Source organism: Micromys minutus (genome assembly GCF_963924665.1).
Source record: "Micromys minutus genome assembly, chromosome: 5".
Lineage (NCBI taxonomy): Eukaryota > Metazoa > Chordata > Mammalia > Rodentia > Muridae > Micromys > Micromys minutus.
In genome coordinates, this window is record NC_137974.1 from 79477626 (window position 1) to 79549714 (window position 72089).

Here is a 72089-nt window from a genome sequence, read left to right on the forward strand (position 1 = left end):
TTATTTTTGGAAACAGTCTATGAACTGACAAACCCTGCCATGTCCCTTTCTCTCCTCCTTGGGGTGGGTTTCTTCAGGAAACTGGATTGTTGCAGCTGCTCTTGTAAAGGGCATCCCTGTTTTACCACAAACATCATGCTTATTAGTAAACACAAAACGATGGTCCACGGCAAGACGGTGGCAAGAGGCAGCACGGGCCTGGGACTAGGCTCAAACTGACATGTCAGCACAGGAATGGTACCCCTGGACTTTGCGACATTCTTGCCACAGCCCCTCTGGCCCTGCCCTGAGGCTGTCTGCTGGTCTTCTTTGTTCCCCCTGGTTCCTCTCTCTTCTCCGAGAACGTCATAACTCACTGACAAAAATCAATGGTACGTTTCACAGTCTGCTTGTCATGATGTATTGACGGTTTAAAACTAAGTGGCTGGTCCATACAGCGGACGTCCTTCATCAGCAGGCTGCCAATCTATTTTATGATTTGGGGCATGTCACTCCAGGCTTGAGATTTCTTTCTGGCGAGTTCCATCCAGGATGGTTGGTCTGTGCTAGTGTAACTGGCTCTCTTCAGCTGATGAAGTTCCTTCTCTGTGGTTGCTGCAGCCTGTGCTGCTGGGAGACAAAGCAAAGGAAAGCGAGAGACCCGGTGTGGGTTTCCACTAGGCCTCTGCAATAGCTTTACATACACGTTACAGTCTCCACTCCGCTCCAGAGCACATAACCCATCAATATGTAAGGATGTGAAGACTGGACCATCGAGTGTGATGTGTATATGATTGGAAGAGTTTCGGGGCAGGCTTAGATGGTTTTGGAGGCAAAGTGAGTCTAGAAAGGTTCAGGGTCTAGCTGCAGAACACCAGAGGTGAGCTGCACATGGGGGCCGAGCCTAACGCCTTCGCAACCACCCACGTAAAGACCGCCAGGAAAGCAAAGTTCTCCTGTCTTTTAACTACAATACAAAGTAAATAAGAATTTTAAAAAAATGTTAGGTCCGGGATGTCATTTGATAGCAGAGCAAATTATCAGTGTGCGGAGGACCCCTGGTTCATCCCCAACACCATTCAAAGGAAACTGACAAATGCCACTTAAGTGAGCTCAGAATCGTGTTAAAAAAAAAAAAACAAAACAAAACAAAACAAAAAACTCGGCAGAGACTGGGCCGTGTTTTATGATTTCTCGTTCCCCAAAAGGGAAATCTCACAGAGACACAAAGTAGGTTAGTGCTTACCTATCCCCAGGGAAGGGAATGTGACAAACAGTTTCCATCCCAGTGTGAGGGGGATGTTCTATTCTTAGATCACCACCAGGGTGGTGGGACTCTACAAACATATGGTAATCTCACAGGTAGATACATCCACTGACGTGTACATTGAATATGAATGACCATTAGTGTAAATTTCTTCTCAAAAAAAAAAAAAAAAAAAAGGCTGCATTAAAAAAAAACGCAGTTCAGCAAGACAAAAACGATTCAATAACACAAACTCCAACCACAGGAAGAACTCAGCTATAACAACACTGAAGTGTGTGGAAATTCAAGCCAATCTCATACCCAAGTTTTGATGGGACAGTGAGATTCCTCTCTGCAGTCCCTCCTTGAGGCTCAGCTTTGACCCCTGCCTCTGGGTCACAGCAGGCTTTGCAGGGGTCATCAGGAAAGATTTGCTTCGGACAAAGTCACCCTGCTTCACAGACTCCTACGGAGACACAAAAGGACACACGCTGCCCAATGATACAGACTCAGAGTGGGTAGATACTCCAAGTGACTTAGTTACCAAACGTCTGTTTCCAAGACGCAGCCTGCTGCTGGCACTTTCTGGAAAGGGTTCAGTGCATAGAAATGCCAGGGCTTGTGCCAGCCCTTTGCAGCCCATGTGTGCACGGTGGTTCCTTCCCTGCCTCTGCAACAGCCTCAGCCCCAGGGCGTACACAGCAAAGATTCTACGTGAGAGCCATAGGAAATGGTTTTGTGTCACACGCATTAGCGAGAAGGAAAGCAGGTCCTACCCAGGGCAGGCTCTCTTTCCAACTTAGCGGAACTCCATTCATCCTGCTGGTTGGTGAAAGGCCACTGAAGCTGCACTGTGGCCTGCTTCTAAGCACAGTTGTTGGGGTCGGTGAGAGCTGTTTTCAGTTGAATGCAGCGTGCGGGCCCTGGGTTTTGGCAGTGCAGCCCCGGGTGAGGGAGAAGCCAGCAGGCAGCAGCAAGAGCAGAGTTCATTTATCACCACGCAATGAGCTGAGGTGGAGCTGGTGACAGTGTTAGTGTGTGTCTGAGGGAAGACGTTGTTTTAACTGTCTTCAATTTTTTTTTCCCCAGAGGCTGAGCCGCGTTGCCTAGGAGGCCAGAGCAGACTCTGTCTCCACCGAATTTCTGCCAGCCCACACAGGCAAAGAAGAGGCAGCTTGCTCCTGGTGGGGGGGGGGGAGAGGCTGACAAACTACCTTGGCAGCATGTCAGCAGCCATTGCTGTCCATGCAGGACTTCTGTGAGCACCGTGGTACCTACCCCCACCGAACTCTGACAAGACCCCACCCCCCACCCCTGATCCCTGAATGCCACAGAAAAAAAGTGGTTACCTGGGCTCTCTCGGCCACCTTTGCTTGCTTTCCAGTTTCTGTCTTTAGGAGCCTTGACCCAGGCTTCTCTTCCTGGTTGACTGGCAGGTCTGGGGTTCCTCTTCGTTTCTGCCGGGCCATAGTGATCCAGGGTGGGGTGGGTTGCCCATCAGCCCCAGGACCTGTGGCCGAAGGAGGCTGACCCTTCTCTGTGATAAAGGCCAAAAGGGAGCAATCTTAGGTGGACAGTCCCACCCTCCCCTTCAGTCACAGACGCGGCCTCTTTCCCATGCAGGGTGTGTTCTATTGCTTTGCTTGCTTCAGGGGGCTGAGGAGAGGTGGGATTGAAGAGTGGAGTCGAAGAGAGACCCCATTTCCTGCCCCCAAGCCAAAGCCTCTGTGATGATATTATTTCCTTCCTTTGCAAACTTCAGTTTTTTTTTCTAAAGATGCCTCAGATACATTACCTCCTCTGGTCTGGGCCACCAAAACCACGAAATGTAACTGCCACCCCAACGAACATTTTGAAGCCAATGTCTACCAGGGGATTATCTCTGGGAGGAGCTGGAATGTACCCACAGAGAGGATGTCTTTGATAAGAGTCTACATTTGGGACCAGTGACCCGCCCCCATTCCTCATTTGCTTGCCTCACTAAACACATTTCCTTTGTGGGATGTGATGCTATTTCTAAAACCATCTGTCCTCACCTGGCAGGGGAAATGCCAGGGGCCTGCATGGTTAACACAGACTACATTTCTCTCCTCCTGCTCAGCCACAAACATCTTTAAAGGCCCTCTCTGGCTTTATTTGTTTTTGTTTCTGTTTTCTTTAAAGGGCCCTCTTCACCATTTCTTTCCCCCCACTGAGCAGGAGTTTCCTCTGAACTCGGTTCCTGTGTGTCTCACCCTTACCCCATCCATCCCTAGTCCCAGGGAGCACTGGCTAGAGAGGCAGCTGCCTCGCTTGGGGACAGATGGAAAATTTTCTCAGGGTTTGAACTTAATTCTCTCAGCTAACAGCATATTCCGAACAGTTCTGATAAGATTAGATTCACAACCCGAGGAACTCGCCATTCCAGTTCCAAAGCAGGGCAGAGAAGTAGCTTGTTGACCAGGCCAGCCTCAGCAGGTCTGCCACACTCAGAGCTGGGTCCCTTGCACTCTGTCACCTCTTAGCCCAAAGGCACAAGACACAGTTCAGGTAGATTCTTTATACCCTGCACTTGGATAATTTCATCTGAGCTAAAAGATACACTTTAAACTGAGCGTAAAGAGGGCTGGGAGGGTACGCAGGAAAGAATGCTAACTGCTCTCCCAGAGGACCGGAGTTTGAGTCCAAGTACCCTCACGTGGCCCACATCCATCTGTAACTCCAGTTCCGAGGGTTGTGCCACCTTCATTGGCCTCTGTAGGTACACACGTGGTGCACAGACAAACATATAAACAAAACGCTCATGCAAGTAGAGTTTAAAACCTGAGAAGTCCTATGGGACTGCATGTCAAGGAAGGTTGGCTCGAGGAAGGACCAGCTCAGGTGGCAGTGTTTCCAACTGCACTGGTGTGCGCCCGCGTATTTGCTGTAACATGCTGACCCTCAGGAGTGGGTGAGCCCTGCAGGCACACTAGGCTGTGCCAGGATATAAGCTACAGGCAGCTCCACTGAGCACTGACCTGACCAAGTGGCCAAGATCTCTCAGCAGCCATTTCCTTCCTGTTTAGTTCCTGTATTTCCCCTGACTTGAACACGTCCCACAATATCAAGTCTTAGAGATGTTGCCCTTCTGTCCCAAGTAAGTATGCGCAGGGCTGGGGGACAGGCATTCTACTCTGTGACACAGACTTGAGTAGCCTCCATGACCTAAACCCTTATCCTCTGCCACATTGGAACCCAGGGCTCTGGGTCTGTGTTCCACCTGGGCTGGGGAGGGCTGGCCAGAGGAATGAAGACAGGCAGTGGGTGGTCTACGGCAGCCTTCCAGAGCCAAAAAGCTTGCCAGCGACCCTTTAAAGCATTAACTCTCAGGACCAAGGTTGCAGCATAAATTTTCTACCATTAGATCTGCTCGGAAGGTCAGCTCCAGGACACTGCTGATGTGTCAGTTCAAATTAAGCCACAGGCAATACCTCTTTTGTTTACCTTCCTACCTCAACAGACAGACCAGAGGGTCCTGGGGATTTGGTTTAAAGATGTCTGACATCTCAGCTCCTTATCCCCAAATAATAAGGGCTTTTGGTTGTCAAGTGTGCCCAGGTCTGTCACCAACACCTGCAGAGCCTAGCATGACTCACAGTGACAGCAGAAACCACGCATCGGAATGTGTGCGATCCCTTCACCAAGGGTCTGAGAGAGGCGACTCCCCACACATCTGCCTCGGAAGGGAGCAAGCTAATCTGCCTTAGAACAAACACAATCACTTCCAGAAGGCAAGTGCCTCAGGTGTGGGGAGCAAAAAAGCCACACAGCTTGCCCACTGCACGGAGCGATCAGTGGAGACTATCACTTTGCTAATTTAGGGAGAGGAGTCCATCAAAGGAACAGTTAGTAAAATCCCTCACTTCTTGGTCACATAGTCTCTTCCCTCAAGCTCTACTTTGAAGATGCTATAAAGCGCCAATCTTCAACAACAGCCTGTTCTGGGGCTGGGTTTAAGGCCTTAGGCTAGCAGTGTGCCCCTGGACAGACTGACCCCTTAAGTCGGCTGTAAGTGGGGGAGTAAAAAGTCCACCAGACAACCTGCTGTCTCTGCTGGCTGTTGGTAAAGATTCAGTGGAGTCATCCGCCCCTCCCCCAAGCCCCAGCACAGTGCCTGCCATAGCTGCCGCCGCCACTGGTAAATAAATGAATGTAACGCAACCATTTTGTTGACTTATGTTTTCTAATCTCTTTCAAAGGATGGGGAAACTAAGGCTTATGGACTTAGCTTGCAGACTTATGTGACTTAGCCATCTGTATTTAAAAGAGGCTACCTCCCAGGTCCTAACCACTTGTTGGGTCCTGGGATGCTCGACATACAGGTGGCACTTCCTGTCACTAGGAGTCACCCCTTTTGCTTGGTTTTGCTGCCTATTAAAATTCAATCGTAAGGTACTGGGTTTTTGTTTCTTTGCTTGCTTGTTTTTTTTCCAGAAAGAATCCTGAAAGTGACCTGCTGAGGTGAAATTCATGTACTGTACAGTGCTGCATGACTCCTGGCACAAAGCTGAGCCCGGAAGCTTAGAGCTGTCAAGGATACAGTTGTGGGTGGAGGGCAATGAGTGGGAGGATATGAACTTCAGGGGCTCCTGTTCTTGGGCTGAGAAATTAAAGCAGATGTTCTGGTCTAAGCAAGCTTGGAAAAAGATAGCATGCTGTTGTGTGTGCTGCCCTTTGTGAAGAAACTGTGAGAGTGCTTTTGTGTGCACAAGTAAGCGAGTGCATGCCTGTGTGTATGTGTGCTTGCACGTTTGTGTGTGTGTGTGTTCACGTGTGTGTGCACATGTGCATATTCCTGTGTGTGTGCTTGCACATGTTCATGAGGAGATGCACAAGTTTATGTGCATGCATGCACACGAAGGCCAGGGATTGACACCCAGTATCTTCCCTAATCTCTATGCACATCTACTTGTTTGTTTGTTTGCTTATTTATTGCACCTTTATTTTTGAGATTGGGTCACCCATCTAACCTGGAGCTCACTGATAAGGCTAAACTGGATGGCCAGTAAGCCCTAGAGGGCCTCCTTTCTGCCTGCCCCCCACCTTCCCAGTGCTGGGATAATAAGAAACTGGGTGCTGGGGAGTCAGCTCAAGTCCTCATGCTTGTGCGGCAAATGCTTTAACTGAAGCCATCTTTGTGGCCCCTGAACTGTTGTTGTAAAGTGTATATCCACAGCTCATTTCCAGAAATTAAAACCTTCTCCAGGGAAGGAGAGGCCTGAGTTTGTTCAATAAGACTTCAGATCTGAAGTGGATGCATTAGCAACCATGTCTCCAAGTGGCTGAAGCCAGAATAGTACCCAGTCTTATCTGCTTGATTTTTAGGCCCCAGCTACAGTCCTAATCTACGTGGGCATGATAGACAGACACTAAGGGGACCTTTAGGACAGGCCTTGTGTCCTGGGAATACAGCACCTCATGTTTGCTTCAGGGTTTGTATTGAGGCTTCCAGCATATAAGACTTCAGCTTTCTTCTTAAAACATTCATTCATGTGTTATCTGTCCTGGTTCATGGACAGCTCCAGGTCAATATCACCTGCGGGGTTTAGTGGCTTCCCATCAGTTCTTCCCAGCAGCCACAGGACAATCTTAGAACAGAACTCATACTTACAGTGCTTGCCAGAGGCTTCATTTTGAAAGCAGGCAAAGGTTTTCTATAAAACAACATATAGAGCTTTTAAACCAGCTCCAACCCTGAAATGAGCCTACTACACCTTCATTTCCTCATTCAGCAAATAATCAGTGCCCAGGGCTTACCGTTTCCCTGCCAGAGGATGCTCTTCCTGCCAAAACGCATCTGCAACCTCAGGCCAGGTGCTAATATGGTTATCTGGATATATGTAGTTGGCAGGAGAAAATCTGAGTTCTCTGGCGTGCATGTTCTCAGATACGAGGTAACAGGAGGACTTCCTGCCTTCTGGTTTCAATGCCTGCACCTTACATGTGTTCTCTTCGTGGTCTATTTAGTGGCACATGTTTGGGTTTTTTCTTGGTGTTTTAATTTTTACACAGAATCTCCCTGTGTTGCTCTGGCTGGCCCAGAACTCATTCTGTAGACCAGACCGGCCTCAAACTCAGAGATCCACCTGCTTTGGCCTCCTGAGTGCTGGGATCAAAGGCATACAGCACCATGCCCTACTGTTCTGAGTGTTTAACATCACACCAAGAGCAGTGTTGACATGTTGTTCAAAGTTCCTAAGTGCAGGATGGGTATGACATACCTCACAAAGAGAATACATTGGAAAAGTACTTCAGTCGTGAGTTACAATGCTGTTAGCTGTGTGTTTAATGCTAATAGATCAAAGATACACATTAAATAGTATTTTATTTGAAAAGAAACACACCGAGCATACAACAATATTATGTACTACCAGGTTGATTCTGAGACCACACAGGCACAGGGACTTTGCCTTGTATTTCCCCTAATTTTGAAATCCACTTCTCTGGCTGAATTATTACATATTAATTTTCTATACTTATATTATTCTTCAATAAAAAATACATACAAACAAGGGGACTGGAGGGACCGGCCCAGGGGATAAAGTAAGCTGCCTGTTGAGTTTAGATCCCTACTGCCCACATCAAAGAGCTAGACATGGTGACATGCACTTCTAACCCCAGAGGGGATGAGCCCTGGAGCTTACTGAGCAGCTAGTCTTGACCGTCTGGTCAGTTTCAAATTCAGTGACAGACCCACGCTCAGAGAACAAGATGGAGAACAACCGAGGAGACACCCAACGTCTATCTCTGGCTTTCACGTGACACGCACACATGTGCACATGCACAGTAATGCAGACACCAATTGTGACACAGAAGTAAACACAAACTAGAACACAGCTGTCAGATCATCTGGATTCATTAGCAGCTGGTCACTGGTCAGGAAGAGGAGTCTAATGCTCTGCCCACACAGGGGGATAAGGCAGGCCTTCACCTGGGAGCTGTTTCCACAATTCAAGAAGGGCATCAAGGGATGCTGGGCGGGGCCTCGTCCCTCATTGGCAGCTCCTTCCCACTCTCTTTACCCCTCACTCTCCAAGGTCCCTTGTGGTCTTCCTTCACTTGCCTCTCTGATGGTGGCCACTCGCCCCACTCCCTAGCTCCCAGGAAGACATCCACCACTCCCAAAGTTTCCTTCCCAGCCGCATGCAAGGCCCAAAGGACCATACTGTCCTCACCCCGAGACCTCTCAGGTCCAGAGGCACAGCCAGGATATGTTCTTCTTCTGCCTCAGGCTTCTTGTGGCTTTAATTTCTACCCTCAACCTAGAAACTCACCTCTGCCTGACATACCGCCTGACCTGTACCTGACCTCTCTCGGTCTTCAAACCCACAAGAAGGGAAGAAGAAAAGACTGCCAAGCCGGTGAGACTGCTCGGTCGGTAAAGGTACTTGCTGCCAATACTGGAGACCTGACTTCCCCATCCCTAACCCCAGGACCTAGATGCTATGGAAAGAAAGAACTATCTTCCAAAACTTGTCCTCTACCACTACATATGCAGCATGAGACTCCTGCCTGTAAGTGTACATATCAAACAACTAAAATTCAATGGTCTCTAAAAGGACTGTCACTCTTGGGTAAATTCCGGAATGGGGAGAGCTGTGGGGACCCGGCTGGCTCTCCGCTGTTTGTGTCCCATTTGGCAGCTGCAGGGTTACCTAGCATTCCCTTGTTAGCACGGGGCACGTGGGTCAGTCAAGCTGCAGTACACAGAAGTTTCTATCTTCAGAATCGAAGACTTAAGTTTATGGGCCATTGTTCTAGTTTGTTCTTGTGTTTTATAGCCCTCCTGCCCAGAGGTGGTTACAAAATAGGACATGACTCACATCTGGGTAAGATGTGTGGAGTCAGGCCAGGAATCTGGTGACCGATGTGCAAACACATTTACTAGGGGCATTCCAAAGGACAAATGTCTTGTCCACTTCTCTTCCTCATGTAAGCAGAGCTTGCTGCTAAATGCTTGGGCAGGCAAGACGGGCAGACACCCCAGACTGGCCCGGCCCAACATCTATACCTCACAGTGGGCACTTGGGAGCCAAGGTGTGTTGTTAGTGGAGGTGCTAGACCCAAAAGACATTATTTTTTTCTCAACTGCCACCAAACTATGCAATTAAAACTAGTCTCTTGGGGCAGAAAGCAATGACCCAAGCCCAGCCCTCAGCCCAGAGCCAGCAAGTCTCTATCACCTGCCTCAGATGGAACAGTGATCCTTTGAGAACACAGGATGTAGGGAGAGTTATTCGAAAATAATTTTGAGCTGCAACAGAATAAGGAGAATAAAGCTGTTGGGATGTATGACATCCACTCCATACAACCAACCCACAAGACACACAAACACCCTTCACGAGAGCCCTTGCCTCTGCCCTCCGGAGAAGATCCAGTAACAGCTGGAGCCCGGGAGAACTGCCTCCAGTGACCAAGAGAGAATAAGTAGCCACCTGTACAGATGGATGGTCCTTGTCTGCAGAGTGAAGATCTCCCTTCTGTTACACAGTTGGGGCCTCCCTCACCCCACCTTAGCACCCAGGTAAGGCCTTTCCATCAGAAAGATGTAAGAACTGAATTCCACTAGATGCTGCTTCTCATAGAGCCATTGCTAAATCCCGGTTACTACAGCAAAGCACTAGACAGAACCAACTTAAACAGAAGAGATACTTATTTTGGCTCAAAGTGTCAGAGGCTACTTGGCCCTGTTTCTTTGTGCCAGTGATGGCAAAAGACGTGCTAGTAGAAGCCTATTCACTTCATGGGATCCAGGAAGCCATAGAGAACAGGAAGGGACTGTGGTCTCGATATTCAGATCAAAGGCTTACCTAATCTCTTTCCTGGATGCCTGCCTACCACAGGTTCCTTCGCCTCCCGTGCGGTTCACAAGCTAGGACCAAGTCTTCAACACATGACACACAGGGCTTTGAGGGACATTCAAGACCCCAAACTCTAGCAGACATGGCATTCATAAGGACCTTCACAACTCTCCTCCGAGTTTATTTTTCAGACCCTCACCAGAGGTTCATGGAACAAAGTCACTTGCTCAGGACGGTTGGCTTTAAATGTCAACATGTCATGAGTCAGAATCATCTGAGAGGGGATCCTTAGTTGAAGAATTGTCTATATCAGGTTGGCAAATTTGTGTGGGACTGTCTCGCCGGCATTAATGGATATGGGAAGACCCACCCCAAATATGGGTGGCACCTTCTGGTAGCAGCCTAGACCAAAAGGACACAGAAGTAGGATTATTCCACCTACTCCCTGGCCTTGAGGTACCCAGCCCTGTAGATGGACCAACTGCTACGTTCATGGCCTCTCTGTGGTGAGCTGTTCGGACTGGATTGTGTTCACCAACTTAGTAAACCCTTAATTCCTTTAGAGAATCTTAATACCTATGGCCACAAGGAAATGAAGCTAAGATATGAACATACCCATTCTGACTGCTGGGCTTCACTTAACGAAGTAATGTGCACTCCCTATTAAGGAATATGTTCCCATGAGTTTCTGATATACTCCCTTCCTCCCCACTGAACTTACCCTCTGAGTGGCCAAGATAGAGTTACTCAACCTGGGCTCTGGACTGTCTTTGGAGCTGGTAATTCTATACCACAGAGGGAATGTCCTGTGCATTGGAGAACACCCACCACCTTCCTCCTCTCACCCTCACTTGCTCTGTGACAATCAAATTTGTGTCTAGAGAATGGGCAAATGTCCACAGGAAGACAGAGCTGCCTTAGGTGGAAACCAGAAAACACAGCCCCTGAGCTATTGAGTTCCTGTTGGGTTGAGTTTCCTGTTCCCTGAAGGTAAGAGGTCAGGTTTCTTTCCCAGTGACTGCAGGTACAGAAGGAAGAGTGGGTGGGGGAATACAGGGTTCTTTGATTGACACCTGCCACTCTCTTACTGGGCCTGTCCTATGATGGACAGATGTCCAAACTCTGGAAAAATCCCAGTTAACTTTTAGGTCTCCTGGGTTCCAGCCGCTCCCTGAGGGTTCTCTTGTCCTCTTGGACCACAGTGGGTCTCAGAGAAGCTTTATCTGCACAAAATCCACAAGTGGCTAGAATTGGCCACCAATCCTCCAAATGCTCAACTGCAGAGAACACACACCCATCCTCCCAAGAAGTTTCATAATATCTCCTAGACACTCAAGAGTATAGGGGCTATCCATTCCTGGCCCAGTCCCTGCACTAGGGGATTGCAAGCTGTGGCTCTGCTTGTCACAGAACTTCCACAAGGTTCCACCATCCCTAACTCAAGGTAGGTTGGTAAATGGGTCCTGAACTGCTAACACAGTCTGGGGTGTTCCATCTGTGGACTGGCACCTCTGTCTGAGCTAGGAAGAAGAATCCTAGCCACAGTGTGTTCTTTGCCCCCCAAGATGAAGAAACTTGTACTTCCCGGAGAAAACAGTTCTGTGCTATGAAATGGTGTCATGTGTCGCAGGTAAGATGTGTTTGCTGCTCTGTGTTTCCAGAACCTGAATTAGCAACAACCTCATTTCACACGCAAAGAAATAACACTCAGAGTTACTCCAGCGAGCAGGTCAGGGAGTGTTGTGCTTCCTACAGCAGAGAGGTGTGAGGCTGCGGGGGGGGGGGGGGCAGGGGGATGGGGAACTGGGGCCTGAGGGGAGGCAAAGAGATTTAGGATCCAGGAATTACAACTCTACTCCACATGTGTTGGGAAGGCATGGAGAATTTCTAAAGAGGACTGCTCCAGGGTTGGATATGGAAGAGAATTGGATAGAGAGTTCTCAGGGGAGGTGCGCGGGGGGGGGGGGGGGTGTTTCTAGAGGGTGGGTGTGAATACCTGCCTAGTATTCACCAAGTCCTGGGTTTAGTTCCCCCATGCTGAAAGAACAAGGTATTGATAGGGGGAACAAGGGATTTGCCGCTGAGATGGCAGAAACTCACTGATCAAGTTGTACAACATGACTGACATTTTTCCTTCCCTCATACTGAGCAGGGATGAGGGACAGACTAACCAGTTTTACCTGATACCCGGGAGGTAGGGGTAGGGTGGGGGAATGGTCTCCATTGTGCTAGAAGACCAGCGCAGTCTTCATGAGGGACAATGTAGATTCAACCCAGGGAACTGGAGTGCACTTTTGGGAATCCCTCCCGGAGAGCCCAGGGTGTGATTCAGAAGCGAGATTGGTGATCAAGCTATAGTGACTTAGAGTTTCTACTTCTGTGCTAAAACATGACCCGAACCATCTTGGGAAGGAAAGCATTTATTTCTACTTACTCTTCCACACCACAGTCTATCATCAAAGGAAGCCAGGGCAGCAGCTCAAGGCAGGCTGATGCAGAGGCTGTGGAGGGGTGCTGCTTACTGACTTTCTCCTCATGATTTACTCAGCTTGCTTGATTCAATCACCCAGGATCACCAGCCCAGGGTTAGCACCAGCATCTGTCATTTAGGCCACATTAATCACTAATCAAGAAAACACACCATAGGCTTGTTCAGAGGCCAGTCTGGTGGGGGTTGTTTTCTCAAATGAAGCTCCCTCTTCTATGATGACTTTGGCTTGTGTCAAGATGACATAAAACTAGCCAGGACAGTGACCGAGAGGAAAAGGGCTCAGAACAAGCACAACATCCTTCGTCAGGAGGTACACATAGTAGACTGCATTTAAGATGATGGGTCAAGCCAGTCACGCTGACCGTGAAAGATGTCCTTGCTTTGTGATGGGCTCCAAATATCAAATGGCAGGCCAGTATGGATAGCAGGTTGTGATGAAATAAATCATGCGTGTGCCTATCCTCAGAGCCAAGACTGCAATGTGTGTGGGGAGGAATTGGTCTCTTTATGTAGGGTGAGATTAGACAACATCCAGACAGGGAATAAGGGCGTTCAGTAGTGTCTCTTATATTTAAGAATTATTTTAAAATTTACACACAGGAAAATTCTTCCTTTTTGTTGTTAAACTCTGAGACTCATGCTTAGATTCTTAGAATGGCCACGGGTGGGATACAGACTAGAGTTAACATTCTAAAGAATTCACTTGTCTTCTGTGTCGTGATAGGCCCTCTGGCTCCCTCGGGAACTTCTTATGGGTCTTCATTGTGCAATGAGATCTCCCAAAGGAGTTTGGGATACTGTGTTAGGAGGTTCTCATGGATAAGGAGATTGGGGAGCCTCTGGTCTGAACTCTACCTCCACAGGGGACGGTCTTGTTTCTGAAAATGTTACAAACACTGAGGAGCACAGGCAAGGCTGGGAGCCGGAGGCCAGCAGGCTAACAACACTCTCTTAGGGAAGGGTGGAAAAGGGAAGGGTAAGACTGACAGAAAATGTAAAAGTGAGCAGAGATGGGTTTCCAAAAACAAGACAAAACTAAAACCAACCAACCAACCAACCAACCAAACAAACAAACAAAAAAAAACTGCTCAAGAGATACACTTGGGTATTCCTCTAAAAGAATCAAGCTAGGCCCAAGAGATTGAAGCTGGTTGGTTTTTGGTTAACCTGAGAGAAGCTAGAATCGTCTGGGAAGGGGGAGAATTTCAGTTGAGAAAAGGCTTCTCTCAGATCAGCCTTGTAGGCACATCTTTGGGGGTAATGATAGGAGAGGATCCAGGGATCTTGCTTCAACAACAGTGTGCAAAGGGTGCAGTTTCTACACATTCCTGTTAATGTTTGTTATTTCCGGTTGCTTTTGGTGGTTATACCGAAAGGTGTGAGGCATCACATGGGGTTTGGATTTGTATTTCCATAATGAGTCATGATGCTGAGCATCTTCCTGAGCATCGTTTCTTGGTTATTTGTTTGTCTTCTTTGGAGAATTGTCTTACTTACATTCATTGCCTTTCTCCCCATATTGACATTTATTCATTGTGCATAATACTAGGTTTCATAAGGATATTTTATGAACACACATACACACACACACACACACACACACACACAAAGTCAGGGTTTGTATTCCTTGACAAACCATCATGACCAAGAAGCAAGTTGGAGAGGAAAGGGTTTATTCAACTTAGACTTTCATATTGCTGTTCATCACAGGAAGTCAAGGACAGAAACTCACACAGGGCAGGAACCTGGAGGCAGGAGCTGATGCAGAGGCCATGGAGGGATGTTACTTACTGGCTTGCTTCCCTTGGCTTGCTCAACCTGCTTTCTTATAAAACTCAAGTCTACCAGTCCAGGGATGGCACCACCCACAATGGGCTGGGCCCTCCCCCCCTGATCACTAGTTGAGAAAATGCCTTACAGCTGGATCTCACGGAGGCATTTCCCCAAATGAGGCTCCTCTCTCTGTGATAAGTCCAGCCTGTGTCAAGTTGACACAAAACCAGCCAGTATAAGCTCACCATGGTCCTGGGAGCCACAAGAAAGGAAGCTTAACATGAGTCTGGAAGTAAACCAATAGGCATCTTTTTTTTCATGGTCCCTGCCTCAGTTCCTACTCCTAGTTCCTGCCCTACTTGAGTTCCTATCTTGTTTTCCTTAATGACAGACTGTGATCAGGATGTGTGAACTCAACAAGCCTTTCCCCTCCAAATTGTCCTTGGTCACTGTGTTTTATCACGACAACACGGAGCAAACTGGACCGTGAAATAACCTCTCTACCCCTTAAAAACATTACTTTTAGACAGAATATTGCCAGGTTGCAGTGGCTGGCCTTAGACTTGCCATTGGCCTGCCTGCCTTCCAGCAGCTAAACTTAACAGGCGTGTTCCAATATAGCTGGCTCACAGCAAACTTTTTCTTTATGTTTTGTGTGTGCATGTATGTGTGTATGTGTGTTAGACATTTTCAAAACATGACACTATCTCCTTCTAAAAATAAGGCCTAATTATGTGTGTGGAAAGTTGTTTCCTGACCTGTAATTTAGACTCTTTGATGCACTGGACCAACAGGAGGAAGAAGAGTGTCTTGGAAATTGGACAAGCTGGCTAACTATAGGTTATTTTCCTCTTCTGGCAGATCAGCAAATGGTGATCCAGCTCTATATTTAGGCCTACTTTGTACTGGAAAGTGTGCGCGCGCGTGCACACACACACACACACACACACACACACACACACACACACACAGTACTGGGCTTGTGTTACCACTTCTTTATCGTAGCCCCATGATGTCCAGCCCCTTTGGCAAACTGGTCTCCTGGGTATGCTACAATGATTCCTACACCTCCTGCCCTCATCACTAAGGGAAGGTACCTCCTTCCCTTCAAAGGGATCATGGGGTATGGAAGGACAAGAAAAGCATCTGTGCAGGGTACAATGCAGCTAGAGTCACCGGTGCCGAGTTTAAAACTGAGCACCCGCCAGGGACAATTGATACTCTTACTTTACCATCTGTGAATCTGAGTAAAGTCCCTGGCACCACGAGGTAATAAATTAATTATCTGTAGGAAACAAGTGAATACGGTCATGAGATCTTTCATTATCTGTGTGTTTTATGTTAATTCAGTGGCCTCCACCTGCTAGTTTGGGAGTCGTGAGGTTGCAGGCGGAAGCCACATCAGTGACCTGAGAGTGGGGACTGTTACCCAGGTGAAGTTCGAGCACACAGACCTGAGGTTCTGCTCTGGTCTGAGGCAGCCTGTAGACCCCTTGTTAGAATGGAAGGGACAGGGACCAGGCGGCACTCAGTCCTGGAGCTCATCTCACAGTCTCTGAGAGGGTAGATTCCTAAGAGACCGAGAGAAACCCCTCTTTTCCCTTCTCAGGAAAATCTAAATCATAACCTGTGCCCAGCAGAGGGGCCCAAATACATTTACTTTGGAAATCAGTTGTTATTTCTATGGACTGGAAATGCCAAGACACAGAGATGGGAAAGATGACTCTCTACTACTTAAGCAAGATCTCTCTATCTATCACTCTATCACTCTATCTATCTATCTATCTATCTATCTATCTATCTATCTATCTACCAACTATCTACCAACCATCTACCATCTATCTATCTATCTATCTATCTATCTATCTATCTATCTATCTATCTATCTATCTACCTATCTATCTATCATCCATCCATCCATCCATGAGCCAGGGTCTCATTACTTAAGGCAACCTTGCCTCCAACTCAATCCTCTTGCTTCTGCCTATCCTGGATATTTCAGAGTGTCTAAGAGGTCATACATAAATAAGAGGCCAGTCCAGGGTGATCCCCTCCCTGAAGGGCTGACTGTGTGCCCTTTTCAGGAACGTATCAACTTCAGAGAAAGCCAGATATGCCCAAGGTCTCTGGTGAACAACAATACTTGTTTCCTTTGCCTTTGGCTGCCTACATGTATGAAAAATAATAAATAAATAAATAGAGGCCAAACGCCGCCCCCGAGGTTTCTTCCTTTCTGGCTCCAACTATGACCCTGAGTTCTGCTCATTAGGCCCCTGAGAGACATTTCCAGTCCTGGACCATGAGAGCAGATGGTATTTATATTAAACTTTCACCTATATGGCAATCCTCCTTGCTGTTAAAACTACTTTCTGAATCGTTTTACAGCTGCCTCAGGGTCACGTTGAAACTGTACAGAGCGGATCATCATCTAGGACTTGACCCTTCCCTCAGACTCCCTTGCTGATATAGTGGTATCAAAAGTTCCTGGCTGAGGCAAGGATCCAGGACCGGGAAAGCTCCCCTATAAAGTGCTGGGAACCTCTCTTGTCCCTTAGGAACTTGAAAGGCTGTATCCACACCACGCGTATCGAACGTCTTGTGTGGACACAGAGAGCATCAGCTTATCTTTGAACCTGTGTTGCCGATGTTCCCTTGAGCACGTTTTTTCTTTATCTGAAGCTGCCTTAAAGGGCTCTGGATTTCTGAAGCGAGCCACCAAACTGGGCTTCCTCGCTGTCCCACAGTGTGGCACTTAAGTGGACTCCTGGGCTTAAAATAGCCTGGAACATTTTAAAATAAAATCTGCCATGGAAAAACTGTTGCTTAGGCCTCAATTTCTCTGTTACAGGCACAAACATGTGTGTTGTGTGCTTGTGTGTGTGCACACGCACACACACACACACACACAACAGTTGTATAGTCTTATTTTTCATTAATAACATAGCCAGCAATAAGTGACCTCTTTAATTGAGTTGCAGTTACCCAGTTCCAACAGATTCTTTTTGATCCAAAATATCATAAATAAATCAAAGAGGGACACGGCTCATCTTACGTTGTCCCGTTCATCTTAAAGACAGTGTCTCTTAAAGGTTATTAAGCAGTGTCCTGAGCTTCACATCACCTCCCTGAGGGGACAGGAAGTAAAGGCTGACCGTCACAAGCAGTATGATTTCCACGTGAGGCCATGTAGAGGCCTGATTAGGACAGAGGAATAAAGTTTTTCTCGGGGAATAGGGTCAGAAGAACTCTTACAACCCAGGAGATTAGGCCTAGGGAAAGCCTATATCAAAATTAGTTAGCACGCACATCGTTGACTTTCTGAGACATAAAGGAGAAGCATTTTTATACCCCATTTAGAACCTGGGAATAGTCCACAAATCAGATTTCTGGTTGCCCTATTATATCAACATATATTATTGTTTCTGCATTCACACAAAAGCCTGGTGTTTGACCGTCTATCTTCATAATAATTCCAGATCCCTTTAAAATATTTATTTTTAACTATGTGTACAGGTTTATCTGCTTGTAGCATGTGCACGGGTGAGCCCAGGTGCTTGGAGAGGCCAGAACCCCTGGAGCTGGAGTTTGGGGCAGTTAGCTGTGAGCCACCAGTTCGCTGGAAACCAAATAAATTCCAGTCTTCTTCTGGGGCAGCAAGAGCAGTTAATCAATTACCCACCGAGCCATCGCTCTGGTTCCAACTCTTAAGTCTCCGACATTTTGTTTTCCCACGCTGCGCAGGCAAGAGCGGCAGCCTCAGCTCCCCAGCTTTCAAAACGTCAGTGTTGCTAAGAAATTTTGACCTTGTCCTCCAATTCTCTTTGTACTAAGGTCTGAACCTGTTTTTACAGGTTTTGTGACCATACCAGCAACACAGTTTTCCCTGTGACCCATCTATTCCCAACAACAAACATCTTGGAGGCTCTTACCAGCTTCCTGATGGGGCGACTTCTCCTTCCTGGGCTCGGGAGGCAGGGTGACCGCTATGAGTCTCTCGGACTCCCCAGGGCTGGCATCCAGGCCTGCGGGTGGGTATGGTAAGGTAAGGCTTTGCAGAAGTGGCTTCCTGGGCAGGGGCGGCTTGGTACCGGGCTGCTCAGGAGACCTGGACTTTCCTTTCCCTTGCCCATTGGGGGACCTGGAGCCTCGCAGTACGGGAGCAGCCCCCGCATGACTCTGTTCATCCTTGGGGAGCAGAGCCAGGCCTCCTTTCTCCAACCTGACTTCGGCGCTGTACCTCTTGATGGCTTTGGCCTCCTGGGTAGAGCTGTCTCTGTATTTGAGTGAAAGTGAGGTGGACCGCAGTTTGACTGGGAAAGGGCTCTGGTCCTCCCCAGGGGCTGGCTCCTGCACAGAGGAGGCAGCACATGGCTCGGCATCTTGGAGGCTCTTGCCCGGTCCTGCCTGGCCGGCCCCCATATCCCCTGAGTTTTGAGGGTTACCACCCGTTGTCTTCCGGTCCTGTGGCTTTGACAGCACCTGGAGGTCATCAAGTGCTGCCTCACTCCTCCAGACAAGGCTACTCCGTAGCAAGGGTGCACGGCCCCCTGCAGGCACATGCGCAGAATATTCCGGAAGGCGAGAGCTGCTGGCACGGGCACGTGCCCTGCTCGAGGTCACAGAGAATCTCTTAACGCTACTGCGCTGTGGCTCTACACTCCGCTCGCTCTTTCTCCCCAGGGCTGCCCTCTCTGGACCTCCTGAGGTGGCAGCCTGTGTGGGCCTGGCGCGGGCCGGAGGCACAACTGCTTTGTCCTGGACTGCTGGACTGGGCTCTTTCAGAGGAGACTCTGCGGGGGACCCACTGGCAACCAAGGTTTTGTGCTTCAGGCAGCTCTTGGGTACCGGAGGGCTTGGGGCAGGGACCGTGGAAGATTCTGTCCCGGCTCCCTCAGGCCTGGGTACCACCAGGGTCAGCTCCTCCTCCTTCTGGACACTTTGGTCTGGTCTCTCTGTATCTGAAGGTTTCTCCAAGTCGGTGTCAGTGATAGTCTCAGCAGGTGGTATGTCTTCCTTTGGAAGTGGTGCTTCCCCATTAGGAGGCTCCATGGTCCCTTTGGGTGGTGCCATGTCACCCTTGGAAGGTGACATGTCTCTCTCCGGGGGTGCCATGATCCTCTTGGGAGGTGCCACATCTCTCTCAGAAGGTGACATGTCTCTCTCTGGGGGTGCCATGATCCTCTTGGGAGGTGTCTCCTCTTCCTCAGAAGGTAATATGTCTTTCTCTGGGGTTGCCATGATCTTCTTGGGAGGTGCCACGTCTCCCTCGGAAGGTGACATGTCTCTCTCTAGGGGTGCCATGATCCTCTTGGGAGGTGCCACATCTCCCTTGGAAGGTGACATGCCTCTCTCTGGGGGTGCCATGATCCTCTTGGGAGGTGCCACATCTCCCTTGGAAGGTGACATGCCTCTCTCTGGGGGTGCCATGATCCTCTTGGGAGGTGCCACGTCTACCTCAGAAGGTGACATGTCTACCTCAGGGGGTGCAATGATCCTCTTGGGAGGTGACATGCTGTCCTTGGAAGGTGACATATCTCTCTCAGGAGCTGCCATGACACCCTTGGGAGGTGTTGTGTTTCCCTCAGGAGGTATAGTATCCCCTCCAGAGAGTGTTTTGTCTCCTTCAGGAAATGCTGGGTCTCCCTCCGGAGGGGCAGAGCCCTCCCTGGAAGGTACCACATCCCTCTCAGGGACATCAGTAGATAGTGGGGTTTCGGCATCTCCAGAACCACAAGGTGCCTCCTCTGATGTACTGACCACTAGGGGACACAGGCCTCCAGTGGACAGCTCTTCCTTCTGGATTTCACCATGAGGAATATGGTACAGAGAACTTTCTGGCAGAGATGGGTTCTTCAGGCATGGAACTGAGACCGCCATGGGCTCGGTGACCTCTGGTGTAGCCGGGAGGCTTGAGGGTTCATCTCGAGGAAAGCCCCCCTCCTCCATGCTGGCACTGACTGCCATGCTGTGCTGAAGGCGAGCACGCCTGGCACAGGCCCCTCCAGGTGACAGCAAAGTGGCAGGTCCCCCAAACTCAGACCTTCTGCCCGGCATCAAATCCCGCTGCCTGGCATCTGGGCTCTCTTCCATGCTGACGTAGAGCGATGGCTTTTCCCCATAGTCTTCCTCCTCTAAGGTCCACGACAGGTCACTCAGGCATTCAGACTGTGCCCTCTAGGGGAAACAGAGGTGAGAGATTATCATGGCAGCCAATATTAGACAGCCTTGCTTCCTCTAGGGCTAAATGTGATGCAGGCAACAAAGTAACTCTCAAAGGCTGGTGCTGAAGTAGGGGTCCACAGGCTCTTCAGCTGCCCTTGTGAGTTTACATGGAAGCTTGTTCGTAAATCCAGCCTATCCAGGCAGTTAATCCCTCAAGCAAAAAGCAACTCATGCAGCCAGCCAGATACATTACTGCACACTTTTAGTCCCAGCACTAGGGAGGAAGACAGACAGATCTTTATGAGTTTGAGGTCAGAAAGCTTGGTGTGTGTGTATGTGTGTGTGTGTGTGTGTGTGTGTGTGTGTGTGTATCTCAAGTGCTAGAGTTGTATGTAGTGACAGCCTACCTTAAAAAAAAACAACAACACACAAACAAAAACAGTAGCTCATGTGTCCAAATGGGTGCCTGTCTAGAGCCAAACAGAGGGACAAGGACCAAACAGAAACTATCTGTGTTGTGTTCTATGTTAATTTTGTTTCACCCTAGTCATATCTGAGTGTGGAAAGAGTCGGCATTATCTCCTTGGACCTGGAGAGTCTGGAGTCCAAAGGCATGGGAATTTTGCTCAAGACTGAGCTAAGTTATGGTGACAGGTATTCCAAGGTGAACAGGCACGTCCTGGTCTTGGGCTCAGCACCAACGTACCATGACATCCCTCTCAGAGGCCTGCCCTCATAGAAAAATGATATAGTTTCCTTAAGAAGTCGTTTCTATCAGGCCAAATACTGTGAATCTCGAGCCACAGAACAAATTTTGAGCTGTCCCTGAATCTGTCTCTGGGACAGTCTGCCAGCAGCTGTGCCACCCCTCAAGCTTTATCTCCCACAGATAAACTTGTTCAAGCTCATGATGCTTCCTGCTCTGGCCTCTGGTTGGTGCACCTACACTGCCTTGCGGCATTCTTCCTTCTGAAAGCTCAGTGGACTCTGGACCTGGGTTCCTCCTGGTTACCACACACTCAAGCCCTCCTCTCAGGGAGAAAATGAAAATCCACGTGGATTCAGGGCCTGCAAAGACAGTATGTGAAGACGATCCAGGGTTAACGGTCCTGTAGTTGATGGTTTTAAAATGCTCGTGACATTGGACCTTGGGAATCACTCAGGGGCTGCACTAAACAGTGCTCCACCGTTCTGTGTTCTCAGGTAGGAAAGGTGGCCTTGGCTGCATTAGAGTTGGCTCTTGTTGCTGGGGTTTTATTTTTATCTTCGTGATGCTGGAGACCAAATTCAGGGCCTTGCACAGTGAGGTGAGTGCTCTAACCCCGAGCAACATCCCCGGCTGTTACTCGAACAGCTGGCATCTGCTTGCTAAAGTCCGGGATGTTTGTGACCAGAGGCCTAAGCTAACTTTTTGCCAAAATTCACAATTCTCTTGGGTTTCAAAAGAAGCTGAAGAAATCTATACTGGGTTTCATTTTGTTTTCCCAAAAGCTCCAGGTTCTTGTTACTGCTCTTTTGCTACTGTGGAAAATCACTGATGTTGAGGCATGGGGATGATGACTGGAAACCATCAGTTACAGAACCCAGACAGAAGGGGTCCGGTATAGGTAGAACCCCTTTCAGCTGGGCTACCAGCAGGCACAGGAGGTGACCAGAGGGAATAAAGCAGGGTGAAGAATGGCTTGGGGGTTGCGCTCTTCAGAGGGGGTAGACAGTGAGTAGAACCCAAAGGGTAAAAAAAAAACCCAGCTGTATGGCCTAGGACCTCTGGCTAGCTGCAGCAGGAAGGGGCTCCACCTCTCCATCACTGCCAGGGTATGCTGTATCCACTTCATCTAGGAAATCTCCTTTGGCATCTCCTTCTGTGGTTTGGTACTCTGGAGCCACTCAGAAATACTCAGCCTATACCATGATGTAGAATCCGTGGAGGCTCTAACATTTATACCTGCATCACCAGGAAGTAAGTACACAGCACACCATACAGTGTGTGTGTGTGTGTGTGTGTGTGTGTGTGTGTGTGTGTGTGTGTGTACGCACGCATGCACGTGCTGGAAGATGCTGCTGCCAACCCATGAACAGTCCAGCAGGGCTGAGAGGAGGCAGCCTCTGTCTGAGCTCTGGGTCATAACCTTGGGCAGTTTTCCCAGTCACCAGACCAGAACTAGTCACCCAATGTCAGTGCTCCTATTAAAATGCATTGACAACATTCCCTAGTCTTGGCACAGCCTGGCTGGGCCTGAGGACCATGTGGTGTAAGAAACTGAAGGTGTGAACCATTACAAGCAGGGTAGGGGCTGAATGGCTCAGCCAGATGTACTCAAGTGTGTCTCAACTTTGTAATAAAAATCAGCCTTGACATCCAGCATTTCGCTGTGTAAGACAGAAGTTTCTTTGTTTAACGAGAATACTTTTTATTCCTTTTTTTTTCTTGTCTTCTTTTCCTGTTTGCGTGTGTGCGTGAGCACATGCATGAGTGAGCTTCTGCGTGTGGTGTCTGTGTGTGACTGTATGCATGTTTCTGCATACATTCTGTGGATGCATAGGTGCCTGCATATATGATGTCTGCAATTACCCTCAACCTATCCTCCACCTCATTTATTGAGGCAGGGTCTCTCAGTCAAACCCAGAGCTCACTGATACGGCTCGTTTCCTATGCCAGCTTGCTCTAGGGACCTTCTGAGGTTAAACTTACAGGGGGGCTGCCACGTACACACACTTACGTGAGTTCTGGGGATGTGAACTCTTAGCCTTAGCCTTGTATGGCAACTATTGAGCTATCTCTCCAGCCCCCATTCTCCTGTCCCCCCACCCCCTGAACTTTCTCTAGCCCAGCAGATCTCTACCTTCCTAATACTTCAGCCCTTTAATCCTGTCCTTCATGTGATCACCCTCAACCACAAAGTTATTTCCTTGCTACTTCATAACTGTAAATTTGCTAGTTATGAATTGAACTATAAATCTCTGATATGCAGGGTGTCTGATATGTGACCCCTGTAAAAGGGTCATCCCACTCCGCCCCCAGATTGAGAACCGCTGTTCTCGAGCTTATGAACGATTTAGTATCTTCATGCCACAGAGTGGGGAACTTACACCCCAACGACACAGCTGAGAACACCCTAGCAAGGAGAGCAGTGTGGAGTAGAAGGGATCATTGGAGGACTCTGAGGATGCCTGCGTGTCTGGGTTTGGGGGAGACAGAGGTGCCATATGGTATGGGAGATCAAAAGAGAGAGGAAAGTAGGACCTCCCTGCTCACTGGAGCCCCCAGACCAGGTCTCTGTGGAAAAGACCTGTGGTTGCATGGCAGCTGAAGGGGCAGTGTGTGACTCTTTCCATCACTGCAGTCAATATGGGAGCAAATGAAAGCCAGTCAGGGCATGAGAGGCCTCTGTGGAAGAGGGACATCAGGACTCCAGCGAGGTGGCTGTGTACACTGATGGGCAGACGCCTCTAGCATGACTCCAGACGCAAACAGGAACACAGGAAAATACCTCTGAGAACTTGAGTCTGGCCTGCTCTCTGTCAATCACTGAAGAGGAAGTGGGGGTGGGGGGAAGAAGGGGTTTAAATGAAGGACCAACTGTGTTTCCATGTTTTCCCAGGTTGACTTACTTGTTGTTGTTGTTGTTTTACAAAATGGGATTTCAGGATGAAGTCAAGTTCAAAACTCAATAGAGTTGCAACAATGTTGGGGGTGGGGAGCAAGAGAAGATGGTACTTAGAATGGTACATATCCATTCGATATGCATTCAGGCATGTCTGGAGTTCATCAAGTTCCTATAGCATGCGGTTCTGCTTACACACTAGACACACAGAATAGATACAAGTGCCCTGGTTTCTAGGTGGCACATAATTGGAAGATACCCCCAGCCCTCCCATCTCTCCCTCCTGTACTGACTCCTGAAAAGTTAACCCTGTCAGTTGAGATAGTAAGGTACCTCCTATTTGCCAAACAGAAAACTCACTCTCTTCAGGAAGCTCCTGAAACCCATGTGGGCCCTGCCATTTGTCTGCAGTGTAGCTTGTCATAAAATCTTCAACACCTGAGATTGTGTCTTGAGGAGAGGACAGGGAAGGTTGTTACTCTGTAAGTCCTTCTTAGTGTGAGACAGTGTTTTTAGCCATTCTTGCCCTGACCTCCACCCCTCCCCTTCTCTAGAGCTGAGGCATCTAAGCTCCATCAGAGTAAGAGGAGTCCAAGAATGGAAGGTGTTTATGCAAGGGAGACATGTCGGATTCAAGGTGCAAAAGATGAACAAGACTAACGTCTGCAGTGTGATCTTACCCACCATGGAGGTGCTCAGAAGGGCTATGAGGCTAGGCAGAGGGTAAGACCGCCATGTTTGCCCACCCCATCCATACACAGAGGAGGAAAGCCAATTACCGAAGACAGCCGCCTCAATTTACTTGATCGCTGGTTGCGGGGCTTCACCAGGAGCTTGTGTTTAGCTGCCGAGTTGTCCAGGCAGGAGGAGAATTCTGGGGGATGGCTGAAGTCAACCACGGGTGCCAGGCTGCCATCCAAGGTCCGAGACGAGACGGAGGCATCGCTCATGTGGTCGGGAGACTGCGGCCGGGGTGAGGACACTAGGATCTTCATGGTACAAGGAACAAACACACCCGGCGTTAATTTAGTGACAAGGAGTGGAGTCTGCTCCCCTTTGGAGTGCTTCTACGCTCTTTAGACTGTACCTGGGACAGAGTACCTTCAATTGACAGGGAATGCTCTAGAATATCCCTTTAGAGCAAATGACTGAGAGTTCAAAGGGTAGGAACAGCTCTAAGGCCACCTGAACAGGGTTCTTTTCACTGGAAGACTTTCCATAGCTACTTTCATTAACAAAACAGACTAGCTCCGCAGTGTAACTAGGTGTGGAGGAACCTGTTGTTTTTGTCAGATGGCCCAGCGGTGAGACATCAGGGTGCAGGTCACAGGAAGCATAGAGGCTCCCTTTTATCTGGCAAGCTTTCTTTGTTCATTCGAAAGGGTCTTTACAGCCTCACAGGGAGTCTGGCTTTGGGATACCATAGGATGTGTTACAGACATTTTACAGGTTCATACCCCCCGGGGGTGGGGAGAACTAGCAGTCAGCTGTGAGGAAATGTGTTGCCTCGGCGACAAGAGGCCCTTGGTAGACACTTGGTAGCCACGTGGAAGAAAGAGAGACCCCCGAAGATGCCTGCCCCACTGAATACTGGGAGCCTCTCCTTTGAGTGAATATCAGCAGGCTGTCCTGCAAAGCTGTGATTTACAGCAAAGCACAGATGTTAGGACACATGAGGCTCAGATGTGAGATGTCTTACTAAGGGTTTCTATTGTGGCAACCGAACACCATGACCAAAAGCAAGTTGGGAAGGAAGGGGTTTATCTGGCTTATGCTTCCATAGCTAATCATCAAAGGAAGCCAGGACAGGAACTCAAATGAGGCAGGAACCTGGAGGCAGGAGCTGATGCAGAGGCCATGGAGGGATGTCACTTACTGGCTTGCTTCCCCTGACTGCTCAGCCTGCTTTCTTATAGATCCCAGGTTTACCAGCCCAGGGATGGCACCACCCACAATGGGCTGGACCCTCCCCCCTTGATCACTAGTTGATAAAATGCCTTACAGCTGGATCTCATGGAGGCATTTCCTCAACTGAGGGTCTTTCCTCTCTGATGACTCTAGCTGACACAAAACCAGCCAGTACAAGGGGCAAGAGAGAGAATCTGGGATCCACCCTCTAGGTTCCAAGGACAACCCCACCATCTTTAAACAAGCATGCAAACAACAACAGCAGCAATAATAATAATAATAATAATAATAATAATAATAATAATAATAATAATAATAATAATAACTACGTGCATGTTTCTATTGGAGCACTGAACCTAAATATTACTATCAGGTTAACATTTTTGTTTGTTTGTTTGTTTTTTGAGATAAAGTTTTTCTATGTAGCCCTGGTTGTCCTGGAACTCTCAGTCCATAGACCAGGCTGGCCTTGAACTCACGGAGCCCCATCTGTTTTTGCCTGGAATTAAAACTGTGTATCACCACTCCCAAACTTTGGTTTCCTATGATGAAAGCAGACTGGGTGTGTTACCTAATGACTGGAAAAGCCTCAGCTTATTTTAAAATAAAAAGTCAGAACCATAGGAATTAAAAAAAAAAATAGGTGAGTGTGGGCCCAGCACAAGTGACCCCATTTGGCTAATTAAAATTCATGCATGGCAGGGGCAATCAGGTTTGGAGTTGAGTTCCGTTTTTAAGTAATGAAGCTTTTCCCTACAACCCCATCTCACCCTGTGCAGCCAACTGCAGGTAAAACCAAACCGGCTACTGTGAGTCAGAGACTCAAGCCCAGGACTGAAGAGATAGAAGAAGGAAGGTAAAGTAAGGTTTACTTTACTTCCCAGCAGGTAGCTCCCCACAATGGAGCCTGACACACAACCAGATCTAATTCTGAAAAGGAACAATGCAGTTATACACAGGGGTGTTTTACGTTGCTAACAGGCACAGTTTGACTCCACAGAGTAAGGCAACTTTTCCCATCATCCAGCCCTTCTTAGAGTTGGAGAGCAGGTGTGGGTTGGTCACCTACTGGCTCCAGACCCCATTCTGACTGTGAGTGGGGACAAGCTCTCCCTAAAGCCAAATTCTGGGAATAATACTCTAGGCAGTCCCATGGGGATTCCCAACCCTTAGAGCGGACTTAAAACCAGCTACACCACAGTCCTGACTTCTCATCACTAAGATTCTGGGGACTCACCAGTACAAAAGAAGAACTGGCTTGTGCCGAGGAAGAGGCAACACTGTACCAAAGTTGAGTGGGTACTGAATACAATTCCAAACAACCCAGAAGTACGAACTCTATAGTTACATTGTTAGCAATGCCCTGGCTGAGCCAGGGGTGAATGTGATCTAAGGATGCTCAAGGCAGGTATGCTGCACAGGTATCAAAACACAAACTCTGTTCTTACTTGGTTTTCAAGGGTCAATATAATTTAAATCATTCCCATTACATCTGCCCTTAGCTTATTGATATGGGGAAAACAGCCACCCCCTTTATCTTCTATATATGTATACATTAAATGGATATTAATGTTCTTACCACAAACAAAAATGGCCCCATGAGCATGCTAGGGTGTCTACTCGTGAGATGGGTGTCTATGGGCATACACAGTTAAGATCACTTCCTACAGTGGCTTTTCCCCAGAGGGCTTCATGTGACTTGCCCAAACCAACAGGCTCCTGCGGTCAGGACTCAGGAACAGAACTGAATGCTATTCGGTGTTTACTGTTCTCTTTGTGCTCTGGCCAGTGTCATGGGAGGGGAGGCAGTCACTTCCCTTCTTTTCTGGGTTCCGGCATCTTATATACAAGAAAGACAAGACACAAGGGCAGATGGCATCAGACTGACCAGGCAACCACAGCGAACAGCAGCGCCGTCTCCCTTTCTTGCCGGGAGACGTGGAGGGCCTCTAGAATTCTAGCAACGTTTAGCGGCAGGAGTGGACGAAAATATTCAAGGGCACAGACTGCACTCGCCTTTATCATTGGGCCTGGACCCACATCATGTAGCAGAGACATCTCTGGGGGGCTCCGGGGCAGTCCGTCATCCTCAGAGCTCATGCCAGTTTCCTCTGCCCGCTTGATAGGAAGGCCCCCTGGAGGTGGCGGCCCCATCTTCACATTACATTGTATCTTTAACTAGATGGAGGGAATAGTAACCACTCTTAGTATTGTCATCAACAATACCCAGCAACAAATCTTCCTGCTCTGATTCATGCCTTCATTCAGGAAATAACTTCAGCACCCTCCCCACACACAGTGCCCTGACCTGAATGTCTGTCCCCAGATCCCTCACCTCTGACTCCCATAGTGAGTCAGAATGTGACTAACTTGCATGCCTGAGACCTGTGAAGAACCTATGACCCTACTCTCAACTGTATAAAACGCTAAACTGAGATCACTTAGAAACTTTTGGATTAACACTGGACAGACACCTGGTGAGGGTGCCAAGCAAACCTTTACCTGCAAAGCCTTGATCCGGTCACACACATTTTCTTGGGAGAACACCCGCACGGGCCGAGAAGGGTCCTGTCCCGATTCAGGAAAGAAAATACTGTCGTGGGAGAGGGCCCGGCTGCCCATAGTGCCCCTGGACTCCCTAGGATAAAAAGAGCCACTGTGAGCTTCTGCTATCTCCACCTGTCCCTGATCCTAGGGACTCAGAGTGAGAGAGGAGATGAATGAATGCTTACCCCCCCCCCACCAAAGCCTTCTGTCTCACATAGTTAGCAGTTGCTTCTTTGTCCTTGTCAATGTCAAATGCTAGTCAGAACCTACAGAAGGGCATTTTCCTAAGAAATTAGAAGTTGTAGATTTTAGTGGCAAAACAAAAGTTTGGAGGTGTGAGGTCTGAGTCTCAAGTCTGTAGAGAAGAAAGTCTGGCGCTGGCCGAGTCCTGTGGGAATCTGTCTCAGATACCCTGGGAATGTGAGGGTGTGGACTGTGGGCTAAGCTAACGTGCTGTCAGTCAGCTGGGAGCTGTCAGTCAGCTGGGAGCTGTCAGTCAGCTGGGAACTGTCAGTGCAGCAGCATCTCCCCAGGATGGTCCAGGCCACAGAATCAAGAATTGCAAGTCTGTAGAGATGCTCCCTGCATTGGTGATCTAGCACAGTTTGTATACCCTACCACTGTGCTTGTGACCCGAAGTGTGGAAGTCCGGCTCCAAGCCTAAGGACCTGATTCAAAATAACTCCCAGGACATTCATAAAACGCTCTCAGAGGATGTGGGAATTAGCTGTCAGACTTTCCTAGCCTGCCGAATAATAGGTGGAAGGAGGTGACTGAGACCGTCAGTTAAGGAAGGAAAGTGGCCTCTGCATGCATGGGACATCTTGTGCGCACCAGCCCCACCCCATCCTTTTTGGGCATCCTGTCCTCTATGAGGCACTGGGGACTCAGAGGTGTGGTCCATCCCACTGCATGTCCAACTGTGTTGTAATATTCTCTCTCTCTAGCCCGTTTCCTTTCTAGCCTGCAACAGCCAGCTTGCAAGTGGAAATCCAGAGTGCCCAGAAGGGTGTTTCTTCACAGGCACTCAGAGGGACAGCCCAGAGAGCACAATCTCTGAATGCCAAGGCCATATGTACACGTAGATTTTTTTTTCCTACAGTCAATAGCCTGGGTCCACCCTCTGGAAACCCTAACGACTGGCCAAACACCTCCAGTCCAGGTGTAACTAGGAGTAGAGGCAACAGGAAGAGGCGTCAGAAAAGACAGGGAGAAACCCCATGAGGGACCATGGGCACAGTCATTCATTATTGCAGACAACACGTGTCCCTCAGCAGCTGTCAAATCAAATGAGCTTCAGGTGTCCGATGGAGGGTGGGGCAGGTGATGGAAGGGATGAGGACTCAGCACTGGCTTACCAGGGGACACCAAGTAAAACCAGAACACACAAGTGTGGCACATCAGCTGTTTGAGTAGAGGCTTGGCTAAACATGTGCTGAGCAGGTGCCTCACCTGCTAAAGGTTTTTAAAATAAAAATGAATACTGAGGCCGATAAGAGAGTGTGGTTTCGAGAGTGTGGTTTCTTTAAGTGGGAAAGAAAGAACTGGAGGAGGAGGCAGGGTTAAGGTAACAACAGTTACAATTTTGTCTTTGGAAATATACAATGTGTTGCACAAGACACAAAGTCAATCCGAAAGGAAAATCTCTGGGAGGGGGCGCTAATTTTACGGCAGACGGGATGGCACATTGTGGCACAGCACTGGGGTGTCAGAGGCAGAAGGAACACTACAGAAATGGGGAAAGAGAAGTCACTGCTATAGGAGGAAAATGAAAAACAATTCCATCACAAGCCAAGCTTTTAAGTGTAACAGGAAACAGGACACAGACACATAAAGCAAGAGGCTTCAACTTTCCTGGAATTACAAGTGTCAGTGAAAGGACTGCTCAGGATTCTCTCAGAAGCAAACCTAGTTCCTAGTTCGACCCAGTAGCGGTCTAGAAGGGACTACAGCCGCGTAGCCATCATGGCCACTGCACCCACACTGTGATCTCCGAGACAACTTCTCTCTGACAGGAAGGAAACATGACTTGTGAAAAAGACCCAAGCCAAGTAGCATAGAGCACCGGACGGGGACTTTTCCCTGTGCAGGAAAGTAAGGGACCTTTCAGAGATGGCTGAGCTCATGACCAGGGAGTTAATCAAAGCAAGTCTTCATAGCGCAAGATAAGACAATGAATAAAGACTGTTATGAATGTGTTTGGAGTTGGTATGTACGTAGCTCAGTTGGTAGACTGCCCACCTAGCATACACAAAGCCCTGGGTCCATTCTGGGGTACCACATAAGACCGTGTGTGGTAGCTTACACCCACAAGCCCAGCACTCTGAAGACAGAGGAAGGATGCTCAAAAGTTTAGGGGTGTCCTTGACTATATAGTGAATTTGAGGTCAGTCTAGGTTACATGGAATTCTGTGTAAATAAAGATTTTAAATATGAAGGTGCTGGGAACTGAACCCAGATGTTCTCCAAGAGTGCTCAGGTACAAACGATGGAGTAATGGCAGCAACCACTCAGGATTAAGACTGGTGGAGTAGGACTGGAGAGATGGCTCAGAGGTTAAGAGCATTGTCTGCTCTTCCAGGGGTCCTGAGTTCAATTCCCAGCAACCATCTGTAATGAGATCTGGCGCCCTCTTCTGGCCTGCAGGTGTATATGCAGGCAGAACACTGTACAGAATAAATAAACATTAAAGAAAGAAAAATCAATGGAGCTGAGATACCCTGGGAGTCCAGGCCTCTCAATACAAGGGTAGACCACACATCTCTCCATGCCTAATCTTAGTGTGTCTCTAGAGCAGCGGTCCTCAACCTTCCTAAACCCTGAGACATTTTAACACGGTTCCTCCTGTTGTGGTGACCCCTAACCATAAAATTACTTTTGTTGCTACTTCATAGCTAATTTTGCTACTGACATGAATCATAATGTGAATCTCTGATATTCAGGATATCTGATATGTGACCATCCCAGAGGGGTGCAGACCCAGAGAGTGAGAATGGTTGATCTAGATCTCTATGAGCCGAGATGGAACCGGAAGAACAAAGGCTGTAGCTCAGGCACTGAGGGCACATGCAGAGGGCAGGATGTTCTGTAGGCAAAGGGACCCAGGGGCTGTCACCGACAAAGCCAGCACCGTGACACCCCAGCACAGGTCATCTGCCTGTGACCTTGCAGAAGTTGTTGCAGAGTCTGATGAGAGTCTCAAAGAGACTAAAGAAAGGGTCACTTCACTGTTGACCTAGAAGGGATGGTATCGTTCCTTCTAGGGCCTCATTGTACCAAATCTCTAATCACCTTTAAAGTTTTCTTTTCTGTTTTTTTTTTAATCCTGAAACACTCTTCCTCTCTTTTTCTCCCTTCCTCCCCCTTCTCCTTCCCTCCCACCCCCCCCCACACACAAGGGGGAGGGGTTGCACGTGAGCACAGTTGTTTGTAAGTACAAAACAGGTGCCAGTGGAAGCCAGATGGGTTGGGTCTCCTGTGGTGGCAGCTGTGAGCCACCTCATGTAGGTGCCGAGACCTGAACTCAGGTCCTCGGTAGAAGGGTATGTAGCCTTAACTGCTGAGCTGTCTTTCCCTGGCACCTCTACCCTCTTTCTTTTATGAACTAACGTCAATTGTGTTCCTACTGTGTGTGCTAGTCATAGACAGGTATCGAGGGCTCTGTCCTGTTTTCCCTGGGTTCCTATGAAAAAGAACACGACCCGTGTGGTTCCCCAGAGCCTGGCCTTCTAGCTATGCTCCTGTTTCACTCTCAGGCTTGTTCCTTAAACACCAGGAGATAGGGTGGGATTAGAGTTTCCGTGGGCTAGCCAGGACGACCCTTTTCCCAACAACGTGGCAGTCTTACAAGGTACCCACATGTCCATTCTGCTCTGAGCTAGCCTGCGGGGGAGTGTGGGGGTGGGGGGAATGACTCTGGTTCTCCATCTCCAGTCTTACAGCGCCACCAAGTGGCCAGTGTAACTTCTCCGCCTCTAGAGACAGGCTGCCCTGTCCCTGTCTCTGGAGCCTTCTGGCTGACATTTTATCCCGACATGAGAGTTGGTGTTGAAGAGATATTTCAGGCTTCCCCCCTTTCCCTTAAGTCCAGAACACGACCGTGCAGGCAACTGAGAGGGACACACGACTGTACCGTGAGGAATTACAAGTTACAAGTTTTGTCCCCAAGAGCCGCCTGAGTGTCTGTCCCCAGTGTGTCTAATTTGTTAGGGCTAGACAAGCCCTGGCTGCTCTGTCTGCAGGCCTTGCTCTAGCAAATGAGTCCTTACTCAGTCAGCCTTCAAGTGTGTTCCCGGTACTGTTCCAGGTCTTTGGGCATTCTTAAGTAAACTGGGGTCCCTTTCCCAGCCCTGCCCTTTCTGCTGTGTGATTTTCAGCAGGCTCCCAGGAAGCTTATGGCTGATTTTGCTAGTTTCTGTTATGGTTCATAGTATCGTGTTTTGAAGCTACTGTGCTCTTAAAAAACATATCTCTGGGTGTGTAGGGGATGGGTGGGTGCACACATGCCACAGAGCCCAAGTATGCATCAGAGGCAAGTTCAGATGACAGTCTTTGCCTTCCATCTTGTTTGGGTTGGGCCCTTTGTTATTCACCACGACCCCTAGGCCAGCTCACCCATCACCTTCTGGGGTGTGTCCTGTCTCTGCCTCCCATGTTCCTACAGGAGCCCTGGAATTACAGAATTACTACACGGAACCATCTTCTCAGGCCTTACTGTGAACTTACTTTTTAAAAAGAGTTTGTAAGATTTTATTTTATGCTCTTGAGTGATTTGCCCGCACGTACATACGTGTATTACACATGTACATTCTCAGAGGCACCGGAGAGCTCAGATTGGAGTTACAGACGGTTGTGAGCCATCATGTGGGTGCTGGGAACAAATCACAGTTCTCTGCAGGAGCAACAAGCGCTCTTAACCATGGAGCCATCTCTCCAACCCCAGGTACCATGACCTTTCAAAACATAGCACCCCCATGTTTGAAAAAGTTAATGGACACACCATGTGCTGAGGAACCCCTAAGGGTGTCACATCACCCAGGAGGGGAGGAGGCTCAGGAACCTGTCAAGATACTAAGGCACTGAAATAAGAGTTCTAGACACCTTCTGTGCCCAACGTCCCCTCCTCTTGAGGCTCACAAGCCAGATGTACATGAAAGCTACTTACTCCAACTCATCTTCAGAGTCATACACAGGCCCCGACTCCTCAATGGCGATGACCTCACTCTTGGCTGGATTTTGCTTCCAGGTGCTGTTTCCCGTAGGTGAAGGTGATTCCTTTCTCTTCTTCTTCCCAAACAGTTTCTTAAAAGTTTTAAATTTGGACTTTTTCTTTCCTATTCAGATGAAACAAAAAAAGATGACCAGGAACATATTAGATAGAGTACAGGTGTGTGAGGGGCACAGGTGTCCAGCAGTGCAGGTGTGTGAGAGGCACAGGTGTCCAGCAGTGCAGGTGTGTGAGGGGCACAGGTGTCTAGCAGTGCAGGTGTGTGAGGGGCAGAGGTGTCCAGCAGTCCAGGTGTGTAAGGGACACAGGTGGTCAGCAGTGCAGGTGTGTGAAAGGCACAGGTGGTCAGCAGTGCAGGTATGTGAGAGGCACAGGTGTCCAGCAGTGCAGGTGTGTGAGGGGCACAGGTGTCCATCAGTGCAGGTATGTGAGGGGCACAGGTGTCTAGCAGTGCAGGTGTGTGAGGGGCACAGGTGTCCAGCAGTGCAGGTGTGTGAGGGGCACAGGTGTCTAGCAGTGCAGGTGTGTGAGGGGCACAGGTGTCCAGCAGTGCAGGTGTGTGAGTGGTATAGTTGTCCAGAAGTGCAGGTGTGTAAGGGGCACAGGTGGTCAGCAGTACAGGTGTGTGAGAGGCACAGGTGGTCAGCAGTGGAGGTGTGTGAGAGGCACAGATGTCCAGCAGTGCAGGTGTGTGAGAGGTACAGGTGTCCAGCAGTGCAGGTGTGTGAGGGGCACAGGTGTCCAGCAATGCAGGTGTGTGAGGAGCACAAGTATCCAGCAGTGTAGGTGTGTGAGGAGCACAGGTGAAAAGAAATCAGGGACTCAACATACTACAGACAGACATGACATATAAGACCTGCACCCCTGAAACAAATAATGCTTTCTAACTTTTTTTAAAAAAATTAAAATTGTATGTGTATAGATGTATGTACGTCTGTGTACATCAAGCATGCACTGCCCAAAGAGATGCAAAGAGAGCACTGGATCCTAGGAACTGGAGTTATAAAATGGATGTGAGCTGCCATGTGGGTGCTGGGAATGTGGGTCCTTTGGAAGAGTGGCCAATGCTCTTAACCTCTGAGCCATCTCTCCAACTAGTAAACAAGCCAAGAATCCAAATCCAAACCACCTTCCTCTCACCAGATGCCATGTTCTTTAAGCCTCTGGAATACACATAGTATATACTTCACACATAATGCACATATAATGTCAGATGAGGTGAAGGCTGTGTCATAATCCCGGTGGTATTTTTAATATATTAATATTTTAAGGATTTATTTTAAAAATTGTGCGCTGGGGTGGGTATGTAAGAAAAATGAGTAAATTGTGGCTATTACTCAATTGGAAAGGTTGAGGCCAAAGTTCCCTCCTCAGATGTCACCTCCATTCCTTCCCACGGGGCCTCTCAGACCCAGACACCCATGACTCCCCCAGGGCAGCTCAGCCATGTTTTGTCCTTCTCTGGGTATCTGTAGGACCGGATGGTGAAAGGGAACAGAATCAGAGTGTACAACGTGCTGTGCAACACAGCAGAACTCTGCTACCACCGACTAAGACACCTTTATTAAGTAAATTCCAAACAGAACAGATTGAATATTTAAGAGAGGGTCGTTCTAATTGTCTTCATGTTAAAGTCCTCCCTGGAACTTCAAATGACCTCGTCTTCACGTGGGGGAATAACCCGAGATTCTGCCAGTAAGAGCAGGGCAAACGTCGTGGCTCCAGAGGGGACAAACATTCAAACATTCTATGGCAGTTTTCTCACTGTCTGGTGGAAACTTCCGTCCACACCACGGAATGTTTATCTTGTGTGCAGATGGCTCTCCATCCAGAGCTTGGGTTAAAAGTCTCCCAGGAGGTCTCTGCATTTGACAGGGACACCACCTGGCCTTCAAGTAGTCAACAGGTTATTAGGTGTCCCCCGGAGACCCACCTCACAAGTAAACAGGTCTCCTGTCTTGACACCCAGGTGCTGCTCAGGGAGGGTGTGAAGAGTTGGGGTGGGAGCGTGGCTAAGGAGTATGGGAGAGCTGTATACTTTATGTCAACGGGAAACCCAGCTTCGGGGGACCTGGCACCCTCTTCTGGCCTCTACAGGTACTGCATGGACAGAGACTAGAGCTCTCTATTCACAGGTCCCCTCAAGCATCTCCTTTGTTTTAATTTCTTCCTCTCCTAGGTTTTGTGACCCAGCTCTTTAAAGCAGTTACAAGACAGACCCACATTCACACTTCTTCAGTCTGTTCCGCGGCCTCACATACTAGGGGTTTTACCTGCATCTTAACATTTCAAATTGACTGGCGGAAGTTACCACTGAGACACTGTCAGGCATCTGCAGCACCTTCAGTGGTGTTTCCTTGTGCATGCTGGTGTTAAGTATCTGTGCCTCCTTCTTTGTCCTCGGTCAATTATACCAACGGTTTGTGAAGAGTTCGGCTCTTCTGGAGCTCGGGAAGCTAGGTGAGAACTCCACTCCAGCTACACCCTCAGAGCCAGATTTGTAGATTTAAAAAAAAAAAAAAAGGTCCTTTTGAGGAAAGCCTACAATGTTTAAACCTTCTCTGCTATGCTAATAAATACATCTCAGGGAAGGCAGCTCCTTCTTGATCTGTTAAGTTCTACACATCACAAGTCTGTGTTTTAATTTGGTTAGAAGTATTTTCTGATTTCCACGATCACACCCTTTTAGATCTGTATGTCATACGGAAAAGTGAGTCTTCATTTCCAAACACTTGGCAAACTTCTATCTCTTCGTTATTAATTTAATTGCAGTGTGATGATGTACTCTGAACTTTGTTCTATTCAAATCCATTAAGACTTACTTTATGGTTTTCCATATAGACAGTTTCCATAAACTTTCCATAATGTATACAGAAACAGTGTATTTTCCTCTCTGTTTTAGAGATGGTAATTTGGGCTCTGCTATTTTTTATTTTGAGTTTGTATTTTATATCTGTACTAGTTTTTAAAAATTTGTCCTAACAATTTTTGAGACAGACAAACAGATGGATGGACAGATGGATGACGGTTTTATTTACCTTTCTTTGTCAATTTCTACTTCATAACATTTAAGGAGACTATCCGTGGCAGGCATAGGTCTTCCCCTTCAGGCCAGATAGATGTCGTCCGTAAGTTTGGCCTTCCAGGTTGGTAGTTATTTTTCTAATGGCTCGAAGCTTTGCAGGTCCTACTGTACTGATAAAAACCAGCCATGGCTCTTCCTGAAGGTAGCTCCTCCTTGGACCCAAGACTCTTATTTTGCACATTGGCTTTCTGTGTCTTTCCTACTGTATTTCTACAGTCTTTTACTTATTTCTCTTAGGAATCATTGGGTTTATTTATTTATTCCTTTTTATCCATCTTTTACTCTCTTTAGTCCTCTTAGGAATCCTTGGGTTTCTTTCTATAATTTTCACTTAGAAACTCATTTGTACTGATACGAACTGTTCTCTTTCATTGCTGAGTAGCATTCTATTATAGAGGTACACTGGTTGGCTGAACCATTTGACCAGCTGAAGGACGTTTGGCGATCGTGAATAACGTCACCTTCAGTCGTTGTGTAAACACACATTCCCATTGCCCTTAGACCAATTCTTCAGTGTATGAGAAATTACCAAAATGTCTTTCCAAGTGGCCATACTATTTTTGTAGTCTACAAGGCAAAGGGTCATGACCAAAACTTGTAACATTTCCATTTCCTTTTTAAAATTTTAATCTAGTTTAAGGTTACGGTTTTTAATTTGCATCACCAAAGGAATACAGATGTTGCCATCTGTCCACATGCTTAGGCAAATCATCTTTAAAGGTTCCTGGCTAAGTTTAAATTAGGGTTGTTGTTGTTGTCTTACTTTGGATAGTTTAAAATGTATGCTGGTTCTAAGTTCTTTTAAAAGTGATTTTCAGTTTTCCCAATCTGTGACATATTTTTATTTAAGGTTTATTTATTTGCTTATTTGCTTGTTTGTTTGTTTATTGTGGATGTTCTGTCAGGATGGCCAGAAGAGGGCAACATATCCCATTACAGATGGTCGTGAGCCACCATGCGACTGCTGGGATTTGAACTCAGGACCTTTGGAAGAGCAGTCAGTGCTCTTAACCTCTGAGCCATCTCTCCAGCCCTGTTTTTATTTTCATAATGTTTTTTTTCTCTTTCAACTTTACTTAGAAAAGAGAGATACATGTACAGATTTTTAAAGGCATTTTGGCATAACACTATATGAATATATTTTTGTCAGTACTTAATTCTTTTAGAAGTTTGATAGTATGCATTGAAATCTTGCTAGTTACCGTAAGCATAAAGTACATGTAGAACAGAATGTAACATGGAAATAGTCAGAGTTTTTATGGTGTGTATAGATTAAACATAATGATTTTTGAATACCAAAAATTGCCACAAGGTTATATTCTTAGCTCATGGATTATTAGTGATTTAAGGTTCATGAGTACCACACTCTGAGAGGGTGCTATACACTTATTTTTTTTTTCCTCAGAAGGACTGACGCTTTCACTTTTTGGCCTTTGTTTTTCTTGATTCCTCATGATGACCAAACTGGCCTCTACTGAAGCTATTTTGTGGGAAACTAAATACTTGCAATAACATTTTCTTATTTTAAAAAACAATAATTTGGTGTCCCATGAGGTAATACCATTTGAATGACCATCTTCTCCACGCAGGGCTAATCTTAACATACCCTCACTTTGTACTTAGATTTATTCGTACCTACTGAAGTATGTCAGAAAACTAGTCCTAATATAAGCCAAATAATCCATACACATACATGAAATAGAATGTCCACTGAAATCTGTGAAGATGGCAACTGGTTATAGATTCATTGTCATGGGGAGTTATCCTTAATGGGTTCATTGTCACAGGAAGGTATCCTTCCTGACCTAGCTCAAAGAAAACTACTCCTGGGACTCTGAATTTGAAGAGAAGAGGGTTGGAGACCTCTGTAACAACTCAAGGTGAGTGAAACAGCTGGAACCAATGAGGATGTGCAGCGAGGGAGACTATGGTCTTTAAATGTCAACTTTTCAACTGTATCAAGACATAAACACCAGTCCCATGACTAGGCGTTCTCAGAATGTGTTCTGAAGTAATGACTCACGAACCTGTAAGTTGGCTCGGCAAAGGCTAAGATAAAGGCCTTGTAAAAGTTGTAGGTGAAGGGTTGTACTGGCTGGTTTTGTGTCAACTTGACACAAGCTGGAGTTGTCACGGAAAAAGGAGCCTCAGTTGAGAAGATGCCTCCATGATATCCATCTGTAAGTCATTTTCTCAACTAGTGGTCAAGGGGGCAGGGCCTACTCCATTGTGGGTGGAGCCATCCCTGGGCTGGTAGACCTGGGATTTATAAGAAAGCAGGCTGAGCAAGCCAGGGGAAGCAGGCCAGTAAGTGACATCCCTCCATGGCCTCTGCATCAGCTCCTGCTTCCTGACCTGCTTGAGTTCCAGTCCTGACTTCCTCTGGTGATGAACAGCAATGTGGAAATTGTAAACTGAATAAACCCTTTCCTCCCCAACTTGCTTCTTGGTCATGATGTTTGTGCAGGGATAGAAACCCTGACTAAGACAGGGATCAAAGGCTCTCTTGATGGAATTATTTCTCTGGAGGATAAGCTCATCCTGTATTTGACAAAACCTCATGTGCATACCTTTGGATGATAAATGGAGCCATGTAGCCTTGGCCTCTATGTGTAGCCCAATCAGGCAAATCATCTTTAAAGGTTGAATGTACCTCCCCCACCCCCAAGAAATGCAGGTGCTCCAGCTCCAGCCCCCACTCCTTTGCTTTCAAGTCAAATACAGGGCCATATTTTCCTCCACAAAAAGGAAAAAGACAGTCAAAAATCCCACTCTTTGGCAGAGCAACAAGAGAGCCATGTTACCAGACAGCATTATATGGTGAGGGTGTTGTGTTCCCAGAGACAGCATGAAGCTGGGAATGTCTGAGCAGACCAGGTACAGGGGCTGGACATTCTCCTCCAGAAAGAAAGACACAGAGGAGAGCTCCGTGCAACCAAATCAAGCTCTTCCCCCAAAGCAGGAAAAGTTGGGGTCTCACCTGCACTGTCTTCCCCAAGGCCTTCAGCAGCCTCCCGAAGTTTAATGTCCATCACCCTTGTGGAAATCATGTCTGGGTCACTAAAAGCAGATGGAAAGCCATGTTAGAGGACCATGTCGATCAGAGTGGCCAATGCATGCCCATGCCATGGTGGTGGGGGCAGCTGCCTGTCACCTCACCCGCACACACCTCTGAAAAGCCTGAGTCCAAGGCAGAGAGAAGGACAGCAAAGACCACGTCCACAACCCCATGGGTAACAACCACAGAAGAGGCTTTCTAATGGCTGATGTCACAGAAAATGCAACGGCAGCTTTGAACACAATAGCAGGTCAGAGATTTTCAAAGTTTCCCTCATATTAAAACAAAACAAAACAAAAACACCCGCAATCCCACCAACCAAGGATAATCACAACGAATGTTGTAGTCTCTCTCCAACCCACCTTTAAACAGGTAGTTGTTAGCCAGCACACACATTAAGAAAGAGCCTTGGCTTTGGTTTTATAGCATACTGCTGGGTTAAAATTCTTTCCCGGGTGTTACCCAGATGGTGGCGTGATATTTTAAGATTATTATTTACATGGAGTCTTCTGGTTTTGAACTTGGGGGGAAATTCCGAGTGAGTATAAAAGTAAGATGGACATCTGGTGAACCCTCTTTCACCGTACCCCACGCCCATGCCTGATAGGTCCACTCCCAATTAAGCCAGCCCAGTTATTACAACCATTTTGTCCATGCGGATTTGCCTTCTTCCTAAGCAAAAGTTTGAGACTGACTCATCTAGAATCCTGCTACAGAAATAGGAGCTTCTTGTGTTCCTGCTTCCCATTCCCAACTGGAGACAGTGCGCCCTCCCTCCGGGTACAGCAAACTCTATCTGAAAAGCTTTCTTTTGAAACTGGGAGTGACTGAAGCCTCATACTGAAAAAGAGCCGTTCAAATGTTTGATTAGCCAGTTCTCGGTTTGGCTTTTACAGAGGTATCATTTAAAAGATTCTTTCATTACTATCACGCCTCCATCATCACCGTCACCACTGCCAGGACTTGAGAGCGGGTCTCACTATGTGGCACTAGCTAGCCCCGAGCTTGCTGTCTAGACCAGGCTGGCTTTAAATTCAGAGAGTTTGCCTGCTTCTTCCTTCCTGTCTTAACCAGAGTTTCTACTGCTGCGATACAACACTATAGGCACCTTGAGGAGGAAAGCGTTCATTTCAGTTTATACTTCTACAGCACAGCCCCTCACTGGAGGAAATCAGGACAGGAACTCAAGCAGAGCAGGAACCTGGAGGCAGGAGCTGATGCAGAGCCCATGGAGGGTGCTGTTTACCTGCTTGTTCCTTATGGCTTGCTCAGCTTTTCTTAAGGAACCCAGTAACACCAGCCCAGGGTAGCATAACTTGAGTTGAGTCCTCCCACACCAATCATCAAGCAAGAAAATGGCACAGCTGCCCATAGGCCAATCTGGTAGGATTGTTTTCTCAACTGAGGCCCCCTCTTCCAGAATGACTCTAGTTTGTGTCAAATTTACATAAAAGTAGCCAGCATACTCCTGGTTTGCTGGGACTAAAGGCATGCAGCCCACACCTATTCTTAGTTATATTGTTTTTTAAGTGTGTGTGTGTGTGTGTGTGTGTGTGTGTGTGTGTGTAAGAAAGAGACAGAGACACAGAGAGACAGAGTCAGAGAGACAGACACAGAGACACAGACAGATGGTGTGTGCAGGTGCCTGCAGAGGCCGGGAGAGAGTGTCTCTGCAAGAGCAGTGTGAACTTTAATTTCATCACTCTGGCTCCTGGATGAGTTCTTAAAGGCTGAAAGAAAGCCTCCTCCACCCCACCCCCACACACAATTTGACTTCATGGGAACGTCTGGCCTCACATCAGTTCAGTCAAAACCCTCTGACAGAACACCACGCTCCTGCCCCCACAGGACCTAAAGCGAAGGTGGGGTAGTGGCGGCCCCTTGCTCGCATCACTGCCGACCACTCTGTTTGTCCCTCTCTGTGTTCACAAAGTAACAGATGACATCATCAAAGAGGCAAGTGTCTGTGACTCATCCAAAGGCCTCCAAGGTGGTTGCTTGGCACCATCAGCCACCTCTGCTGCCTGTATGATTTGCTCAGTGAGCAACGCTGAGGAGCCACTAGGAGCCTTGGGGAGAGAGGCTACAGAGGAAGGACCCAAGGCGGGAAGGGGAGGGTGAGCCTAGTTAGGGTGGGAGGAGAGTCACCAACTGTCAAATAACCCGGGTAATCACCTGCCTGGCTGTCCTAGGGTAGAGCAGTGCGGAAGTGCAGGGGTTTTCCATCCCTGGATCTTGGCATTAATCACGATGACTGAAAATGACCCTCGGAGAACAGCATGGTACCAACTGTCTCACGGAACCCTGGAGAGCTCCATCTTGCCAGGCTGGAGGTGAGGGTGTGCATCAAGGGAACTGCCTTACTCGCTTCCCTGAGGTAGGGAGGCAGGGCTCATTCTGAATGCTCACACTGACTGCCCTTGCAGGTGGTTCTTAGCCACTGGGATGCAGCAACAGACAAGATCTGCATGGTCCCTGCTCTTTCGGGTGTTGCCCTGGTGAAGGGACCCTGGGGAGCTCCATTCATGCACACCGAGGTGTCCTGGATGGAGCTGGGGGAAGCCAGGGAGTTCAAAGCAAATCTCCCACTTACACGGCTCTGCCCACTGAGCCACCCGGCTTTAGACCGGGCTAGAATTCCAGCACCAAGGCTGATGAGATTCTCAGGCGGAGGGAAAGAGTTTGAGGTGGATGCGATATGCAGCTGAGAAGGCAGAATCTACAGAAACTGTGAGGTCACTTCTGGCACATGGAAAGTGTCAAGTGCTGTGGCATGTATGGCTGTGTGAGAAAGTGTGTGTGAGCCTCCGTGGGTAAGTGGGGTGGGGCTCCTTCTATCCTATGATCTTGGAGCAGCCCAAAGGCTTAGACCTGCTTCTGCCAGGCTGAGTGATGTCTCTGTGATTGAGCTACACAGGGCAGAGGGTTCAGGAGCAAGACCCGGTCACACCTGCGTGACTCCTTCTAGCCTCTCTGAAGGTTAGCATGGAGTACCATGAGACACCACAACATCCAGCAGACTCAGGAAGACCAACAGTTCCCACTGGTGGAGGAACCTCACTCAGGAGATCTCAGCTCCTGCTCATCTCTTGTGCTCCAACTGCCTCACAAGGGACGCATGCGCAATGCAGTTAAAAAGGAAAGACTTGGATACTGGGATGTCCCGGGCCTGCACCTTAATTCTGAAACCTGCCAGCACCGGTTCCCCATTTATAAAAGACAGACAATAATACTTTTAACCCAGGAAGACCTGCATTAATCACCTTTTCTATCACTGTGATGGAAGACCTGGTAAACGCAACTGAAGGAAGGGCTTGATCTAGTTCATGATTTGGGAACACAGTCAACCAAGGTGGGGGACGCCATGGTAAACACAAGTGTGGCGGAGCAGGTCACGGCTGTGCTCACCGTCGGGACACCAGGGATGATGATCATGGGATGACGACCCTCACATTTAGGCTGGGTCTTCCCTGTTCTGTTAAGTCCTCTTTTGAAAACACTCGTATAGACCCTCTCAGAGGTGTGATTCCACAGGACCAGAGCCAGCATGCAGCAGGAGCTTGCGGAGCCCTGCTGTGGGTGCCATAGCCGATGCTACACCAGGTACTCCTGTCTGTGTCCCGTCACACCCCCAGCACACGGTGGCTGTCCTCAGCGCAGGCGCCAAGTTTACTCCATGAAAACCGAGCAAATGGGGGGCCACTGCTATCTGCCAGGGACTGCTGACAAGTGAGCTTCCCAACCCCCACTCGGCCTCAGTAGGTTAACTGAGGAACCATACCCACCATCCCAGAGTCCACCACAGACTATGCAAATTGAGAAGTGTTTCTACCACATGGGCATCCTACAGGGGGAAGCACCACAGCTCTGACAACAGGCCACCTCTGTTGGGCCCCTGTGAGGACTGTACCTTTGCCACTGTGAAGCAGCGGGAAGCCACAGTAGCTCCTCCAAGCTTCTAGCAGAAAGACAAGCTTGCCCCCGGAACTCAGGGTTCAAGCCAACCTCTACCTTTACCACTGGCCCACACGGGCTCCCCACCGATGCCCTTGATTTTCTGACAGTTGCTTAGTCCTTGTTAAAGCAAGCCTACTCTTTAGACTAAATTTGGACTTCAAGGGCCTCGTCAGGGGTCTGATTAACTCACAAGGGTGCTGTGCTGTCCCAGCCCCTCTGCAGTGTGCAGTACTTAGTGTGTTTGTGGGTACACGCAGACTCCAGGGGAGTCCTGTTTCCGAAAGAAGCCTCAGTGTGCGTGTTGGGGGTTGAGGGTTGGACTCCTCCTCCTCCGTTCTAACTGTGACCACAGGCTCCTTTATAACAGCTAAGCTCTACCAGTAGCTGCCGCTACTACCAAAAAAAACTTTTAAATGTGTCCACACGAAGCATGGCTTTTAATAGGTTATCTTAAGTGTTCCAACCCACTGCATTTACCTACACAATGGAAAACATCTCTGCACTCGGTACATACATCTAAGCCTGCAACTATGGGTGAAAGTTTTGGTGTTTTCCCTGCAGACCAGCCCTGACCCCTATGGATTCTTTCAGTCTCCTGGACCTTTTACAGTGCACCCCAAGGCTAGCAACAGGTGTTTGTCAGCCTGAGGAGAGGCTAGGTTAAAACAAAGCACTGAAACTTTAATTTGGTCTCCTTCCACTCCATTTCCAACATTTTCTCTCTTACCTTCTCTTGCCCCATGGCGGGCTTCCGGGTTTACCTGGGTCTCTGTGCCTACCAAGATTCATACCATTATCTGAAAAGATATTATTCTCTAAGAAGCCACAGCATTTTAAGTAGAGAGCTTCATGGGCCTAAGGTAACTACCAACATAAATCTTAACAGTGAAAACAAAGCACCCCCCCCCCAAAGATACCCTTCAACCTTAAAGGTAGGTCAGGCTGCTGCTGATGTGGTGAGGCCTACGTCCAGCCAGCCTGGCCCAGATGAGAAAGACTGACTGCGTGTGTGTTTTGAATATGTTGAAGGTAGAATCGAGCAATCTAAAGTAGGCAGATGTCAGGCAAGCATTTATCTCCAATGAAGAAAATTGTTATAAAGGATTAGGATGCACAGGGCTTTTGCCCTGAGGGTGCTTCGAATCTGTGTGTGTGTTTGTGTGTGTGTGTGTGTGTGTGTGTGTGTGTGTGTGTGTGTGTGTGTGCCAAGGTGGCTACCTGACTCAGAGAATAGAAGTTAGGGCTGTTTGAACAGAGGGCAATCTGGGGCCATCTTGGGAAGGCTAGAACTTGGAAAGAAGCAGGGTCATCGAAGTACAATCTTCAATAGTCTTGGTGCCTGCGGGTCACCCAGGAATCAAGGATTTGTCGAGGAACCTGGCAGGAGACAACATCTGGGAAACCGAGGACAGCAAAGGGTGATTTTTTTTCTCTCCTGCCCATGAGAGAAGGGATGAGGCTCACGGACTGAGGTGCAGCCAAGTTAACAGCCACCAAAGTCAACACTCTTGAGAGACCATAGCTGGTTCCAGAGTTCCCACGACATCTCTCTTGGTGTCTAGCACAGAATCCAATGCTGTTCATGCACAGAGGCAGGAAAATGAGACCCGTAGTCAGACCAAGGATATTACTTCACAGAGAGCGAGCCCAAGTGACCAATGGCTTAGGGAGGAGACAAAGATTAGAAAGGAGTTGTTTGAGGACTGAGAAGAAACCCGTGGTTGCAAGGAGCAAGTAGACTTTTGAACTGAAAGAAAAACCATGAGAATATAAGAGATGCAAACCTTAAGGAAGAAAACGTCATTTCCTAAGTAAAATATTCACCAAATGGTCTTGACAGTAGATTGGAGACAGGCATCAGACAGATCAACAGACACCACCTTCCTAAAAGCAGAGAGGAAGGAAGTGAGCACAGACGGAGCGGGCGATCTAACCCAGAAAGATAATCTGTCAGCAATGAAGCAGATGTAAATAAATATATGTATAGGTATAAATATTTAGGCAAGTGGACACTTAGGAATGTGTTCACTGGGGACATGTGTGAGAAGGTCAAAGAAGTTACATATAACAAATAAATAAATCTTAAAAAAAGAGACATAAAGGTTCATTTTAAAAATGGAAATGGAGGCATTCATGTAGAGCCCAAGTTATTTCTTACTAGTACTCCTGCCTTACAGTCTCTGCTAAGATATTCTAGCTTAAAGAACCACAAGACAGTAACACAAACACATAACTACAAAAGCACAGAACACAAACAACAAAGGGGAGTCTGTGGGGAATCCTAACAGAAAACTCTGCCTGGATAAATCTTCTCCCTTCCCTTCCAACTGATTTTAAAAAGCAGCTGAACAAAATGATATCTTGAATTTTATTATCAGGTCTATGCCCCGTAGGAATGTAGCATATTTGACAATTACAGAATAAAGGAGGAATATAAGAAAAAATGTAAATTTTTAAAACTTCAGAGGCTGGGAAGACAGTTTAGTGGTTAAGAGCACAGACAGGTCTTAGGGAGGATCTGAGTTCGGTTCTCACAGCAGGAGGCTCACAACTACTTGTGACTCCAGCTCCAAGGGATGTGACATCTTATTCTGGACTGTGTGGCCATATGTGAGCTTACACACACACACACACACACACACACACAGACATACACACACAGACATACACACACATACACACACATACACACACATACACACACATACACACACAGACATACACACACACACACACACACACACACACACACACACACACTTGAAAACATCATAAAAAACAAATATTTGAAGACTTTCATATTTCCCTGACACTTCACTGGCAAACGATTTGTGAGCACTAAGCCAGAGACCGTGTGGATCTGTGTGACAAGGCTGAGTCATCCCAATGGACCAGTCAGGTCCCCTCATGCCTTTGCATGAACCCTGACCCCTCCAATGCAGGTCCACACACTGTCACTTCCTTACCTGCAAGGCTGGCCTAATGTTATTTCTATTTTAATATTAATCTGGGGGACTTCAGGCTGTTTGTTCTACAGACAAGGGAGTCTGTAAGACACTGGATGACCCTGTCCCCAGTGGATTGTGTTTGGTACATAAAGATGTCAATAGTCAACAGCTGGGGAGAAGGGACATAGGTAGAGTTGAGAGAGGGGATGAGGCGCCATGGAATAGAAGAAGAATGTGTAGGAGAGGAGAAAGGAGAGTCATAAAAATATGGCTGCCATATACATAGGCCAGTTAGAGCTAAGAACAACCTAGATAAAACACAATAAATAATAACTCGGGTTAACGATAAGTTTTCATAACATGGAGGATAGGCAGTTGTCTGGTTATTATGTTGCCTAAGGCATATCAAAATATAAAGGCTGTGTGTGTGTGTGTGTGTGTGTGTGTGTGTGTGTGTGTGTCGTTTATTGAAGAACACACATGGTCTAAGGCAGGTTAAAAACCCCATGCCAGGATCATATATGTGTGTATATATACATATATATATATGCATATATACACACATACACACACATACACACAGAGACATACACACAGAGACATATACACACACATACATACACACACAGACACACACATATTACTACACTTACCTATTTGGCTGAGCCTGTTTCCTATAAGCTGCCCCCACAGGACCACACACAGAGCCATACCCTGTGATACGAATCGTTCCACACTGCATGTCTCTCCAAGCATACTTCCCATAGCCATGTTTGACCAGTCCTTAGTCTGCCCTCAGCAAGGCAGCCTCTCCATCTAATAATCCCACTCCACCCAAAAAACAGTGGTGAGCGAGGAAACAGACTCTTGACTCACTGGACAACAGAAAACCAAAGCTGGCAAGAGAAAGTAGCTATCTTTTTTTTTTTCTTTCCTCCACAGAATATTTTTATTCTTTTTCTCGTCTTAGCTCCTTTAAGAGACAAAGGATTTTTTTTTTTTTTTTTGCCATGTTGTAATTGTTAGGCTTGCAGCAAATATAGACATAACATATACAGTAAATATAGAAGAACAAAGCAGGGGAACTGAACTGTGGAGAAAGAAACTGGAAATCTACCTGTAAGTGAAGGGCCCTGGGGTCTCTGGAGTCCATGTACACACTGGATGTCCACGGAGGCTGTCTGTAATCCAGTGCTCTGACGGCAGAGGCAGGGAAATCTCTGGAACAAACTGACTAGGTAGACTAGAGATATAGGGGAGCTCTGAGTTTAACCAAGACCCCGTGTAAATGAATAAAGTCAAGAGTAACAGAGGAAGGCTTCCAGTGTCAAACGCAGGCCTCTGTGTGCACACTGTACATATGTGCTGCCCCGCCCCCACACATGTGAATACACAGGAATACACAACCACACGCATCGCTCACAGAGACACACATGAAGTAAAAGAAGTAAACTGGTATTGATCCAAAGCTGCTGTTATGTTAGGATATGAGCCTAGGTCAGATGCAAGCTAGAAAGTGGAAGTTATTACAGGGGGACAAAGCACTCACTAGAGAAACCAGAGAAGGAGGGGCAAACGGCATGTCTGACCGTGTCAGTGATACAAATGGATCTAGTCACTCGAAGGGGAGAAACTGTCAGACTACATAAAACAAAGAAACAAACAACCAACCCATGTTTAGGGGCTGGAGGGATGGCTCAGTGGTTAAGAGCACTGGCTGCTCTTCCAGAGAACCCAGGTTCAGTTGGCAGCATCCACATGGTGGCTCACAACCCTCTGGAACTCCAGTTCCAGAAGATCTGATGTCGTTTTCTGGCTGCCGTGGACACCAGGTACCCAAGGGGTACATACACATACATGCAGACACTGATACACATAAAAGGCCATATCCTGCAATCCACAGGATGGCTCTACTAATAAGAGACAAACTAAACCCTAAGACAAAACATATACTTGTCTTTTGTGATTGCATTTTTGTGATTGCATTCACGTGTATGAGTGAGTGCGTGTGTGTGTGTGTGTGTGTGTGTGTGTGTGTTGGGAGTGAGAGTGGGGTCTCTAGTAGCCTAAACTGGCATCTAATCGGCTCATTTTGAAGTTGCCCTTGAATATGCCTGGCCTTCCTGCCTCCCAAGTGCTGGGAATATAGACATGACCATATGTCTCTTTCATGTTATTTTATGCAGCACAATGAGCTTGAGTTAACCCCAATATTTATGCAAACAATGTGACTTTGTTTTCATTTGAAGGGTATGCCACACACAGCACTAAAATATAAATACATGTCACACATACATGCACACGTATGAACATACATATTCACACACTCCAGCACATGTGCACATTCACACTCATGTATATACACATACACACACATGAACACATTTAGACACACACTCACACACATGCACATACAAACACATTTACACACACATGAACACATTTAGATACACATATACACATATGCACACACTCACACACATGCACACACATGACACATTTACACACATGCGCATACTCACATATGCACACAATAACACATTTACACACACATGCACACATGTGCATACTCAACACATATGCATGCACACACATACACACCCCTCGATGCAGCTGTTGATTGGCACCTATGTTGACTCAGTGACTTATAAATGTGGTTGTGCAGGCCAGCACCTGACTTTTAATAACTGTTAGAACAAACGGGCGGTCTGTCAACAGGATATAAAAGACTCGAAGAACAACATTAACTAGACTGATCAGGAATCCACAGATCACCCCACCTGGTAACAAAAACATAGCAACAGAACACACAGCCTCTCAAAGATCACATAAAAGACTCCAGAATACACGACACTACGACCTAACAAGTCTACGCACACTTAAAAGGGTTAAAGTGGAATAAACTATGTTTTCTAACAAAAATGAAAGAAGTCAGATATAAACATATAATCACATGGGAATTCAACAATTTTCTAAACTGGCCAAGATAATGCCTCTGTATTACAACCAGGAAAACTGGTTTTAGAAAAAAAGAATTCCAGATAAATAGTAGCATTTAATAATGATAAAAGTATCACTCTATCAAGAAAATACATTTACTATAAACATGAAGGGTAGGACACACAAAAAGAGGAACCATGTGTTCTTGAAGCAAAACGTGATAAAATGGAGAGATGGTTCAATTATGACAGTTACTTCTATAAGCAGAAGTCTCTATAACTGGTAGACCAAATATTTGAAAATTCACAAAAACCCAACAACAGAACAAACCTGGAGGAAGGAGAGGACCTGGCTTCTAGGATTACTTCCTACACTGTGAGACCGCAATGTCTGATGTTCAGTAACGGCGACGAGATCTCACAGGATGCAAAGGATCAGAAAGCACGGCTCGGAGGATAAAAACAAGCCAACTGGCATGCCTCTGAAGAAGACCTGATGTTGGCTACACCAGACAGAGGTTTCACACAACTATCTGAATGGGGCTCGAAGGCTAATGAAGGCTGTCGCAAGGGAACACTGTGTGAACATCAAAATATCAACAAGAAAACGAAAATGGATGGTGAAGAGAAGTTGTGGAAATGGAGCACAAGGAGAACAGGGGAGGACCGACGGGGAGGACTGACGGGGAGGACCGACCAACGAGAAGGCTTCACGTGCAGAATGGAGCAGAAGAATCAACCTTGTCAAAATTAGGACAACGCAAGTTAGTGAATCTAAAGAAAAGGAAGGAAGATGGAATAACAGGGATATAGTATTGGGGACTTGGTGAAAACTCCCCAAATTTGATGAAAAAAAAGAAAAAAAAAATCTAAGAAGCTGAGTTCAACCCTCGTAGGCAGAACTATATCCAAACTCAAAAGACACACATTATATCAAGCAATTGGAAGACAAAGATAAGATTTCTTAAAATCAGTAAGAGAAAAATTAAGACAGATGAGAAGGGCCCACCTCTCCCTTGGGACAGTGGGACAGGTGAAGTACTATTAGGACACTATTAAATTCTGTTAAAGATAACAGTAAGCCTTTATCGCAAGCATTCCTTTGGATGTTTGGATCACACTAAGTAGGTCAAGGATTGCCCACAGTGGGAAGGGGAGCACTGAGGGAAGACAGGGTAATGGCAGGCCACTGCCAATAAACACAAGGTTTCTTCTGGGGAGTTTGAAATGTCCTAAGATGACACTGTATTCACATAAACTCAACTGTCCAACCCATGTACCGTATCTGTGTAGAAGGCTAACGCCAGAGTATGTCAATTATGTCCACAAAGTTGTTGCCAGAGGGGCAGAAGAATGTGAGACAGCATTTTTAGAACTGAGAACCCAAGGGGTTGGAGAGGTGGCTCAGTGGTAAAGAGCACTGACTGCTCTTTCAGAGGTCTTGAGTTCAAATCCCAGCAACCACATTGGGGCTCACAACCATCTGTAATGAGATCCTCTTCTGGTGTGTCTGAGAACAATGAGAGTGTGCTCACATACATAAAATAAATAAGTGTATCTTTAGGAAAGAGAACCTGATGCAATTTCTTCAACAAACTCATGTTAAAACAAGGACTAGATGAGGCTGGAGAGATGGCTCAGTGGTTAAGAACACTCTCAGCTCTGTAAGTTAGGTTGCCTGTACCTGGTTAGAACTGTCTGTAACTCCAGCCCTGGGAATTTAACACCTCTTCTGGTCTCTAGGGTCACTGCACAAATATACATAGAACACACACACATTCATAACTCATATATACATACATACTTACACATGCACACACACTCATCCACACAAATACACACATTCACTCACACACAATTTTGAAAACAGCTACTATGAAAAGATGATACATTCTGAGATAGAGAGAGATGTAGTCAGGAACAGACAGTGATATAAACAGGGAGAGATCCAAATGTCATTGGGAGGTGGCAAGCTGGATTCAAACTCAAGGCACCCTACACAAACAGCACAAGTCCACACTGCAGTTCTGTTCTCCCAACCTTAGATACCCACATCTGTCCAGCTCAGAATCTTTGCAGATGTTACTCCTCCTGGGTACCAGGTTCCCTACTTCCAGCTCCACGGTGGTCTCCTGACCCTCCACATCCCTCTGACTTCAGCTTAGACTCCCTTGAAAGGCTCACAGGCTCCTTGGATGAGCCAGCACCTCCCCTGACAGACTTTGAACACTCCTGCACCTTTGCACTCACAAAGGAGACCTGTTGGTTGCGTGTGTGCTGGTGTGATTATCTGACCCAATGTCTCCTTGCAGATGCGCACCTGATCCCTAGCCAGAACCCTCAAATCAATTTCTCCTTCTCTTGGGGGAAGAAAAGGACAAAAATAAATTATGACTTAAACTATTGTTCTCTAGTGAGTCATGCGAGGATCTGCCTGCTCCTTTTTATAGAAAAATAAGTTTCACATTATCGAGGCAAACGGAATGTGCAAATCTCACAAAGTTCTTGTGAGAAATCTCTGCTGAGAAACGGCGCCTGCTTGCTGCTTAATGATTTTATCATCCCTGGGAACAGAGATGCTGGACGGCTGTACCCACGGAACAGGGGCGATGACATTGACAATGGATGTCACTCCAGCCTACCTTTCTCTAACAAATGACTGCCTCTTCTGAAGCGGACACTTGGCTGTTTGTGCTCCTTCCCCACCTGTGTGCCAGGAAGAGGAAGAGGAAGAGGCCATGACAGACCTACACCAAAACGGGGTCCTAAGCAAGGGTTTGAAATGAGAGGACACCCAGCCTATTGCTGCTGCTAAACGCCTGCAGAGAAGGAAATGGAACTGGGCGGCTGATCAGTGTTGGGGCTTTTTAGTATCTTTTAATTAATGCTTGTCTTCAAAAATAATAACAATAAAGCTTGGCCTGGAGAGACAAGCCACTCCTCTCTTGCTAAGTATGTACACTTGAAGGCAATCCTATGGGAAAAAAGGGGACTAGATTAGGTGCTAGCAGGGTACTGCCACAAGGCAGGGGTTCTAGGAATACTGCTGAATGAATGAATGAATGAATGAATGAATGGATGAATGAATGAACAAACTACTTCTTAGCAACATTCACTAGAAGAAAGTTAATTTCTTGTTAAAAATGAGATGGCATGCATGTCCCACACACAATAGGCCACCTAGCATCCCTGGGTGTGAGGGGCAGACTTTAAAATCTGTGACTGACTGTGCTTGCCCACAGTTAGTGCATTAGCCTGAGAGGGGCTCCTGTTTTCCCTCACACTCTGATGGGCTCCGAGGGCCTGTGAGAGTGAGGAATGTGGGGGCAGAAGAGAGTCTGGTTTGGAGGCTTTGGCTGTCCCTAGGCTTTTCTTCTGTTATGGGCAGGGCAGGGATGGCAAAGGCACAGAGAGAAAATGAGACATCGGGCCACAGCTCCTGGGAGTGTTTCTGTGCAAAGAAAACACAGGACAGCTCAGCCATCCACAAGATAAATAGCATCTTTTATGAGCACACAAATAGGATCTTATGTAAGACAGACTACCACGTTCTGAATATTGTATAACCACTGACTTGGTGATGTTCGGAGACCCTGTAGACAGGTTAAGTAAGTTTCTCAGACTACACATGACAGTTGATCCAGTCTAGCACACTCACTGAGGCAGGAATCCATGTTTACTAGCAACCTTTACCACACAAAGACACCTGAGGGAAAGTCGGCTCTCTGATGGCATTGCATGGAGCTTCCACATGGTCAAGGGTAGAAACATTAGACACTTTCAGGTTATTCACACACATGCATGTGCGCACAAACACACACACACACACACACACACAAACACAAACACAAAGTAAACCATATATAGCATAAAATATATATATTATATATAGTCATAGGTGCCTTAAAATTTACAAAAATTATATAAACACACACATCAGACACAACACACACACATACACACACACACACACACACACCAGATTTCTGACCAAACTATTACTTCAAAAATAGCTAAGCACAGGAGCTCCAAACTTTGCAATACTATTTGCATAATTCTTGGGGAAATATAATATAAATCCATGCTAACACTGGGGTGTGTCTTGCAAAGAAGCCTTTAATACAAGATCTTCTACTCTCTAGACGAGAGCCTCAACGCTCCAGATGTGAGCCTACAGCGATCAGGTGCTGGCTGCTGAACCCCCGTCTGACGGACGGGACCCTGGGATCCAGGCACAAGGGACATCTTCATGAGCTGGCTTATTTTCTAACTTTCTGAGTATATTAGAATAATACAGCCCTTACTTACACATTCATACAGGCTGGAATTAGCGCTTGAGTTTTCCAGATTATTACCCATAAATGGCTGGCATTTCTGCAGTTTAGCAGATGTGTAACTGAGGAGCTTTATAATTAGGAAGACACAGCCCAAAGCCTGTTAAGAAGACAGGCCACCACACTATCCTTGACCATTCAAAACAGGTAGAATCAGACATAAAAGGCTAAACAACTATCATTGAACTCTTTCTGAAGCAGTGGCAAAGATGAAGGCCCCTATGCACACGGCTGTCTGCAGTATGAGACAGTATTCACTTGGATGAAGGCTGACATGGCGGGAGTTTTCCAACTGGGGTATAAGACATGCAATGTATTTACTTATGCTGAGCAAATGAATTTAAATCAGCCACAGTCACGCTTCCCTCTGCACACAGTGCACACAATTACAATGCACTGAGAGCCAGACACCCTTCGGGGATAAGGTCAGTGGGTTAGGGAGGTGGTTATTTGCACAGGAGTTCAGGATATCTTCCATAGCTGTGTCTGTCAGCTGGGGCCCAGCCCTTTAATGCCGAGCTTCAAGTACCAACGGCAGTGTCTTTCCATCTTGACCTCTGGTTTCCAGCTCCTCCTCTCCAAGGGTATTAGTTATGCCTTGTAGATCCAAGGTACAAGCAAGAAATGTTAAGGACGGAGCGCTCTGTTTGCCTAGCCGTCCGTGTCTCCCTCCCTCCCTCCTTCCCCTTTCTCTTGTATCTGAATGTGTGTTAAAGGAAACACAGAAAATTATTATTTCGGTCCAAAACTGGAGAAGACAGGATAAAGTCTGTAAGACAGGAGATCACCCCTATTTTAGAACATAAGACACCAGGTGCTGAAGGGCTGGCTTCAGTCTCAAGGATGGAATGTACCCAGACCCTGGCAGTGACCAAGCGGTCTGCCTCCCTGAGCTCCCCCGACCTCACCACCTTGCTCTCAGGGGCCCACCTGGGATCAGGCCTGACGCATTGGTAAAAGGCAGACATCTTCCTGAGAGTACAGCAAACCTCTGGCTCTCTCATCCTTCTGGGAACTAGCAGCAGGAAGAAGAGTGGGTCTCCCTGTCCACTCTTGAGGGGCGAGGGGCTCTTGGGACACCACTGGGCACTGGGCACAAGTTCTTGTCCCTGTTCCCCCAGCAACTCTTCTGAGCCATGAGGAAATGGGGTTTCTGCCAACCACAGCGCTCTGGAGCTCCTTGGGCAGGTGTGCAGGATCAGGGCAGTGACCGCTCTCTGAGAGGCACACGCACTTCCTTCTCCTGTAGGCAAGGAGTGGGGGTGGCCTGACTCCTTGGGGAGTTGGTCTGGAGTGGTTGTCACCCGCTTCGAAGTGACTGGAATCCCTGCTGCACCACAGAGAACAAAACACAACAAGCTCCAGGCATCGGCGCACTGTCCCCACCCGGGAAGTGGCAAAGACTGAGGGGGCAGGACTCTGTCCTCCTGTGGGAAGGACACAACCTAAACAGACACTTGGCCCCTCCCTTTGGCTATCCGACTGTTGAAATAGTGCTCCCCCGGAACACCGGAATCCCTCTGGGAGCCTCACCTGGAGGGAAGGCAACCTGTGCCACCCAGAGGAGGAATGTGTCTGCCAGGAAGAGATTTCGGTTCTGACATTTCAGGACTGGTCAGGACTGCATTAGCTGGGCATATCCTCGGGCCTCTATTTAAGCCTAAATCTCCTATCAGGACCCCGAAGAGGGAATTAGGGAGGGAGAGATCATGGGATCTCTGTGTTCTTCCCAGCATGGCCACAGTGAACAGATCTCCTCTCCCCGTTTTTCTTCATTAATTTATCTCATCAATTGGCTGACTGAGGACAGGGTGTTCCCAGCCTAGCCTGTCAGGACTTATGGCCGGGGCTCTGACCCGAAAGCAATTATCTATGTGAAGAAGGCCAGAGCCTGAAAAGAAAAGATCTGTGTGAAGAAAATCTAAAAAAAAAAAAATAATAATAATTAATTAAAATAAAATGACCGACTCCCATATGCTCCATACATTTTCGAACTGCCCTTTCCTGGCCTTTCAAATGCTGCTGTGGCTAGGAACAGGCTCTGTGTGTCCCTGAAAACACCGCCCCTCCTCCCCAGAAACCACACCTGGCAGGTGCAAAGACCACGCCCACCCAATACAGCCTCTTTGGCTGGGATCTGTGCCTCTCCCAGTGACAAAGCCAAGAGCTTAGTGACATCCTCTCTGCCCACAACTGCCACTTCAAAATAGTAGACTCCAGCAATCTGCCCCGACAAGGCCACCTGACTCAGGCTCAGCAAAGCCCGCCCGCCTCAGACGGCTACAGTCAGCAGTTTCTAAGCAACATTGTAAGTGTTGACAGAAAAGGCTAGGCAACTGAGGAAGGACTGCGGAGTGTGACTCTCTATTGTTAAAATCCAGGCAGACTACGACTTCTGAGGGTGGTTCTAACCCCCCCACCCCTCATCCCCGGTTTCCAAAATTGCTTCATACAGACCTCTAGCCCAGGAGTTTACAAGCTAAAGTGAAAAGTGTGACAAGAGTGGCCAGTGCTGACAGAAACAGAGGACACCAAGGGATGTGGGGGTTGTCTATACCCTCTTCTCTTGATGTGGGGTTAGAGTCCGCAGCCCCAGTTGCTACCTGTCTTCTCTTCTCTGAGGGAAAGGGATAACCGAGCTGACGGACTGGAAGGCAACTCAGGGGCCTGTGCAGCAGCTAACAGAGCCAGCAGCTAGCTGAGCTCTGGTCCAGTGGCATCAAGACACAGAGCCACGTGACCCCACCACGTGACCCCCACCACGTGATGTGTGCGTCACGTGACCCCCTCCACATCACGTGACCCCCACGTGACACGGTGCAACTTGCCCTCTTCTCGCCGCTCAACAGTGCCTTGACACTGCTTGGCTCAGCATCCAGAACGGTGCCCAGCACAGAGTGGCACCGAGGGGGAGGGATGCATGGTAACTCATGTTCGTACCTCTGTCCAAGGACAAGATTCTTGAAGGGCAGGAAAGCAAAGAGGTGGGTCCTAACGCAGCACTCGCGAGCGTCCACACCCATCCCCACCTCCCGGCATGCTCTCTGTGGCCGCTCGTTTTTTAACCCAAGCCTTCAGGAACTACGCTTGCTGTTCCAGTGTTTAAACCGTGTATTCCTGGGTCGTAGACTCGTCATACCTACGCGTATCCATTAGAATGCCATTTATAAACTGCAACAGAAAGTCTTCTATGGAAAAATATCTAATGTTTTCATAGTAGCACCTCTGTCTTGATCTATTTTCTCTTCTTACAACTGAATAATACGACATATTGGACAATGTATTAGGAATAAAAGTTTATTTGGTTCATAGCTCTATGGAGAGGTCCAGCATAGAGGGGTTGAATCTGATAGGGGGTCTGGCTGTCGGTGGGGACTCTGAAGAGTCTTGACACAGCCTAGAACACCCTGTGAGAGGAGCAGACATGAGACAGAGGCCAAGTGGCTTTATGACAGACCCACTGGTGGTAACCCGTGAATCCACGGATAAGTCATCTCATTCTCAAAGGCTGCTTGCCCATCTCTTTCTCTATGTCTTTTATTTTGCAAGTTTCTTCCTCCCTCCCTCCTTTGATTCTCTCCCCCCCCCCATGGTGTGTGTGTGTGTGTGTGTGTGTGTGTGTGTGTGTGTAAGCCAGAAGTTGAAATCTGGTGTCTTCCTCAATCATGTATATATATTGAGGTAGGCCCTCTCAATTGAACCCAGAGCTTGCAGATTCAGATGGTTTACCTATCCAGCTTGTCCACCTGTCTCAAGAATCTCCTTTCTCTGTGTCCACCGTGATGGGGCTATAGGGAGGCTGCCACACCCACTTCTGTGGGTTTCCAAGCATCTGATCCTTATATTTTTGAGGCAAGTCCTTTACCCATTAGCCAGCCTGTTTATCTCTTAGTGCTTCGCAATGGAGATTAAATTTCGACTTGCTCTTTGGTGGAGAACATTCAAACCATAGTAACATCCCTGGTTCCCCAGGATCGCGCTATTCAGAAGGATTAGCACAAACAAGCAGGTCCTGGAGAGTTTCTGCCCTTCTCATATAATGCTCAGACCCACCAGGGATCTGATGCTGGAGCTCGGTTTTACAAGAGAAGGACACAGGATCTTCGAGGTTCAACAGCTAGTACAAGGTCACCGTGCTAGTAACTGAAAGTCCGATGCTCAAATCAAAGCTTACACATTGCCCGCGTGTCTGTCTATCCCAAGACGGCAGCAACCTGCTAAGAAACACTGGCCAAGAGGGTGCTGTCAAGTTCCATCCCTTTGGGGCCGGCGATCTAGTCTGAATCAAAGGCCTTTTAGAGCCTCATCCGGCTGGGTAGTCATTTCTGTTCTAGGGAATTTGTCCTAAAGAGATAAATCAAGGGCCCCTTGTAACACTATTGTGAACACGTCTCTGCCACAGAGCTGAAGGGAAGCTAGCCTGGGAGAGACTTAAAGCGTCATGCTGCGAAGGAGGCAGCCAGCTTGCCCGCAGTGGCCAGGAACCTTGGATTTGGGACCCACCCAGAACTTCTTTTTGCCTTCATTCTCCACAGCCCGTTGTGCACACCTCATGCAGTGGCCATGCTCTGACCTGAGGGTGGAAACAAGGCCTAAACTGGAATGGCCCAGAGCAGGAGCGCAGCCGCGGGGTCCGGGCATCTGGAAGGGGCCTCGCATCAAGTACCACTAAGCACACGTATCCCTTTGAGGGTAACTCTCACTCATGCATGGATAGCTAGACATTGCTATGTGCTTTACCTCCTGCTAAATTCTGAACATTCGGGCTGTGGAAACAACTCTGGGAGGGAGAAGATACGTTTGTGGGTTCTACGTATTTTACAGCTGCAAAGTTACGTCAAAAAAACGAATCGAGAGATGTTCACGATACTGTTAATACATGAGCTAGATCCCCTTGGATGGGTGCTGCTCAGATTAAGCACTGCAAGTAGCTACAGCTGGGTTACATATTCTGCCCTTGTTTCAGCTCTCAAAAATGCTGGCACACGGAACTTCGAATTTGCTTCGGACTGTACAGATACTGAGCCAAGTGTAAAGAATTCCCATAAGGCTCCGTCCCACAAACAGGCTTTCTGTTCTTTCCAGGGTGTATAACTTGGGTGGAGAATCCCAAGCGGGGGGTGGGGGGGAGCAAGAGAAATGGGTCAGAGGTCGCTGCTCCTGCAGAGCACTGGGATTCAGTTCCTAGCAGCCAGACAGCGGTTCACAACCTCCTGCAACCCCAGTTCTAGAAGGTCCAATGCCCTCTTCTGATCTCCCTGGATACCCAGGTACCCACGGAGTGGACATACATACATGAGGGCTCAGAAAGAAATGTAAGGCTCAAAAAATAAAATGTGCTCAAAAAATAAGATAAAAAGGAGGAAAAGAAAGAAAATAAGGAAGAACAGGAAGAGGAGAGAAAGAAAGAAGGGGAGGAGTGGGAAGGGGAAGAGGAGAAAATGGTTGAGAAGGAGGAGGAAGAAGACAAGAAGGAGGAGGAGGAAGAGGATGAGAAGGAGGAGAAAGAGGAGGAGGAAGATGACAAGGAGGAGGAAGAAAAGGAGGAAGAAGAGGAGGAAGAAGAGGAGGAAGAGGAGGAGGAAGAGAAGGAGGAAGAGAAAGAGGAAGAAGAGGAGGAAGAGGAGGAGGAAGAGGAGGAGGAAGAGGAGGAAGAGGAGGAGAAGGCTCCATGGTAGTCCCCTCCTGGAAAGGAAGGAGCAGAAGTTGCTCCTTCTCAGGCCACACGGGGCCAGTTACCCTCAACATGCAAAATTGCCCTCTATCCTTTCCCAAGATGCAAAGAAAAACATTTGAGAACTTCTTAAAGATGGAGGGCCAAGTGCTGTGGCCTCCTCTCAGGCCCTTGAGAAATTCCCATTGCAGAAATAAGGGGGTCAGGGGCTCCCCAGAAGGTCCCTAGGCAAGAGCAGATGCAACCAGTAGTGTCTTCTGTTTGGCCTGAAGCCAGGTTCCCACTGTCACGGGGTATTACCACCATTCCACCGTTAGAGGCAGCTCAAGTATAGGCAGGTAACAGCCATGGTTAGTTTCGCTATTGTTGTTGTTTTGCTTTGCCTTTTACAACGAAAGGCTCACCCTCTCTGATTGCCACAGTGCTGCTTCCAGCTGGAGCCACAGATAGACTGAGGAACCACTATCACCCCAACTCCATCCCTCAGATCACATGAGGGGAAGGCAAAGTGTTCTTCTGACACCCCTAACTCCTGGGACCCTCTCCTGGGCCTGTGTACTTTCACCGTTACTCTCCCTGGACACATGAAACACAGGGGAGTTCCAGCTGTGTAGTCACCATGTAGAGAACACACACACACACACACACCACAAAGTCAGAACAGCATCCTTTCCCACACTGCAGTGTCCCTCTACACAGCTGCTGCAGCTAAGAACCTCGAGGCTGGGACCATGGCCAGAGTGTGACCCAGTCCCTCCCCCAGCAGATGAAGGCACTGGCCAAGTAGATGTCTGGCCACCTAATTCCCAGCTCTCTGCTCTTCCTCCTGATGCCCGTGGCTTGCTGTGAAACTCAGCAGATCGAAAGCCTCAGCTTTATCCTCCCAGATACTGTGTTCCCAGGTGACAGCACCTGTCAGGCCTGTCAGTCACCCTGTAGGGTGTGGGGAGGCAGGTCCAATCTCTGACAGGGAAAAAGGAGAGTCCCAGCTGACAGAGCCAGAAGGAACAGCAGAGGCCTGGAACAGCGGAACTTTGATCCGCTGTTCTGTTATCTGCAGGAACTACCCTGAGCGTGAGGCTCATGAGCACGGGTCTCAGACAAGAGCATCAAGGATCGCTGGAAATAATGTGTAGCAAGAGACTAAAGAAACAGGCTTCAGCACTGAGGACAGATTAAAGGTTATTATGCGACAGGAACCAGCTGGCTAGCGGATCCTATGCTTGCCCTGGTGGGGTGAGTGGGCAGGTTTGTAGGCTGCAGATTAGAGGGTGGTCCCTAACACCAGTGATTCACTCTTAGAAATACTGAGCACTGTACCAACAAATATGACCTGTCCGTCTGTTGGCCTGCCTTAACCAACTCCCAAGTTTTCTCCCAACCAGCTTGGTCCCAGGATAAGGACACATCTGCTGTAAACTTGTCATACATAAGTGCAAAGCCTTCCAGGGATCATCTCAGAAGGACATTTGAATTTGGAGCTGATGTGAAAGTTTTAAAAAAATGATGAAATTATCATACCCCAATCTGTACAGCTTCATTTGCCTGTATTTTTAAACCCAGCAAAAATGGAGGTAGTATTTTAATGCCTCTATAAGTCTGAAATCACCTTGGTGGGTTAGCAACTAAAAAGGTATTAAATTAGCTTCTATTTTAACTTAATCTAAAAATAGCTTAGGCAGCCTGTAAATGCACCACACAGCTTAAATCTGTTAACCGTGTTCACATTTCCCATCCCGTTACAAGCTTCTGGTGTTTAAGGTAATTCATTTCTTACTGATGGTGTTTTTCTCCAAGAACTTAGTGAGGGCCAGCTTTGTGTTCACAGCGTGGAATGCATGTGTTAGACTACAGTAAATGACTATACATTTAAATGAATGTGTTGGGCATTTCATTTTAATGTCACCACTAACCACGGCTTCTACTTTAGGAGGTACCTCATTTTTACCACAAGGAAAGATGAGGCAAAAGGGCATCACCTGATGCCACCCTCTCACTGTCTGTCCTTGGCAGACATCAAAAATCAATCACAGCATCATTCTCAGGACTGCTCACACACAATACTCCAGGCAGCTACTTACTGCCCGCTGCTCAGCTCGACGCATGGCTATAGACCTGTGGCCAATGTTAGCAGAAGTAACGATCAGTCTCTAGAACTGGAGTCTAGCCTTCTTATCTCACAAGCTGAACGATGGACACAGACGGCGTGCCTCTGCGCACCTAGTGTATGGTGCTTGGACTCTGTGACATTGCTTTTAAAGAGTTGAAGGACTGTAAAACTGGCACACATTTCTTTGTATGTGTGTGCGCATACGTGTGCACAATCCTATTCATGAACACACATAGGTGCATGTGTGTGTGTTGGGTTGCACATATGTGTGTGTGCGTGTACATGTGGAGCCAATCTCAGGTGTGGTCTTTAGGTGTTATCCACTTACTTACTCCACTTATTTATTTTAAATGACAGAGTCTGTCACTAGCCCGGAGCTCACCAGGTAGTCCAGGGTATCTAGCCAGCAAGCAGTGGAGTCCCTGTCTCCACCTCTTCAACTTCGTTACTATGAGCACATTGTACGCAACCCATGGCTTCTTAAATGTGAGTTCTGGGGACCAAATTTAATCCCTCGTGCTGGTTTTACTGACTGAGCTGTCTCTCCAGCCCAGCACAGACGCCTTTTTATGTTAAGATGTTTTAACAGACACCACATGACACATGTTTGAGTTGAGACCAACGTACATTTTTTTAAAAAACGTTTGTTGTCCAGAAAAATGAACATTCATGGCAGCACTACAGATCCCCTCCTACCATCCCTACTGTGTGGCCCCGACTGCCACACTCAGTGTCCTGCACAGTCTCCAGAGGAAATGTGGGACCTCTGCTTTGCCCATATGGACCAGCCGCCTTTCCTGGCACCCTGGCCATAAGAAATGGTTCCTCTCCCTGGATAATCTGCGAGCTTCCCTACCTACTGACAATGAGTGAGTTGTACACATCACTCTCCTGGACTTTGAGTTCACTGAGGGCAGCTGGTTCGTTTATCTTTGATGTCTTAATTTCTACATCCAGCGGAGGCGTGGTAAACATTGTATGATTCAGTGAGCCTCTGCAGAGAGCAAACCTGCACTCATTAAACAAACAAACAAACAGACTGTATTCTTTGGAAATTTCACACATCGAAACAAGGTATCTTGATCATACCCACCCTATGATCTATTCTAAATTTTTCCCCAGACCCCCACATCTTGTCTCCCTCCCAACTTCATGTCTTCCCTAAATAATTATTATTAGCCCACTGAGTCTAACTGCTGCTTGTAAGGGGGTTGTCTGGCACTGAGATTTTCATTTAATGGCCCGTGTCTTGAGAGAGGCATCATTTACTAATATGGGGCGCTTCTGTTCAAGCTTTGTTAAAATATGTTTAATGGGCTTACAAACTACTGGTGTTCTGTAAGGCTTCTCCAAAATCCTTACTTTGGGTTAAGCATACCCTTCTCTTCCTCCCACTCCAGTCCCCGCTGCAGTGTTGCACATAGCACTCAGTTTTAGAAGGCTCTGCCATGTTAACTTCCTTCTAAACAGCCAAGATAAAAATTATTCCCAAAGAGTTCATTCTGTTTGAGCCATTTGGTAAGAAGATGCTCTGACAAAGTGCCCCGGTGTGATTCAGATGCGGGGGCTGGTTTGGTTTGACAGAAATATCTCCCTCTTCTGTAATTCCAAAGTATCACATTTGGAGAGCGGGGACATGGAGCAATATGGAGACACATTGGCTCATTATGTGCAAACACCTAATATTCCAAATCATTCCAGCCTCTGTATTTCAAAGACCTAAAAAAAGGCAGCAGCCCTCCCCCTTTCCTAACTGTTTCAGCGGGGGTGGGCACCGTATATTGATGGCCCACGCCACTCAGCACTGAATGTCTCTTGGGTCCAGCTGGCTCCTCAGTTAGACTCAGTTTTGAAAGTCTCCAAAGATGGTACTAATATGCTTGACGGCTTCTGCATCCGCCCTGGTGCCAAGTTAAAAGCAGTTACTGACAGGGAACATACAGCACTGAACTCCACTGGCAAGGGTCACTTGCGTCACTGCCGTGGGCACGATGCTCCCTAGAAAGAACTACTGTATTCCTCCGTTGGCTGATGCACAGGAAAGTGACCAAGGAGGGTGGGCAGGATCCCACAGACAAACAAGGACACTGGGGACTTCTCAGGCTTTCCCCTTCCAGTAAGCTAAAGTGTGATGGTCACACAGTTTACCACATAGAGCAACTCTTCTAAACAACACATTTTCTCCTTAAATGGAAGCTGGATGGAACGTTAGGGACTCTCACCTGAGTCAGGTGGCAGAGTCCTTCATCACCATTCTGAGAGTTGTTGCTTCTTACAGTCCAGGCTCTGGGTATCCCTGGGAGCTCTGTTCTTCACACAGAACCCAGAGTTTTCAGGGAAGGGCAGATGCTTTTCAACCAGAAAGAGAGCAAGGGCAACAGATCGAAGATGCAGGTGGACTAGGTTGAAGAGGGCTCAGTTCAATGGCCGGGGCTTCGGTTCCACACACAAGGCTTTTCCTTTGAGCCCTGGAGGTCAAGGCCAGCTGAGGTGGAATTTCAGTCCCTACTTAGCACACAGTAGGCAGCACCTAGACATGAGGACCCATAGGTGATGGATTAATGATCATTTAGGCATCCCTCCATTCAAAAGGAGTTCTACTCCTAGGCACCGAGGACCAGAGGGGACTGTGCTTTGAGCAGAAATGGAAACTAGTTGAAAGTCCAGATTCCATGAGAATCTGCCGACGCCACACTTGATACATGAAGTAGCCCGAGATCGGAGCCGACGGCCCAGGCTCAAGATGATCAATCCAATTGATGCTGTCGCATCTCCTGGGCAATGTGGCTGGTTTCAGGCCAAGGAGAGAGAGGCTGAGAGCTTTCTGGAATCGGAAGTATTTCTCTCTCGGGCCTAGTAGAATGTCTGTGGAGAAAAGAAACCATCCCACCCAGAGGCTGCAGCTTTTTCTGTACTCAGATACCCGAGGCTTCTGTTATGGAGGCCACAAAAATCTGTTTTTAAATGTTAACAACCCTTTGCAAGGCTCATTTGCAGGAGAGGGGAAAACAAGTCCCGACTAATTTCATCAGCATTCAGCCTAAGAGGCTGAGTGAGGTGAAGTGCATCTGAAGCTCCTGAGGCTGTCTGGGATACACAGGGCAAAGGCACCATACCTTTAAGCCCCATTTAACCGGGAAGATGGGCAAACTTTAACTTTGGGCCATTCTCTTCGGGTCCTGTGGTTCTGAAGGCCTCACATTTTCTACCAAGAAAGAAAACCTCAGTCTCACAGCCTCTGAGTGGGACAGACACGGGGAGACAGACTTGGCGGCAGCTAGACTAACAGTGAGCTGTGGAGGGCATTCGGGACAGTGAGCCTTCAACGCCTCCTGTGGGGAGGACGAGAGATTCAGAATGAGCCTTAGGAATCACCATTGATCCAGAGTGTGGTAAGTCACCAGATCCAGAGGGACTAAAACAAGGGAAGACTCAATGCTACCCTACAGAGAGTGCGGGGGAGGCAGGAGGATTAGGTTTTGATGGATTGGACTAATGGTACAGGGGACCATCAACATTCCTAGAATGCACCTCTCAGGACTCAGGCGCTACCCACTGTGTGCCCAGCACTGGCCAAAATTACCCCCTGGAAGGCAGTCACTGCTAGAACTCAGACAAAACAGAAGGTTCTGAAGTGTGTCTTCCCTGGCACCTGCTGGTCCCAGCCAGGGCCTCTGCACCTCACAGGAAGGTGACAAGGCACAGCAGTGGCTGTCTCCCACCAGCTCCGGAAAGAATGTCTCTGCATAAAACTAATACAAAGTTCAACCTGTACAGTCAGCCAGATGCAGAAGTTTCCACCATGTACTTAGAATGGTACAGTCGGGTACCCAAAGAATTCCACCTTGCTGTCTTCCCTGCAGTCTTGGGGTCCCCCTCCCCAGTAAGTCCCTCAGCTGTCACAAGAGAAGGACAAGGTCTGTCACACAGACTGTTGTTTCAGACCCAAAGAGATGATGTCATGCATAAAGAAGGAGGTGTGGAGCCAATGGAAAAGATTATTGCTCACTGGTATTTTTGGCAGCTCTCAGAACGCAGCACATGGAGACCCACCCACACCACCTCCAGGCAAGCCTGCTCTGGCTGTCCGTCTTCACTCACTGGAATTCAGAAATAGTGCCACCCACAGGAGACGGTTTGAGCCTGAGAAGCAGCATGTGCTGGGGAGAGATAGAACTACAGGTGTCCCATCCGCCGGCGTGGCCAGCAGAGGGCAGCAGAGGCAGGGTGGGCTAGAGCCTTGTGCCAGATAAACAAGTCTTTCCAACGAGGGACCAATGGCCCTGAGTTCCAGAGACAGCCAGGATGAGCACTAACGGCCCCATCATCAAACATCACCCCAGTGGTTCAGAAGTCAAGATGACTCACAGAGCTAGGGATGGCTCAGAGAGACACATGTCAAACAGAGCCAGAGCCCCAGCGCAACCTCAAACACTGGCCTTCAAGGAAGAGACAGGTAGGGGTGAAGATGCATAAAAAAGGAGTTAAGATTCTGGTGGCTAGACCCGAACTCTACTCTCCCCCACAGTGAAATACAATATGCCTGCCTGGCTACACCACAAGAACACCCTCACCATCCCTGCCACCCATTCCAACTCCGGTGGACACGAGGGCACAGAACCGATGGCACAATCCTTTCATGCACAAAGTGAGTGTGTCTTCCAGGTGTATAGGCCGAAGTTCCTATCCCCAAGGAATTGACACCAGGTGGTGGGGCCACTGGGAGGGGACTAGATTATGACTTTGGAGCCCTCATGAAAGAAAACAGTGCTGGTATAAAGGTGCTTCAGTGAACTCTCTTGCCCCTCCCTCCATGCGAGTACACTCTTTAAAGAAGGTACCACCCGAACGATGAGGAATGAGTTTCTATTGTTTCTAAGTTACCCAATCCCTGATGTTCTGTCACAGAAGCTTCCGCTGACCAACACCAAGGCCTTCTAGAGCACAGACTATGATCCTGAGCTTCCTGTCACAAACCTTGAAACAAATGACCACTGAGTAATACGGAAAGCAGCAGGGCACCTAGCACAGGCAGACGGGAGTGCGTCTGTGGCCATCGAGTATAGGGGGAGGGGCGTGCTGGGCATCCAAAGGTAGCCCAAGTTCAACCACAGGAGCTACAATTCACACAGACATCCAGTCAAGGCAATGACGGAAACTCATGGCTGAAGTCCCTTCCATCACCAGCAAAGGGTGCAGCCAACACACTGCTAGGAGAGCAAATATGACCTTTGAACTCCAGGCTTAAGATTAACACCCTACATGAAGACAGACTAAGAAGTTACTTCCCTGCACTCCATGCCAAGAAGCTGCTAAACCAGGGGGAAGGAGGTTGGTGGGAAAAGCAACTGCATTCCCCCTCATCCTGAACCGATTTTGTTTTTAACGGAAGTTAATACATAGTAACTATTTAACTATCTTGGCAGAAATAAATCATACCTAAGAAGTGTGATGGTGCTTTCAATAGCGAGAATGTTTACAATATGGAATGATGTAATCGTTGTAAAGATATGCCTGGTAATGTATGATAAAAATTAGATGGAAAAGCTCAGCAAAACTGCCTAAGGAAGGGCAGACAACACAGGCGAGAAGAACATTAGAGGCTGAGAACGGCAAGATGGCAAAGCTGGTTTTTCCGTCTTGACTTCTTGAAGCCACAGAGCATACTGTGACAGGACATGTAACTTGCCTCGGGACAGAGTGAACATGTGACCAAACTGGGCTGGCTTAGCAAACAGTCTGTGGGAGTCAAGACACTGTTGGTAATCTAAGTAATCAATCAACATTTGGAAAATGTTGGAAGAAGACCCCCCCAATTCCACCCCTCTGTGGATGCCATGAGAAAACCAGCCAAAACCCGTTGGAACTGACTTTCCAAAATTCTAGAAATGGACTGGAGAATTCGAGGAGCGTTCATTCAGGAGGAACGAATGACTGTCAATAAAACAGCAAGCTCTAGGGCACTTGCTCTTGCTGCATTACACCCCAGGCACTCCCTCCCCTATCTAGCTCCAGGAGAGCCTTGAAAACCAGCCATGTCACAACTTCTGGGTGAACTGGCAGCCCGAAAGTCAATGTTGGGGGAAGAATGAGGTTGAGGCTTCTTGAAAGCTCCATTCTGTGATGATGAGGCTGCCGATGTTGCTGTTGCTGCTGGTGGCATTGGTGATGATGGTGATGGTTTTGGTGATTATGCTGAATATTATCTATGTGGTAATTCCCTCACTTAAGAAAGGGGAAACCCACTGTAACTTAGGACGGTGCTCATCCAATGTGAAAAGCATCTCACCTCCCAACTAAGGTGTTTGTTAGAGTCCGAGGTGGGTATTACAACCCAACACTTACTTCACAGAGGTCTAAGGCAGCTGGTAACTGTGGCCGGAACAGCAGACTAACTACAAAGCTTTGTTAAAGGGATCTTTGGCACACTCCTGGGAACCCAGAAGTCCACATGCAGGCCTGAGCACACAGTCAGACCTGAGACAACCGAGTCGCTTAGCTCTGATTAACTTCAGTGCTTTGCAGAAACAGAAAGTGTGGATTCTCTGGTGTGGATGGCCTGGCTGAATGCGGTAAACATGGAGGTGCTCACCAAATGCTGGCTCCAGTTGTTTTCAAAATGTCCACCTAAACATTACCTGATTGGCCACTAAGCTAGCCGTGTAAAAGTTTTAGTAGCCCTATGTGACAAAAACACAAGCCATATAGACTTGGCTCACAAAACCCTGTAATTAATAACAAAAACTTCCAAGGAGGATATCCCAAGTTGTCGTTTTATTTTTTAACTTTTCAACTAAAGATCATAGGACACCAAAAGAAACAAAATAGGGTCCATACATATGAAGTACAGGTGTTAGATTAACACAGATGAACTGTTTTAAGTATGTTTAAAAGATTTAAGAAAAAAATATATAATAGAATAATGACAATCTCAACAAACAGATAATAAAAAATATACACCGAGTATGACAGGTAAGGTGCCTCAGTGAGGACAAGCAGATGCCCCCAAGCCTGATGACCTCAGTTTTATCCCCAGAACCTACAAGGTTGCACAAAGAACCAACTCCAACTGACGTACACATCCCAGAGACCTGTGGATTAGCAGTCAAGACAGTTCTTCACAGGCATGCCCATAGACAAACCAGATTAAAAACAACTGTTCAATGTTTCTCTTTTCAGATGATTTTGATAAGAGAGAACCTCAGCAGTGGCCCTGCCTCCCAAGAACTGGGATTATAGACCTGTGCCACCATGGATGGCCTCTGAAATTTTAATATCACTAAAGGAGTTCAATAGTAAGTGTGAACCCTCAGAAGGAAAAACTTACTGAGTTATATCAAATAATACTAGCCAATCTCAGGACCAGGAAGAATAGTGGGAAAAATGAGCAGAGACTCAAAGATGCGTGGAACACCATTAAGCATCCAATGTGTGCACACAAGAAGTCCAATGTGTGCACACAAGAAGTCCAATGTGTGCACACAAGAAGCTCAAGAGGAGACCCAAAGGTGCAGAAAGAATAGCTGAAGGATTTAGAGCCAAATACTTCCAATTTTTAAGGTAAATGATCTACATGCTTAAGAAAGCCAATGAACCACAAGCAGGGTAACACGTGTGTGTGTATGTGTGTGTGTGTGTGTGTGTGTGTGTGTGTGTACCTAGACCCACGAGACTATCAAAGTGAGAGATAAAGAGAGGAGTCAGGGAGAGGCAACACACCATATGTAAGGGATCCTAAGTAACTCCAGCAAAGTCATGGATGACAGGAAAGGTACAAAGACTGAAAGAACACTAAACCCACCCAAAGGAGTTTTCAAAACCAAGCTGTTCAGAAGTTTCCTCTCGGGTGGTGCCCTGGAGCTAGATAAGAGGTCTGAATTGTACAATGCTGTAAATATACCACATGCTACTGAACTGGTCACTGGAAAATGGCTAATAATTTGTTATATGATTTTTTGATGATTTTAAAATGAAAGAAAAATTAAGCTTCCCAGATAAATACAAACTGTTGAAGGATTATTACTAGATCATCAGGTTACAGAAAACAATGGGCATTAGTTATTCACATTCACATGGGAAAGAGTGGGGCTAAGACAGGTGATTATACAGGTAATTAAGAAAGAAGTATAATCACATTTTTATTTGCAATTCTTTTTTCCCTTAACGTAAAAGACACTTATGTAAATCTATAAACTGCAAACTTGTACCAATGCAAACCTAGTGTATAAAGCCGTCTATAAAATAATAGTACAGAAAGTGAATCAGGAAAGAGACTATACAAGAGCAGAGACCTTCACAAGCTTTGGATACTGGTATCAACCCAAATGACACTGTTATAAACTAAGATGCTGATTGAAACCCGCACTCCAGGGAAACTGCTAAGAAAATACACTCAAAACCACAGAAGAAATGGCAAAGAAATTAAAGGGTACACTAGAAAAAATTTGTTTAACATAATAGGAGGCAGCAATGCAGTAAGAGGCAAAACGGAGGTAAGATACATGGAACACAAAAGATAAATGGCATTCTGTAAATGCTATCTTTATAATTACAATGAAATGGCAAATACTCCAACTGAAATACAGAAGTTGACAGAAAACACAACACAAATCGATCTAACACTATCTATGAAGAGATGTGAGCTATAGTCAAAGACACTAAAACTGAAATCAAAAGAAAGAATAAAACCACAAATCTGTCAATCAAACCACAGCTAGAGTGGCCATGCTACTATAGTATGAGATACTGTCCAAGACAAAAGTTACCAGAAATAAAGAGAGAAACGGTGTCAAGATAACAACTACATGGGACATACTGATAGTGAATACTCAAAATATATGCAAAAAAGTGACCCAATCAAAGAGAGAAATCGATGATCCACAGTCATAGCTGAAAATGCTAACATCTCACTTCAATAATCAGTAGAAAAAAGCAAAAATAAGAAGCAGAATACTGAAACCTGGAATTGAGGACCTAATAACCCAATTAACACAGGATGCAGGTCCTGCTCAAGGGAACAAAATTTTCAGGGTAGACCATCTCTTAGGCCATAAAAAAAACAAACAAAAACAAAAAAACAAAACAAAACAAAAACAAACAAAAAAACCCCAAAAAACAATACTTTAAAAATATTTAAGTTGCAAAGATTTCTCCAACCACAACAGAAATACAACAGAAAAGCAACAGAAGAGAATTGTAGAAACTAAACTGCATCTTACCAAAATGTCAACAGGTCAAAGAAAAAGTCCTACGTAAAATTAGAAAATACTTTGAGATTGATCAAAACAAAGCCTCAATATAGCAAAATATATGAGATATAGCTAAAACCATCCTTAGGAAGATATTTGTGGCTATAAATGCTTTTTAAAAAATCCTGGATCAGCCGCTCTCTAACTTAAAAATAGAGATAAAAAAACATGGATGCAGAACAAGTTATGCTGCAAACAAAGAGGAGGAAAATCCTGAAGTGCAAAAAAGAAATTAATGAAATATAAAATAGAAAAGGAGTAGAGAAAAATAACAAAACAACCTAGAAGGAAGGTTTTTAAAAAATTAAATCTATAACTGAATGTGCCACAAAAGAAAGTATAGGAAATTGAAAATGTTAAAAATCAAGAATGATAAAGAAGTCATCACTACCAACACTACAGAAATTAGTATGATTAGGTCGACACATGTGTGTCAGAATAACTAGATAACAATGAAACAGACAGACACAAGCTACCAAAAATGACTCAAGAAGAAATAAAAACTATGAGTAGACCTAAGGTTTGGTTGTTGCAAAAATTATTGAATTAGGAATTGTTAACTTTCCATCATTAGATGTTCATGCCCTTACAGCTTCATGGGTTAAATTCTAATAAATGCTTACAGAAGACTAGCAATGGAAACCTGACTTCTTTGATGGGCTATGAAAATATTCTGGAATTAGATACTGGTGGTCATCCACAACCTTGTTCTGGGGATATGAAAATTATATGTCAACTACCTTAAACTATTGGAATTATGAACACATGCAATCTGGTACAGTTGTAACAATGGAATTCCTATTTGTTTCTCCCATATTTTATCTGGTCAAATTGAACAGAATTTGAAGGTTATCAGTCATGAACTTTCTTTCTCTTTCTGTATTGGTATGTGCTGTATAAATGTGTATTTGTGTGGGTATGTATATGTGGAAGTGTAGCCACAGGTGTATGCAGGTAGATGGGAAGGCCAGTGGTT

The 72089-nt window shown here is 47.1% G+C and overlaps 1 protein-coding gene across 2 annotated transcripts; it reads right to left on the reverse strand.

Moving 5' to 3' along the window:
* Window positions 1–429: 429 nt before the first annotated feature.
* Window positions 430–39895, reverse strand: CRACDL (CRACD like; the record flags this gene model as incomplete). 2 transcript variants are annotated; one of them, XM_080917382.1, is made up of 9 exons in its annotated part: window positions 430–606; window positions 1547–1691; window positions 2575–2762; window positions 18241–20485; window positions 24858–25067; window positions 28003–28164; window positions 28489–28624; window positions 33698–33866; window positions 39826–39895. In XM_080917382.1, the coding sequence occupies 9 exons, from the start codon at window positions 39893–39895 to the stop codon at window positions 467–469; spliced, it is 3465 nt and encodes a 1154-aa protein (XP_080773508.1). In that variant the 3' UTR covers window positions 430–466. The 2 variants fall into 2 exon arrangements, with proteins under 2 accessions (XP_080773508.1, XP_080773507.1); XM_080917381.1 differs by having other exon boundaries at window positions 430–609.
* Between the last annotated feature and the right edge of the window lie 32194 nt (window positions 39896–72089).